The sequence below is a fragment of the Chenopodium quinoa genome, unplaced genomic scaffold (genome assembly GCF_001683475.1).
Source record: "Chenopodium quinoa cultivar QQ74 unplaced genomic scaffold, ASM168347v1, whole genome shotgun sequence".
In the NCBI taxonomy this organism is placed as follows: Eukaryota; Viridiplantae; Streptophyta; class Magnoliopsida; order Caryophyllales; family Amaranthaceae; genus Chenopodium; species Chenopodium quinoa.
In genome coordinates, this window is record NW_018744988.1 from 996881 (window position 1) to 1057828 (window position 60948).

At 40.1% G+C, this 60948-nt stretch overlaps 4 protein-coding genes across 4 annotated transcripts; 1 reads left to right on the top strand and 3 right to left on the bottom strand.

The window, feature by feature from the left end:
• Nucleotides 1–3276: 3276 nt before the first annotated feature.
• Nucleotides 3277–6969, bottom strand: LOC110706556. The gene is made up of 2 exons (XM_021884484.1): nucleotides 5501–6969; nucleotides 3277–5340 (listed from the first exon to the last, which is right to left on the bottom strand). The coding sequence occupies exon 1, from the start codon at nucleotides 6740–6742 to the stop codon at nucleotides 5588–5590; it is 1155 nt and encodes a 384-aa protein (XP_021740176.1). The 5' UTR covers nucleotides 6743–6969; the 3' UTR covers nucleotides 3277–5340; nucleotides 5501–5587.
• A 27861-nt stretch (nucleotides 6970–34830) lies between these two features.
• LOC110706506 lies at nucleotides 34831–35619 on the bottom strand. The gene has a single exon (XM_021884424.1). It carries the CDS (start codon nucleotides 35617–35619, stop codon nucleotides 34831–34833), a length of 789 nt encoding a protein of 262 aa, XP_021740116.1.
• Nucleotides 35620–49473: 13854 nt separating this feature from the next.
• On the top strand, nucleotides 49474–50960 carry LOC110706557. The gene has a single exon (XM_021884485.1). It carries the CDS (start codon nucleotides 49902–49904, stop codon nucleotides 50910–50912), a length of 1011 nt encoding a protein of 336 aa, XP_021740177.1. The 5' UTR covers nucleotides 49474–49901; the 3' UTR covers nucleotides 50913–50960.
• Nucleotides 50961–56593: 5633 nt separating this feature from the next.
• On the bottom strand, nucleotides 56594–60358 carry LOC110706558 (TPR repeat-containing thioredoxin TTL1-like). The gene is made up of 6 exons (XM_021884486.1): nucleotides 59312–60358; nucleotides 58947–59142; nucleotides 58671–58843; nucleotides 58044–58582; nucleotides 57860–57960; nucleotides 56594–57096 (listed from the first exon to the last, which is right to left on the bottom strand). Exons 1-6 carry the CDS (start codon nucleotides 60136–60138, stop codon nucleotides 56944–56946), a joined length of 1989 nt encoding a protein of 662 aa, XP_021740178.1. The 5' UTR covers nucleotides 60139–60358; the 3' UTR covers nucleotides 56594–56943.
• Nucleotides 60359–60948: the final 590 nt, after the last annotated feature.

The following is a 60948-nucleotide window of genomic DNA, read 5'->3' on the forward strand; positions in this document are numbered from 1 at the left end:
ATTAATTTGTAATTTAATTAGGTTTATGGCGACTATTATAGTGCAAATCCGTGTCCCAAAAACAACGGTTTTTTTCATCTTAATTTCATAATAAGATTCTCCATTATGTCACGTTTCGTGTATGAAACTTTTTGAGCCATTGATTTGTAATGATGGGTTCTAGAACAACCATGAGAATGTCACATATAATTATGTATGAACATACCGAGTTGTATAGAAAATTATTGGAGATACTCGGAATATTGTACATAAGAAACTAAGAAAGTATGTTTGTTAGGAATTTTAATTGTAATGTTCTTATTCTCTAATCAACCTTAGCTTAAATTATACTCGTAGATGTATGTTCCCGCGTATTTAGTTGTCGCATTAATTAATAATTAGGTTTTTTTTTTCGGACCTATATGCAATTTTTATTTTTCAATGATAATCATATAGAAGTATCATTGATAACAGCATAAGTAAAAAATATATAAAATTAAGTACTAATATTTTGAAGCTACCGATGCATTAAAATAAATAAGACGTGATCTCATTTGATGATGAATTTTTTTTTCAACTGTATGAATGAATGCACAACTAAAGTTTGTGAAGTTTGAATATGAAAAGATATATTGCAAAATAATAATGTGTAACGAAGGAAGTATATTTAATTTGAAATTTTATTTCAGACAAAAATTAAGTCAGTAATTACCTTAAATTAGTTAAGGTTTTTGTAGATAAGGATTGTTCAAGACTAAAAAGGCTTGTTATGGACATAAGAGTGCGGATATATAGTGAGCAAATTGATGGCAATTGACACCCTTCTAATCACTGATAATTTGCTTAACAACAGTGATGATCGCGAACTTAGAAAGTAACTTAGATAAGAAGGTACCAATGGCCTGGACTAATGTATGGTCTCATCAATGATGATGCCATCTAGCTTGTCTCGGCGAGCAGCTTGCACAGGCATTCAAGCCCTTCTAAATCTGAATGTATTGAGAGTAAATGTTCTCTAATTTGTTCAATATGTAGTAATTAGCTTCTAGGTTATGTGAATTTGTTCTTTTGCTTGATATGTAACAAAAAATTGGTTACAAAAACAAGCTAGGTACATCGTATATTCTCACACAAAGGTAGCCGCCTTTAAAACAAAATTGAGTAGAACATAATAACCACTAATTCTCTCTACAATACTAAATTTAAACTTGTGCAATCCATCATATGTCGAAAAGTTGGTCGAAGACTAGATCGATTCTATGATCGTGAGAGACTGACACTTGAGCTAGTGTAGTAATCTAACCTTATGTACTATATAACATAATCTAACCCATGCCAGAGAAAAAGGAACAAGCTAAAGCAAGTGAATGAAGGAGCAAATAATTTATAAGAATAGGCTTTAATTTGAGGGTTGCATATTCCCAAGTCATATACTATACACTAAAAACTAGTACTATAGTAGCTTCCAATTTTCTTGCATCATGTTCTAAACTTTCAATTGGCCCTGCTAAAAATAGCACATAATTGGTACCAATGCAGCTGGCAATGTTACTAACCATTGGTTTCGAAATCATATATAGTTAAACGTGGTTGTAAGAACAAGCTTATATACATAAGATCACCTATGTTGTATAGGCATCATTTGTCTTCATAGATTAAATTTGTCAAAGAAGTTGTAATTTATCTTAAAGTTGTACACGAATGATCGATTGATCAGGTGGTTCGGTCACATGGGATGAACATCTATCACGTACAAAAAAAGATAAGGATACGTGGTGCAAAAAGTCGTCATATAAGAAATTACATATTAGATATATATGATCGATCTGACCTACTTTGAATCTTAGCTTTGTAAAATGGCATATGATATGATATGGTATGGTATGATATAATACCACAAAAACGATTGGTGATCGAGAATTCACCCCATGTCATCGGAAGATGGCATGATATCTTATTGTGATTTGCTTATATGTTTGTTTATATATACATTTATCTTTTGTACATGTTGTTGTTCTTTAGCTAGCCAACTGTTTGTTATCAAAATTTTCCTTTTGCTTTTCGTTGCTTTTACTCGATTATTCGAGTTTTTGAGTCTCTTCTGACTTATTGTGAGATCTTTATACTGTTTTTTTTTCTTTGCTTTGAGTGGCTTTCGTTTTCGGTTATGAATCTTGATCAACATGTTTTGGGGACAGATTGATGCTAGCTAGATAATGAAAGCATTGGTAGTCAAATTTGGTTAGAACTTTATAGCATTGTCACCTTATGACTTCTTGAACTGAACTTCGTTTGGTTTGCTTTTAAGTGAAAATTGGACCAGAGAATCACTTGTTTGGGCCACTAGCTAGCTTGAAGAATATGAAAACTTCAAGGCTAAACAATGAGGCCGATACGTCAACCCGTTAAAAATAATGCTCAAAGTTAGTATTATATACAAAGTATTTAGTAATTTGATTATTGCACGTGATGTATGCTTTAAATTTAAAAGGTTAAAAAAAATTATTAAAATTAACAGTATATAAAAAGTAATGGCATTTTAGGTGGATATGAAATTGTTCAAAAGGATAGAATAAAGTTTAAATTTAGGATTCTGTTAACCTTAATTACAAGTCAGTGTGTTAATTCTAGTTATGGACCTTATGGTGCTAATTTGTAGCAATGCCAATATGATAATGAAATGCTAGCCATAGCAACACTAGCCTTCGGTGCTTGTTGGCTAGTGGTGGCGTGGTGCTGCTTTGCCAAATTCTGTAGGCACAGTACAGGAAAACTCCTAAGCAATTGAACCTCAATCCAAGTTGAGCTTACCTTTTAGAGTCTCAAGGAAGCTCAATGTTCTAAGGTCAACGAACTTGAAGCCAGAGCTCAAGGACTTGGGTCATTAGCGCTCCTTATTAACTCCCTAAGCCTAATCTCCATAAAATTACTTGTCAATTGAACTTCAAGGGCGATGTGAGCCTATCTAGGCTTGGTCTTGGCCGAGGTCCATATGACTAGTTGACTACCATCGTGGGCATCGTCTATGGCCAAAAATCTATTCTTACCAAAGTAGTTATGGTTATTGGGCCATCAGTCTAGGCCCTTAAATATACAGTAGCTTAACGATGTACACTGGCACAAAAGAAATTGTTGCCCTTCACAAAAATAATACTAGTATGATGATACTTTCTACTACGTATTACGAAAGAAGTTGAAAATGATTGTAATGGAATGCTTTTCTTCATGTTCTTATCATTGTAGATCAGTAGATAATACTCCGTAGAATAACATTGGAAGCAAGAAGTTTACATAATAAATGTGATCAAATTTAGTTGCAAGAAGGCAGAAACCATACTATATCAACAATGCACAGAACATTATGGCCCTATAACAATTTGCGAACAAATGAGATTTCTTACAGCCTGCTGGGCCGGCATCACAAAGTCTTATGAAGATGTTTACCACATCTTGTCCAAATGCGAAATTCAACTGATTAATCCTGATGAATCTGCTAACTTGTTACGATGATGACGTGAGATTAACTATGCTCAACTCCTTGGAACTACACTTTCTAGTTTCTACAAATATTTTGGTGATCGGTTTATTTAAAATAATATTATAGAGTAAATCTACTCTATCAGGTAAAACCCAGTAATAATGTTATACAACAGCAGTCATGAAGCGCTTCAGTCGAATAGAGAAAACAGAACTTGGAAGTAAGTAACCCAACCAAAGCCTCAGACCAAGGATGACCCAGAGGAAAACCGAGGAAAAAGCAGCTGGTGGTTGGAGTCTGATGGAGACATGCAATGCCCAAACGAGGGGCAGGGTAAGATATAGAATGACATTGGAAGCAAACCAAAACCGCCTCTGAATCACCCAAGCAGATTACAGAGTCAGCAAAACAAAACAAAGAGCTACGTGACAGAAATTTAGCAATAAAGGGATCCACCAGCTAGATCCATGGCAGCAAGAGTGCAAGACCCACAATCAACAGCATCATCTCTAGTAGTAGAATGGACAGCAGCAACACCAACCACCAACACAGTTCCACAAGCAATACCCATACTTCAATTAACTAGTAGCGATAACATCTTTAGACAATTGCCAATCTACAGCAGTCGGCATTGACCACTTTGATCTAGCATGCAAAGAAGAACAATATATGTTCCTCCATAGAAACCTTCATCTAAATGTGGCCCAATATTTGATGAAAAGCTTAGACCCAAAGGAAATCTCAAGTCTTCAACCTTGCAACAGCAGCATAAACACCAACAAAATTTACTGCTCTCAGAAGCTATTGTCTAGTGGAACAGGAAGCAGAATACACCAGTTTACCACTTCAAGACAGAAAAACATGTGAATACCAAACCGTAAAAACCAGATTGAGGAAACCACAGTCCCCAACCAATATATCCTTGAAAGGTGGGGATAACACAGCCTAGGTGGTCAAACTAACCATGATTCTGTTCCATATATAGTAATAAATAAAAATGCAAAGATAGGGCTGCTAACAACTTAATCAACATGATTGAAGGTCATTGATGAATCGTGAAACTGGCCCGATGATGAAATTCTCCATCAGTACTCAGGGGTCTGTCTGCTACTGAATAAGTGAAACCAAGACAAGAGCACACTAAAAAGCAGATGGGGTCCAAAGTTGAAAAGAAATAAAAAATGATGTACAATGTCTAGCTTACTAACAAACGGAAAAGGAAGAGAAACGATCAGCTTCAAGATTAAAATTGGATACAATGCGGCTCAAATGGACATGAGAGGCAAGGCTGGGTACTAACTAGGATTGTTCTCTCTCCTCTCACTCTTGGAGAATAAATACCTATATAGAGAGAGTTCATGTCTTCAAGCTGAGACTGAAGTTTGCCGAAATTATCTCCTTTGCTGAAGAAGTTATAATGTCCCTAAAAAATGCCATTCACTAATATACAAGGCCAATGCAAAAGAGATTACTATTCCCTGCTACATGATAAAAACAATTGATTCAAGTGCGATTGTCATATGCTTTATCTTTATCCATGTCAGAAGACTCGAAAACAAGCAGTGATTAGATTCATAATTAAAACATCAAAAAGCTCCGAAGATAACCAAGCAATCAGAACATGCTTGCCGAACAATCCATAGCAAATTTCTCTAACCAAAATACGAGAATCAAGTGAGGTAGAAAATTATCAAACCCATGTCATAAAATTTATCCCATAAGGTTACAAGGATGCAATTCTCAAGTAACAGGGAAGCAAGAAGAGCTCAATACATGAGTTTAAATAAAATCAATCTAATCCATGCAAACCCAGATCAGGATTGACAGCTGACCAGCTGTTTGAGCATTGATATCATTGGCCTTCACTTTTTACAGATGTGAAACTACATGATAAAAGTGAAAGTCATGAATGAAAGTAGCCAGAATCATTGAACTACCAAAAAGTAATACTAGTGAAAGCCCGAGCGGAAGATTAATAACAGTGTATCTTTGCAAAATTCTGATACAAACAACAAGCATAAAAAATTACAGAATAGGTGGTACCTGATTTGAAATAATGGTGTGATGGAAGAACTTCAATTTGATCGCATTAAATCAAAGCCAAGTGATAGAAAATTTCTTCTCTAAAGTCTAAATACCAAAAGAAGATCCAAAACCTGTGCTAACAAGAAATTTCTTACCAATATCACCAATTTCACTAGCATATGGAAGCACAAATTTCTCGATGAATTTCTTATCGCTAATCTTACATAGAGTAGTCGGCCTAGGCTCCTTGTGAAGTAAATTCTTTGACAAGAGTACATTGATGATATCCAAGCGAGGCTTAATCCTAAAAGCAGCACTATAAATTAACAATTCAGAATGCTGAACCAAATATGATACATCAACACTCCCTGAGCTAAGAAACAGCTTGGAAACCTCCAAAATCTTCCTCTCCGATATAGTAAGCACCTGAGGTGTTCTTTGAAACATGGACAGAATATCGTCTTCTCTAAAACCCAAGGTTTCAAATAGCTTCACTTTGGACGCCCATTTTTCTAGCGTCATAGAACTCACAGCCCGAACACCATGAATGTACATTTTTGAATTTCTTCCCAACCCCAACGAATCAACCCTCCTCATACAATCCTTCATAAAATCAGGTTGCACCAAGAAAAACCTAGGAAAACTAAGAAGAGTTTGCCTAATTTGCAATTTGCTAATCCCACATTTCTCCATCAACTGAATGTTAGGCAGCAGACTTTTATCCAAATCATTATTAAGAAACCAATTGCAAAGCTTTAACAGCTTAATAACATCACAGTTTGAACCCAATATACTTTGCAACACAGAAATAGCCAAAACGACACGTTCAACTGATCGAGACAGGGTCAATATAATCGGAACAGAACACAATAAATCAACCAATTCATCATCTGAGAAACCTAAATCCTTAATTCTACTGACTTTAACACCAACAGACTTGTTAATATCAACAGCAAGAACACGAGGATGACGTACGACTAATTCCTCCAACTGGGTACCCGAAATTCCTTTACTTTTCAAAAAACCGAGAACTAAATCGGAATTTTTATAGTCCGGGGTCAAACAAGTAGCTGTTTTTGAAGCATTTTTCTGAGAGAAATTGTGGTGAGTAATCAAATAATTCGTAAATTCGCAATTGGGTTTTTCAATTTGGGTCACTTGAGTTGAGAAAAATGGGAAATTGGGCAGATTGATGAAATTGGAAGATTCATGTTTGAGTGAAAAAGATGTTAGGGTTCTTCTTAAAAAATGAAGAGTCATTGTTTTTTCTTCAGGAATGATTAGTTCTCCAACTATGAGGCATTGAGCTAAACTGCTAACATTCGTAATGCGTAAATTCAGCAGAGAAGAGAGATAAAATGGATGAGAGACTTGCCTGACTGATGAATTGGGTGAAGCTTCAAATGTTGTTCTTCGATCTCGTTCCAAATTCCCAGATTCACTGTGTTTGGATTTGCGCAGCGTTTACTCGTTTAGGGTCCCTTGAGTTACTAATTACTTAGTTAAGCCTAAGGAAGGTTATGACTTATGAGCATAATACTAACCGGTAAACATGGGCACGGGCCGTGCCGGCATGCGGGCGGCACGGGCCCAACACGACTCCGGCACGGCCCGGAACGGCACGGTCGCCGGCATGGCACGGCACGGCGGCCCACCTGTGGGCCGTGGGCTGTGCCGTAAACAAGTTTCTGGATTTTGACACGGGCACGGCACGTGGCACGGTGGCCGGCACGCTGGCACGGCCGGGCACGGCACGAGCCAGGCACGGCACGGCCCGTGCCAAATGACCGTTGGAAAACTAGCCGTTTTCCAACAGCTATAAACGGCTAGTTTTCCATCCCATTTCCCACCCAAATTCCCTATAAATACCTCATATTTTCCTCCAAAATTTTCACGATTCATCAACTCATCTCTTCTCTCTTATTCTCTAATTTTCTTACTCCCAAATTCTTAATTCTCAAATTCCTACAAATCATACAATCTTGCTCTATTTTGTGAAAAGAAAAAAAAAAATTCCTACTCTCTTATAAATTTTACATTTTTACTATTATTACTTTTATTAGTCTACTACCAAAAAAAAAATTGTTATATTTACATTCGGGAAATTATAAGTTCGAGAAATTATAAATTTGGGAAAGCATTGAAGCGTCATTGTAAGATCTAACTCAACTTTATTTTAAATTGTTATTGTTATTATTATTATTATTATTATTATTATTATTATTGTATTCTTGGAACTACTTAATTATATAAAAACTACTTTCTATTCTAATTGTGGGTTATTTGGATTGTTGAAATCTGTCTAAGGCGGGACTTGGGCTCTGGACAACGTCGCTCCTAACCTCTCCTACCTGGGATCTCATTGATCCAAGTAATCTACTATTATTATAATTATTTTTAAAAATTTAATTTATATAAAAACTACGTACTAATTCTTATTGTTATTGTTGTTTCGGGGTTTTCTGATGTCCTGCGGGAGAGTTACAATTCTGAGACTGGAACCGAACGCCTGTACCTGCAAAACAAACGGATGCTCCGGACGATTGGAGATCCGCCTTCGACGGTCAAGTTAGTACTTGATTAAGGAGTAATTAATGCGGAAATAAAAGTAATTGAGTCTCTCTAGGTGAGAGTGTTAAATGTGCGTCCTCTCCCTTAATGAGGATTAATGGGCATATTTATATGCCTTGGGATGCGTGCCAGTACTAGGTTTAGGTTAAACCTAAGGCTGACTGGGCCTCCCACAATGATTGGGCCTTGTTGGCCGGTTTTCCCATTTGGCATGGGTGGACACGTGTCACATTGCAATTGGTCCAAAGAGGACGAATCTCTTGATGACACGTGGCAGGCTCCTATTGGCCTACATGAAGGACACGTGGCGAAACCTGGCTGGCCCACGTGTCGGATGCTGATTGGTGGATAAAAATCCCCTAATCATTTGCCCCTCGCAGGTGGCACGTGACTGGTCACGTGTTACCTGTGACAGGTGTCGCACCGTGACAGGCGACGGCCTGCTACAGGTGTCACTCGGTGAAAGGCCGAGAGATTCTCCCACCCAAATTTTGAATTTTGGAAGTGACCCTTCGCCTTCTCACTTTGCCTATATAAAGGTGTGTTGACTTCAATCATTTTCACACTTGAGAACTTTTTAGAGAGAACATTCGGACCCCTGAACTTGCTCTGACATTCCGGACTCTTTCTGCCTACCGCCTGCTCTGACAAGCCGGCTACTCAGGATTTTCAGAACTCCGTCAACTTCACTCGTTCAGGTAACCGTCGGTTCTCTTACTCTTAATTTTCTCTTTATTTTATTCTTTTTTGAAATGGCACCACGGAAGCACACGACACGACCTAGGTTAGTGATCAGCCGGTCACCGGGGACGGCTAAATCTAGGACTAGGAGTGCCGCCTGCCTTTTCCGGACCCATCTTTGCCCTTTATACAAAGTCCGACTGTCTCTGTGTCTATGCAGAACATGATGGCCAGAACAAAAAGAACTGCTAGGATCTCGAACTCAGACGGCTCCTCCCACAGGGTGCCGATTAGTGAAACATCTGACCAAGCGCCAGATGTGGAAGTGAACCAAGGCGGCTTGACAGCCGACAGTTCTGAGGGAGGGGTCAAGGTGACCCCTTCCCATTTTACAGTTGACATGTCTACATTCTCTTCTACTCCTTTTGAAGGAGAGAAGGCGGGCCCCTCTGGGAGAAGGGAGGAGTCGTCCTCTTCGGACTCGTCAGAGGAAGAATCTGAGTCTAGTTCTTCTGGTCATGCTTCTCTGGACACGAAAGAGAAAAACAACCGCCTACAAGAGGCGAGGCTTTCTCACGCAGTTGAGAAGGGGGACAATTGGGCGGAGCCATCCGCCTCTTACCGAGAGCAAAATACCCCTTACTACTGCACTGTCCCACGGGGCCGGATCACGGCCATGCAAGAGAGAGTAGGGAGCTTTATTGCAAACCACACAATGGGCCCCGGCTTTTTAGTTTTCGTGCCGGATCCAGAAGACACATTCGTCTGGCCGGCTGGTACTAGTTATGATAGCGCCTGCTTTGGCTGCTACGAGGCGGCCATCAGGGCTAGGCTGCGCTTCCCACTACATCCGGCTGTTCAGCGGATCTTGGATGGGTATGAGTTGGGGTTATGGCAGTTAGCCCCAAACTCCTGGGTCAACGTACTCGGCTATGTGGCCGGGTGCGAACTGCACGGGGTGGAGCCAAACTTCGAGGCTTTCGCCCACATGAACTACCTCAGCCGGACCCCTAAGGCAGGCGGTACCGGCTGGTATCAATTGACGAGCCACAGAGGCTACCTCATGACAAGAGGTAAATCAAACAAGTGGAAGGATTGGCGAAGCACCTTCCTTATCATTGAAAGTTCAGACACAGAGCTGAACAAGCGCTTCAACAGGTGGAACAGGAATCCGCCTCTTCTTGCAGGCGGCCGCAGCATGCCGCCTGTTCCCCCCAAAGCCAAGAAAGAGATCCTGGATAAAGGACTCTTTAAATTAGAGTCGAGGGTCGACTCTACTACAGGGGTACGAGAGCAAGTACCCCTGCACTGCGTCCCGAGCTTCAAATGGCTCTATGACGAGTACTTTCTGGCCGCCTGTGGCCTTAGCAGTCGGTGTTCAAGAGGTAGCCGGCCTGTCGAATACTCTTTTTTTCCATGAGTTACTGTTTATCTTTTTATTAACTTGGTATCTTGTCTTTGTAGCGGACGCCATGAGCAAGATCACCGCTTCCAAGACTGCGGCGGCCATGTTGCGAGCCTCTATTATGCAACAATCCTCAACCGACTCCCCCAACAAGGGGGCGCCCTTGGTGAGCTCCGAACCTTTCACTCTCTTTTTGGAGTTGGGTTTATGCATATACTGACCGAGTGTTTTTTTTTTTTTTTTTTTTTTCAGACGGACAATCCAAGAACCTCTTCTTCCCAACAACCGGACTCCAAGACCCGGAGGACGACTGTTGCGAGCTCTCCTGGTACTGCCAGGAAACATGCGGCGGCTGAGAAACAGCCGTCCACTCCTTCTAAAACTCCAATCAGGCCGCCTAGAAGTATGAAGTTGTCCTTGTGAATTTAGACTTGCTCCCTTCTTTACTAGGTCTAACCCGTTTGTTTATGCTTGATGCAGCCGACCCTCAGGAGCCAGACTTGGTCGAGGTGGCCAAGTCTATGATCAAAGCCGTCCCTCCGGCTGAGAGGGAGGCGGTCAGGGATGTCGGCACCCTTGACCTAGACGGGATTGCAGGGGTCCTTGCTGAGGTATACTTAGCATATTTTTGGTTATTTAAATTCCAGGACGCCTGTTTTTTGTTTGAAAACTGACGCCTGTTCCCTTTTACTTAGGCCCTGCTCCGAGTGAACGGTCTTCGCAAGCTGCTTGACAGGAAGAACAAAGAGGTAAAGGCTGCAAAAGCTATGGCCGCCTCTGACTGTGATAAGGCAATGTTTCAAATTGCCCAAAATGAGATTTTGACAACTGATATTCTTTATTATCAGGCGCAGGCTACTTCTGCTATCCGGGCTCAGTTGGAGGCGGCCCAGAAGGAAAATAATGAGCTGGAGGCGACCATCAACAATCTCAAGGCCGAGCTGAGACCTCTTCGCCAAAAAATGTCCTCATACGACACCTTGGAGAAATCCTTGGCACACGTTAAGGAACGCCTGGTGACCCAGGAGAAGAGTCTTACTCAGGAGCTCTCGGCAAAGGCCGAGCAAGAAAGAAGGAGCTGGTCCGAGAGATGATGGAAGACTCTGCTCAGATCCAGCGCCTGACCTGGGGCCGCCTCTTCCCCAATGCCGACTTTTCCTCATGGGAAAAAACGTACCGCCAGTGTTCTGATAGATATAATCAAGAGATCCTGGCGGCTGCTGAGGATGAGGCGTTGGAGGAGGAGGAGCCGGTAGTGGCGCTTGTGCCGCTTGGGGTGGATGCATCGAAGAAGGATGCAGCTGAAGCCGAGTCCAGCAAAAAGAGTGCTGACCAGGCGGCAGCTGCTATTATTGAAGATCTGCCCCCTTCTTAAGCTTTATGTCTTCTTTTTACGGCCTGCGTGCCGTTTGTTTCTGTTTACCCGGCCAGGGGGCCGGGTTTTGAATATTTTGTCGGTCTTAATGACCGGCTTCTTTTTGTATCTTTTACCCGGCCAAGGGGTCGGGGGTATGAATATTTATGCCGGTCCTTCTGGCCGGCTGTTAATATAACTCAGGCGACCATTATTTTAGGTCGCCTTTTTGCCAAAATGTTTCGAATTTGTTTCGTTTCGAATTTGTTTCGACTTTGCTAAGTATCGAAACTCTGATATCCAATTGCATACTATACCGACTGTTTTGCATGGCCGATAGTTGCGGACAGGTACGAGGTAGTTAGTCACGCCACCTATGCCCCTGGACGACTGGTTTTCTGTTTCCAGGCTAAGCGATCAGTCGGCCACTTTAAAGACTGGATCCCCTTCAACCAAGTAGGAAGGTGGTTTCCTACCTGCCTTGTTTGTCTTTTTTTTTTTTTTAGGCTAGAGACTCTAGTCGGTCCAGGCCGACTGTTCCCCGCCACATTTAATCTAGTGTGAACAGGCGCTGTATGAACACCTTTTTAGTTTAATACTAAATTTTTAAGGAGTGACCAAGTAAATATGATTGTTACCTAGTCGCCGAGTGACTGAGTAGTAGAGGTTTCAAGCGGTGGGTACCGGTTGTTCCCCTTTATTCGCCAATGTTTGTTGGCTATTAACTCATAAGATACCGACTGTTCTTATCCCAAGTAGTTCAGTCGGTTGGTTGACACGGATGGTTACTGCGAACACTTGTTTGACCTGATTAGTCAGTTAAGTGAGAGGTATCCTTGTCCGGGAAACGGCTACGTGGTTGTCTTGGTTAGACAGTCGTATAGGTGCCGTGTAATGATTTTATAGAACAATTTTCCACCCAAAAGGGAGCTGCTCTCTGCGACGAATTTCATCCGGATGGATGCCGTCGGACGCTTGCTATAATGTTGGGATAGGTTGAATTAAACTTATATTTGGATCAGTTGGCTTGGCGCCTGGTCTGATCATTTCAGCCATGAGCCTTTGATAGTTCTTGGTGAACTGTGTTATGGGAGAGTAGCCGGTTGTGTGGAACAAGCGGCGTGCCCCTCTTAAGTAAGAATGAAAATTAAACATGGAGAGTAGCCGACTATTTGTCAGTAGGCATGCCCCTCTTAGTATAAAATTGAATGAAACAACAAACTTTTATTAAGTAGCCCTCGACTATTTACATCATTCAAAAGAAATATTTCTTAAGATTATCTACATTCCAGGTTCGAGGCAACGGTTGGCCGTCTGGTGTTTCCAGACGGTAGGTACCGTCCCTGACCTCTTCATAGATTCGGTAGGGTCCTTCCCAGTTGGGAGTTAATTTTCCAGACTCATTAGCCCTACCAACTGCTTCCATTTTTCTAAGTACAAAGTCCCCCACTTTGAGTGGACGCCTGTGTACTTTTTTGTTGTATGATCTGGTCATTCTCAGGCTGTAAATTTCATAACGCAAGACAGCATTGCCCCTCCTTTCTGGGAGTGAGTCTAATGCCAGGCGCATGGCTTCCCAGTTTGCCTCTTCGTCATATAGCATTACTCGAAGAGTCGGATCGTAGTGTTCAATTGGAAGAACAGCTTCCGCACCATAAGTTAGGAGGAATGGAGTTTCTCCAGTCGCCCCTTTTTCAGTCGTCCTAATGGCCCAGAGAACATGTGGTAATTCATCCGCCCATAGGCCGCCTGCTCGTTCAATCTTTTTCTTGAGACCGTCTGAGATGATTTTATTAAAGGATTCTACCTGGCCGTTTGCTTGTGGACGACCGACTGATGCAAAGTGGTGTGCAATTCCTTGGTCACCCAACCAGCTTTTGAGAACAGGCGTCTCAAATTGGGGACCATTATCAAAAACCATAGACATGGGAACCCCGAACCGAGTGATGACATTTTTCCAGATGAATGAAATTACATCCTTCGTCTTGATTCCCTTTACAGCCTCCGCCTCCACCCATTTAGTGAAGTAGTCTACTGCAACAAGTATGTACCTCCTTCCGCCTGTAGCAGGCGTATAGGGACCCAGAATATCCATGCCCCACTTAGCAAACGGTAGTGGGCTATGAATGGTAGTGAGGTCAGTAGCCGAACGGTGAATTAGTTTGCCAAACCTTTGGCACTTGTCACATTTTTTCACCATCTCCATTGCATCTGCTTCTAAAGTAGGCCAAAAGTAGCCCTGCCGCCTTGTCCGTTGAGCAAGCGACCTACCGCCTATATGGGAAGCGCAGTAACCAGAGTGAAGATCGTCTAGTATCTCTCATCCCTTTTCTGGAGTAACACACTTTAAGTAGGGTTGAAGGTACCCTCTTTTGTGAAGTTCTCCCCTTATCATTTCAAAACTGGCTGCCCGTTTTTTCAGCACAGCCGCCTGGTGATGATCATCCGGCAGGGTACCGTCTGTCAGATATGCCCTGATTGGATCCATCCAGGTTGAGCTTCTGTCTAGGATTCCAATAGGGTCTTCCTCGATGCTTCTCTTCTCCATTACTTCCCAAAAAAACAGTTCGAGGAGTATCACAAGAGGCGGATGATGCTAATTTTAAAAGTGCATCCGCCTGGTTGTTTTCTGATCTCGGCACTTGAGTCAGATGAAAATCTTCAAGGGATCCGACTGCTTGTCGTACCGCCTGTAAATACTTGATCATGGCCGGATGGGTTACTTCGTATTCGCCATTATACTGACTCACTATCAATTGTGAATCGGAACAGGCGTCTATCTTTTGTGCCCCTACCGCCTTGCACATGCGGATTCCGGCTAGTAAAGCTTCATATTCTGCCTCATTGTTTGAGGCCTGAAAACTGAAGCGTAGAGCATACTCGTACCTGTCACCCTCTGGCGACTGACATATGACGCCTGCTCCACAACCATTTGAAGTAGAGCTTCCGTCCACATATACCTTCCAGACTTGGTCTGGATCTCGAGAATCAGGGGGACGAGTCATCTCAACAATAAAGTCAGCAAAGGCTTGCCCCTTCACTGCTTTTCTAGGCTCGAAAGTAACTTCAAGGCTTTGTATTTCTATGGCCCATTTGATCATCCGGCCTGACGACTCCATGGTGGTCAGTGGCCGCTTGATAGGTTGATCTGTATACACGACGACTGCATGTGCCAAAAAGTAGGGCTTCAATTTTTTAACAGCCATGAAGAGTGCAAGACCAAATTTCTCCACTAAGGGATACCTCAACTCGGCATTTTTCAGTACATGACTGACAAAGTAGATAGGGAGCTGACAACCGTCTCTTTCAGCAAGAAGAACAACGCTTAACGCATGATCAGAGACGGCCAGGTACATGTAGAGTACTTCTTTGGGCAAAGGGCTGACCAGCCTCGGCAAGGAATGCAAGTGAACTTTCAATTTCTGGAAGGCCGCCTCAGCATCCGGCCCCCATTCAAACCTTGCCTTCTTCTTAATGGCCTGGAAGAAGTATAAGCATTTTTCGCCTGATCGGCTTAGAAATCTTCCCAAGGCCGCCAGACAACCTGTTAACTTCTGAACCTCTCGGACGGTACGAGGCGACTGCAGGTCGATGACCGCCTGCACCTTCTCAGGGTTCGCCTCTATTCCTCTCTGATTGATAAGGAATCTGAGAAATTTCCCAGACTCAACTCCAAATACACATTTCTTGGGATTGAGCATGACATGGTGCCGCCTGAGTGTGGCGAAAGTTTCTCGGAGGTCCGACAGATGATCTATCTGAAGCTTAGACTTGACAATCATATCATCAATGTATGCCTCGACGTTTCTCCCAATCTGATCAAAGAACACAGTGTTTATCATTCGCTGGAAGGTGGTCGGGGCATTCTTAAGACCAAACGACATGACCGTGTAACAATATAACCCTTGATCAGTGACGAAGGCCGTCTTCTCCTGATCTTTCTTCCATAAAGGAATTTGATGGAAACCAGAGTAGGCGTCCATAAAGCTCATCAAAGCATGGCCGGCTGTTGTGTCGACCAGGTTTCAATTTTAGGCAGAGGGTAACTGTCTTTGGGGCACGCCTTGTTTAAGTCTGTGTAGTCTACACACATTCGCCAGGTGCCATTCGGCTTTTTAACAAGCACCACATTTGCAACCCAGTCTGGGAAGTAACATTGCCGAATGAACCCTGCATCAAGTAATTTTTTAACTTCGGCGGCTGCCGCCTGACTTCTTTCTTCGCCATGGTTCCGCTTCTTCTGCCTTACCGGCTTCTTTTTCGGATCCACAGCCAGTTTATGTACCGCCAGGTCAGGACTAATGCCTGACATTTCGTGGACTTCGAATGCAAAGATGTCCTTGTATTCTTTCAATAGTTTGTGAAAGTCGTCACCCAGGACTCTAAGAGCAGTCGTCCCAACTTTGACTGTTCGGTCAGGACGCGAGTCGTCTAAGATCAGGTCCGTATGCTCACCAGCCGGCTGAGGGCGGAATTCATCCGACCGCTCCTCTGCCAATGATTGTTATTTTCTGTCTTTTCTTGTGGCCCCCGTCTGGGCTGCCTTTCTCTTCTTGCCGCCTGCTTCTTGAACAGGCGCACTCTCCTTGACATTGTCAAGGTCTGTTTTTCCACCACTTGACCCAACGGCCATAACAGTGGGCTTGATATCCGAGAGATAGCACTCTCGGGCCATCCTCTGATCTCCCCTTAGGGACCCGACTGTTCCATCATCCCTCTCAAACTTGAGCAACATAAGAGATGGGATTATAACAGCCTTGGAATTATTCAGGGTTGGTCGTCCCAGAATCATGTTGTAGGCTGAGAGTTCTTCTACTACCAGGAACCGGACTACCATGTGTCGTCCTTCCCCTTTTTCACCCAGGCGGATGGGTAAATCCACTCGTCCCACTGGGTGGACGACTCCTCCTCCAAACCCTACTAAAGGGTGGGATGCCGGATGTATGCAATCAGTCTGATATTTGAGTTTTGACAGAAATTTGCTACTGATAAGATTTGAGGAGCTTCCGGTATCTATAAGGATTCGGCCAACTCTCTGGTTGGCCACTTTACATTCAATAACGATAGGGTCGTCATGCGGCCCCCTTACCCCTCCTAGATCTTTTTCAGTGATGACAATCTCAGGAAATGATTATTTGGAGGCCGTTCTTGGTGAACGGAATTTACGTCTAGCCGCCTGATATTGTCTTTGTTGCCCCTAATAGTGGGGCCACCTCCTGAGAAGCCGCCTGCAATGGTGTAGACGACTGCATCATCTGTATCAGAGTTGTCGGCCTATTGACTCTTTTTGGCCGACTGCTTTTTCGAGGAAGTGTTCCCCGTAGATTTCTTGACATAAGAGTCAAGATCTCCTTGCTCAGCCAGGCGGTCCAGATACCGCATGAGACTGATGCATTCGTTGGTGTGATGACCAACATCTTCATGATAATCACAGAATTTTTCTTGGTTCCGGTTGCTCGCAGAACCCTTCATGGGGGCCGGCTTCTCAATTGAGATCCGTCCCTTGATTTCCTTTAGGATAGCTTGGCTATCCTTGTTAAACGCATACTTTGGGGAGTATGGTTTGAATTCTTTCTTCTTCTTCTGGGCCGGCTGTTTAGAGGAATCAGCCGCCCAGACCTCTTTTCTCTTCTTCTCATCTTTGTTCGACGACTGTTTCTGTCGTCCTTCTCTTTTATCGAACCTTTTCCCGTCCGTCTGTTTTCCCGTACTACAAAGATCAGTCGCCTGTATATAGGCTTCCGCTTCAATCAACGCCTCTTGAAGAGTCGCCACCCTCTTTCGAACCAAATCAAATTTGAATGTCGACCCGTCTTTGAGGCCTCTGAAAAAGTCAGTATAGGCTACCTCATCCGGTAACCCTTGAATCTGTATTCTCATCAGGTTAAACCGCCTGATGTAAGAACGGAGCCCCTCCTTCTCGCCTTGCTGAATCGTTCCTAAATCAAGGGTCGTCTTCTTCGCAGGTATGTTCATGGCAAAGTTGGAGGTGAATAAGTAAGCAAGCGTCCTGAAGTTATCTTTTTTCCATAATTGATATCTCATCATATTTTATTAATTCATAAAAACCATAAAAATAGAAGCAAAAATATCAATTAATAAAAAGGTGCCATCATATTTTTGCCTAGGATCTAAAATAGAAGCAAAAATATAAATCATAGGAATATCGGTGTAATATTTACGCCATTTTTCCTCCATGGATGGAAGATATCCACGATAAACATGTTGTGATCGGTGTTCCGCAAAAAGTTGTGCAAGTAAACATGCATTACTAAGAAAAGAATGAGAACAAGGATTATATACAGAAGAAAAACAATGTGTCATACCATATAGTAATTGTAAAAACTGCATATATTTTTCACAATTAACCCAATTATCTTCTAGTAAAGCACATTGTGGAAATTTCATATTATAAAAAAGTGTTAAATGAACCTTGTACTAGATTGCCCGAATCAACATTTCATAGGTGGAGTTCCACCTAGTTGGACAATCCGGTGCTATTTTTATGGTTTTTATCCGTTGTTGCCTGCAAAAACCTTTCCATTCTTGATATCTCATGTTAGAGCTATTAATAGACATAATAGCATTCCTTATTTTGTGATAAAATGGACCAATTGCTCGTGTTCCATCCTTCACACACAAGTTAAGAACATGACAAATGCATCTAACATGAAGTGCATCTCCATCTAATATAACATCGGTCAATTGGGATTTGACCAAATTCGCACTATATGTCATAGAAGTTGCATTATCGAAAGTCATAGACATGATTTTATCCCTAAGAATATATGCATCAATGGCTTCCATTAAATGATGTGAAATGTTAAGACCGGTATGAGGGTATTCAAGCATTTTGAAATGAATGATGCGTTTTTGTAACAACCACTCATTATCTAACCAATGACAAGTAACACATAAATAGTGGAGTCCGTATCCACCATCCCATGCATCGGCGGTTAAAGAAACTGTACTAGGAAGATTAGCTAATTCATTTACTAATTTCAATTTGTACTCTAGATAAGTCTTCATGGCAGCAGATCGAACGGTTTTTCGGGAGATTTTTGTGTTTTGGTTGTAGTGCTCGGTTAATGTAGTTGTTGAAGGCATCATTTTCGGCGAAAAGAAAAGGTTGTTCGGCATGTACAATCATTCTCCCAATTTCATCCCTATCTCTCTCGTAATTGTAAATGAAGCCTTGTGGATGGAATTGAGAAATTTTGGGTTGGGTTGGATCACTAGATGGTCCACCACATTTTTTTGAATGTCTACTAATGTGTCCCGTCCCTCCCTTGGTATCGGCCGAGAAAATTTTACCACAAGTCCGACACTTGGCTTTTTGTCCATTTTTACTTAATTGATAATGTGACCAAACTTCACTCTTTCTTTTGGTTTGAGCAAAATCCTCTTCAGTACACCACTCTAATATGTTAGGATTTTGGGTGTTGGGCATTTGGGTGGATGATGGTTCACTTGACCCGGAGGCTTGTGTTTGGCTACCTTGGGAAGGAGGAGGAAAAAGAAATTCATGTTGTTGAAATTGGCTTTGTTGAAATTGGGTCCAAGGAGCCATATCATCCATTTGTTCTTGCCCTCCCGTGTTTTGGGGATGAAAGAAAGGGGTGGAAGTGTTTGGAAAGGGCATGTTAGGGGAGGGAAAGAGCATGTTAGGGGGGGCGGCATAGACATTGAAGTGTTTGGGTTTGGTGATTCCCTACGTTTTGACTTGGCTTTTCTAGAGGAGGAGGAAGCGTTCGGGTTTGATGCCATGATTAATTAATAATAATAACAATAAAAGTAACAATAACAATAATAATAATAATACAAATAACAATAACAAAGTAACAATAACAAAAATAATAACAATTAACAACAATAATAATAACAATAACAATAAGAATTAGTACGTAGTTTTTATATAAATTAAATTTTTAAAAATAATTATAATAATAGTAGATTACTTGGATCAATGAGATCCCAGGTAGGAGAGGTTAGGAGCGACGTTGTCCAGAGCCCAAGTCCCGCCTTAGATAGATTTCAACAATCCAAATAACCCACAATTAAAATAGAAAGTAGTTTTTATATAATTAAGTAGTTCCAAGAATACAATAATAATAATAATAATAATAATAATAATAACAATAACAATAACAATAACAATAACAATAACAATAACAATAACAATAACAATAACAATAACAATAACAATAACAATAACAATAACAATAACAATAACAAATATAACAAATTTTTTTTTTGGTAGTAGACTAATAAAAGTAATAATAGTAAAAATGTAAAATTTATAAGAGAGTAGGAATTTTTTTTTTCTTTTCACAAAAGAGAGCAAGATTGTATGATTTGTAGGAATTTGAGAATTGAGAATTTGGGAGTAAGAAAATTAGAGAATAAGAGAGAAGAGATGAGTTGATGAATTGTGAAAATTTTGGAGGAAAATATGAGGTATTTATAGGGAATTTGGGTGGGAAATGGGGTGGAAAACTAGCCGTTTATAGCTGTTGGAAAACGGCCATAAACGACTAGTTTTCCAACGGTCATTTGGCACGGGCCGTGCCGTGCCCGGCCGTGCCGGCGGGTCGTGCCAGCGTTTCGGCCCACGTGCCGGCCACCGTGCCGCCCGCCGTGCCACGTGCCGTGCCCGTGCCAAAATCCAGAAACTTGTTCACGGCACGGCCCACAGGTGGGCCGTCGTGCCGTGTCGTCCCGGTGGTCGTGCTGGAGTCGTGCCGGACCCGTGCCGCCCGCATGCCGGCACGGCCCGTGCCCATGTTTACCCATACCGTTAACACTAACGATTTGGGTACCCGATAACGAATAACATTAAAAATGATATTTATTAGCCTAACCAATAATTTTGGGTATTCATGATTTTCGAATCGGTTATCGAATACCCAATATGATATTCAATAATGAAAATTTAGGCTTGAAAATTTAGTAATTATGATATCATTCAACACTAATTAACAATAGTACCACATGTTCATGACCATACTAATAATAGTACTAATTATTAAAATTATGAAATGATTATGAAGTAAAGTAACTGTTTAGATATTGGATAAATAGATTTAAGTAAAAAAAAACTTATTTATCGGATGATCAGGTTAAAGTTATTTTTAAAATGATACCCAATGACCATACCCAATAAAAATTTATCGAATCGGATACCCTAAATGTTATGATTATCGAAACGAGTACCCTAATTTTCGATTTTTCGGATAATTTTGCTCGACCTTGCTAAGTATAATGGACTAGCGGTCTAGCCGATCTTAACAAGTAAACACATCACGGGAATTCATGAGTTTCTCTAATGTGTGCTAGATAACAATATAGACAATAGAATACTTCATATGTAACACACACATATTACAAAATATATAAAATTCAAAATAAATTTACGTTATATGAAAAAGACCATAGTTGGTCAGGAGTACCTAATATTGTACTCCCGGGCTCATTCTAAGAAATTGGATAAAAAGACCATTGTATCTCTAATCAGAAAGTCTACGCAAACTAATTTGATGAAATAACAATTAAAGAAAACAAAATAACAAGAAAACAAACCACTCTATAAGAATTCCTTCAAAGAAGAAGAAGAAAACTCTCTATGATAAGGGTCGAAATCAAAACATTATTTCTCTATCCATTGTCAATCTTCCTTCTCTCCATTTCAACAAGCACATATAGATCTTCAAATATATTGATTAAAGCCGAAATTCCTTATCAATCATGCCCAAAACGAGAAATTCTTCTTTGTATGTTCAAATCGAACATCAAATACCTAAAGTCCATTCAAAGAAGAATTGTAAATTATTTCACTAATTAGGGTTGAATTTTAGCTAATTTTTCACACTCATAAGCAATAAGAAGAAGCACATGTTCACCTTAGGTGTTGATAAATCTGCATTCTCATCAGGTGGATTAGTAGAATTTTCATCATCTTGCTTCCCAAAAACAAGAAGTGTTATTTTGATTCATACACTATGTTATTTGGATTCACATAGTGTTTTATTTTAATTCATATACTATGTTATTTTGATTTACATATCATGCAATATCATTTTGGTTCACATGTTGTATTATTTTCGCATAGCATGTTACAAGCTAAGGAAAATTGATTGAATGCGCAAATCAATTAAAAAAATTGAGAGAAAATAGAGGGAAGCAGAGCGCAGAGTTTGAGAAATTTAATAGATCAAGAGAGTAATGAAAGAGGGGAATACTAAAGTTTATATACCTAATAATGCAAATTGCAAATACAAGACGCATCATCATTTTTAAAACTTTTAAAAAAATCGGGTGTACTATAATTATTGTACATCCATTATAATGATAACCTAATGCTTTGTTTGGTTCAATGTTAGTAAAGGAAGGGAAGGGAAGGGAAAGGAAAAGAAGGGAAGGGAAAAGAAAGGAAGAGAAGGGAAAGGACAAAAATCATATTTTCCAATGTTTGGTTTGATGGAAAGGAATCCAGTATTTGGTATAATCTTAGTAAAGGAAGGGAAGGTAAAACGAATTTTATAAAGGATTTTCAATCCCAAATTATATTACATTAGCTTCTGTCAAGGAGGATCTAACAAACAGTTATATACTTATACATTCTCCAATGTTATTCTAATGATAAACAAACCATTAATATATACTAACTATATTAATACGTTAGTTTCACATCAATGATTGTTAAAGGACAAAAAATTGTAGCAAATAAAATTCAAAAGCACTTTAATTATTATAAGTCAAAGATTAAATGTAGTAGAGTCAAAATAAGCTAATACCCAAAACCATAACAAATGACATAATAAAAATGGTAGTCATCCTTCGTACTGTGACCAACTTACTAATGACCCATAATACTAATAACTAGATATGACGACTAAAGTGTTTGATTATTTATAAATATAAATGGTAGTATGTTAATTAGAAACGCCCTCCTCCTCCATCATTTGAATAAGAAAAGCCTTACGAATTCTTTGAGGACAACCAAAAAATTCTCTGACCCTCGTTTCATTAGCATTTAAAAATCTGTAAGCTTTAAATTGCTTGCTTTCTTCAACTCCCAAGTTCACAATTTCCTCAAATATTTCATCACTTGAGTAAACCCGTGGACGAATTTGCTTCAAAATGGAATTACCTTCCCTCATTGCTTCAGCAACACTATCAAGTCCTTCCTTTAAAAATTGGATCTCATAGTCATCATCTGGACTTCCTTTTTTTTTCTTACCTTTAGATGAACTCTCACCCTTGCTCTCATTTTTGGAAGCACCTGAAGATCCTAATTTTTGCATAATTGGAGAATTATTACAACCAAAATCCTCTAGTATTATTTCATTTTGGTAGCATACGTAAAAAAATGACGACTTCTTCTAGGATTTATAAGAAATGTAAAAAGGTTTCTCCTTGCAATCTCTCGTGCAATAGTCTCTTCTCTAGATGGCATATGGTTATGAATCACACTCCGTTTTTGGATTATGTATAATCCATATGTAACTAAACAAATCATTTTGATAGTAGCATATTGCCTCATTTTATCCCAAGTCATTACCAAAGAATCAAATTCACTACTGTCATCTTCTACATTTGGCTCATGATCACTACCAATAAAATCTTCCATCTATGGCATAATATGCACCAAAATTACATAAATATAATTATAAATCAGAGTAAATTATTGCAGAAAATAAATAAACATGTATAATTTCATAATACCAACAAAAAGAACCAAATTCATAATACTGACATATATTAACAAAAAGAACAATAATAATGAAGGTCAAATACAATTTCATTAACCCATAATAAATCCATAATCAAACGTCATAGCAGTGACAAAAATCAAACCCAAATTATATTAAGGTAAAAAATTAGAAAAAATGAGAAAGCTTACTAGGATTTGCTACAAACCTTGATTAGTGAATAAATTCTTGAAATTTTCAAATAGCTTTGGGTAATTTGGGGTATGCTTGATTGCAGTGAGAAAGAGAATTGTGGCTGATGGTTATATATACTCTGTATGACGGCAAGGGTTTTTGTGTATTGGAGGGAAATATTAGTCGTGGGAGGGAAAATTATAATATTGGAGGGAATAAAAATTTAGATAAATGAATTTTTATAATTTGACAGATTTTAATTTTCTCTTTCCTGTCAAATTCCTCCAATTTTGGGAGGAAAGGAGAGAGTATATTTTATTAAGGGAGCTTTCCATCCAATTCCTTTCATTTCCAGTCAATTCCCATATAATATTTTGAAGCAAATAAAGGAACAATTAATTTTCCTCTCCTTTCCTTTCTTTTCCACCCAATTCCCCCCAACCAAAAAGGCCGTAAAGTGATTAAAAGTTACCCCAATATGCATTAAAGACTTAAAGTAACCCAATTCAAATAAAAATTATCTACGCTTTATTGGTAAAGAATCACATTTTAAATGACTAAAAATCAATTATTAGTGATTGAATGTAATTGAATGTAATTTAGTTACATTTGTTGTAAATAAAAGTAGTAGTCTAGTACAAATAATATAAAAATATTTAAGAAAGATAAAAAAGATGATCTAACAACAAATGGAACAATATCGATCGGTGACTTGAAAACGAATTTCTGGTGCAACCAAGGTGCTCAATTGTATTCGTTGGCATGAACCCTAAGGTTAACACACCATTTCCACACAAAGACACTTTTGAGTGGAAGGTTTGAATCAAGTAACTTATGGTCTTATGCCCAACAAAGAATGTGTTTAGACTATTGTGCTTGATGTATTTTTCAAGTTTAAACATCAGAAAAAGACTTCTTCTATTTATAGAGAAACATGAAAGGACACAAACGAAGCATCCCAAACATCAAATGAGGTGAATACTCACCTTAAACATCATCTTAAATTGAGGGTTATGAGAGATACTTATCAAGATAATAATTGTGGTGATTAATCACCTTAAATATCCTCTTAAATTGGGGGTTAAAAGAACTACTCAATAAATGACATGACACCACATCATTTGGCTAATCATGATGACACGTTATATATATATGTCACAAGCATTGTTATTAAAATTCCGATTTAAATCTTAAAATCTTACGATTCATGTATATCATACGATTCGATTCACGATTTCACCCGATTTTACATATTTTTCTGAAATAGCGAAATCCTTACAAGTAACAAACATGTTTAATAGGTTTTTATAAATATATATAGTCAAGTATTGATTGCTTAATGGGTAAATAACTATTATCTATCAATAATTAGGTTTCAAACTCATAATTTCAATATATTTATTTAAATTTATATTGACGTCTTGATTATGCATGTCGGTAGAATCTTAGGATTCTATGATTCGATTTTACGATTCGATACTGATAGCCCCTTCCAATTCAAAGTAGAATCCCGATTTTAATAACTTTGGTCACAATAAAATCCATTTGTCGCTTACGTGGCCTGACACTTGGCATTAGCGAAAAGCTGGAACGCCAAGTGTCACTGTCTCATGACCTGTTTACGAGACCGACTTTATATATTAGTGATATAATATGATATATGATATAGATTGCGTTGTATCGCAAATGGCCTTTTGATGCAAGAAATTAAAAAAATTCAAGAGATGGGTGATCATGACCAGTGATGGATATGGAGAATCTGTTGGGCCTCCACCACCGGTAGGGATGACCTCCATATCCAATGATCCAATCCAAATTTCAAAAAGATGGCAAAACACTATGTTTTATGACCCATTTACACGTTACATGTTTCAAATGAACATGCTCAATCAATAAGGCCTCCAAGGCCCCTCGTTTGCATTATTAAAAAAAAAAAAAAAAGAAAAAAAAAGGCCTCCATTGATACGTAAATTATGTGTCACTAATTTGTTAGTCATATTACTTTTAAGTATTAACATGCCTAACTACATGTGCTTTAAGCTTTACGTCAATTTCTTAGCAATTTTTCAAACACAAGAAGCTTCACCTTGTCACCCTCTTTAACCTCTTTATGTTGTGGGTGTTCATCATACACGGATACACTTATTATTGTTAAATTATACTTACCCAAATTTAGGGGCATAAATTCATATAATTTAACTGGGTTTGGTTATGCCTAGTCAAGTTAGTTCAAGTTTGAATCTGGTTAAATTATTGTAATCATGTATTTTAGAATATAAATCGGGTCCCTAATCCTTCGAATTAAGTTAAATCCAATCATTTTTAACACCTTTACTCACTTTTTTTCTCTTTGAATTATTAATCTAATTAAGAGTAAAAATAACTTGTGGGACTTGTAACTTTGTAAGTGACAATATGTTGTTACTCAAATAGAGTTTGAGTCCGTTAAAGGCCTTGTTCGATAAAGAGATTATAGCTTATTAAGCCCTATTAGAGATTTGACCATCTTCAAAAGCTAATGTGAATGTTTGGTAAAAAGCTTATTAAAAGAGCTTTTTGGACTCAACTCTTTTAAAAGAAAACCTCATTATAAGATTTTTTTGAAATTAGCTTATTGAACAATTAGCTTTTTAGATATTAAATACACTCAAATAGCTTATAACTAACAGCTATTCACCAAAACATTTTGTACACAATCACCCAATTAAACTAGCTAATATAACCCGCTAATCAAACCTGTTAATTAATAATCAATTAGCTATCAGTTAATTATCAAACAAGACTTGTACAATCTTTTCTTTGTACTTCATATTCTCAGTAGAAGGTTGAGTGACTACATATATATGAAGTTTAATACTATATCTTATTGCCTCGGATGAACATAATCTTGGTCTCAAGGCCATGTTATCCGCACCATGACATAACTTATGAAGTACTGTAACTTTTTTTCTCACATCTCTACTTTTAAATGTTTTAATTTGTGATATTTTAACCTTGAATAATCCTATATTTTCAACAATAATCCACTACCAACAACAAGGCAAAAAGTCAACAACAATTAGATGGGAGCTTAACTAAGTGTTTATAGTTGGTTAAACATCCACCCTCTCGTGCGTCATTGTCTTTAATCATTACTAGTTTAAAATTACTACTATCAAAGAGAAATTTAAGTGATTATTCTATCATTAAACTACAATTAGCATTATGCTAGATGATTTGCACCAAAAAAAAAAAAAAAAAAAACTAATTAAAATAAATTAATAAACCAAGAATCTTCCTAGGTCCTTTATCAGCTACATCGGCCCCTACCACTAAACCACACCATAATTAGAGATGATAAAAAGTTAATTAGGGGAAGGTACAAGTTTGCATAAAATCAAAGCCAAATCATGGTGATTAAAAGGAAATATTATAGAGTATTACATTAACTAAACATACTTATTAATGGTCCCCTCAATTTTTATACTATCTATTAATAACTAGTTTCCTTGATTAACTTGTAATAATTCTATTTATGTAAGAATTTTTAATTGAAGGGGAAGTGTAATATTGAACAAATTAGGGCCTGTTCATATTTACTTATTTTCAGTTCAGTTTAGTTCAGTTCAGCTCCAATCAGTTCAGCTCCAATCAGTTCAGTTCAGTTCAGCTCTTAATTTCCCTCTATCATAAAATATTCATTTTAGCTTAGTTCAGTTCAGTTCAGTTCAGTTCCAATCAGCTCCAATCAGTTCAGTTCAGTTCAGCTCAGTTCAGTAAATATGAACACGCCCTTAATTAGTTGAAAAGTTCATTTGGGTGCTAGTTAGTTTGTTTTTTGTGATAAAGAAAAGTGGTTCCCCAATTAACATTTTCATTAATTAAAAGTTATTGTTAAATCACAAAAAAAAAAAAAAAAAAAGAAAAAAGTTGACACCTAAAGGAGAAAAATTTTATGCATTTTGGCCATGCTTGGAACAAAGACCATCTTATTACTAAGGGGAAGTATTGGTTACTCTTAATTCTTAAACCTAGCAAATAAACCTATACTTGATTACCCGACCTCTAAACTCTACCCTAAATTACTTGTTCCTAACTTGACATAACTCAAACCAACCGAAATATTGTTAAGAGGTACAGTATTTATTAATGGATTTTTAAAGGGTAACAAATAACAATAGATAATTTGAAAAAAATAAATTGACAATAAGTTCGAATATAACCTAACCTAAATCAAACTAACCCAGTTTTAAACTATTCGTCACCCGACTCAACCAAGCCCAAATTGACTCCGAACACCTTGATTACTACCTCTGATTGATCATTAGTTTTGGTATGGATTTAGTCGTATAGGATATTTGGTTCCTCCAAATTTTAACAAATAACTATTCACCATCATTATTGTTTGGGTCCAATTGAGCTAATTCGGCCTAGTCATTAAATGATCCAATATTTCAAGGCCCAAGCCTCCAATCAAGCCAAGTCAGTCATAAGTCAATTGGTCCAAATTGCTATGGTCAGTCCATGATTATTTGGGGCCCAATTGTTCTCCTCTCTTTATATGCAAAGGTATAAAAGCCTTCAATTACTTCATTTATGACAGATACACATAAAGCCTCAAGCATTAAATCTCTTGCATAGCTTTCTCTCCAAGAACACTATCTGACTTCGGCATTGGAGGGGTCTTCCTCGGATCCACCCCCGAGGCCAGTTTACGTGTGTTTGCTGTGCAAGAAACCTTCGGCCCAGCATCAACTGGACCGGACAAGTCTTCGTCCACTTCATCGGACCTTCGGCAGGGTCCTACTGTTTTCATCCGAAACAATTTGGCGCCGTCTGTGGGGAAGACTTTCAAAAAATCTTTAAGCCAATCAAAATCATTTTGCAAAAATCTTAGTAACAATGGATAAGAACCGCAAGAACAAAAGACTAAGTCAAGGAGTGGGCGAAAGGCCTAAAACTCCTACACCATCACCTTCGCCGGACCGGAACTCTTCGAAGGGTGCTAGTTCGGGGGGAGGATCGTACCGGGAGGATTCCCTTTCTCCCGTAATTCACAACTCCCATCATAGACCGAGTCCCCCTCGGTCTAACAGAAGTCAGTCCGATCGTAGGACTCAATCAGTGCCCCAAAGTCAACCTCTGACCATCCGCTCTCACTCCCACACTTAGCCGAGGACACCTTTAACGGGGCCCAGCTCGGAAGAAGTGGCAAGAGCGCTCGCGGTGATCATGGAGGCGATGAGGGCACAAAATATGCCCCCACCTCGTGACCGAACTCCTCCGCATACCAGGCATCAGCGGAGGAAGGTTGACCGAGAGGGGGGAAAGCCTCCTTCTTTCAGGGAGCTGGAAGAATGGGAGGAGGACACTTGGAGGACTGATAGAGAGAGGAAAAAGAACCCTCACTTTTTTAAAGAATCCTCTACCTCTCGGCCAGAAACTCACAACAGCAGCAGCTCAGCCTCTCGGCCGGAAACTGACCGCCGAGGGCAACCTGAGACTGTTCGCCGAAGCGTTCTCGACCGACTCGGCGGCAGGGAACCGAGTGTGCATAGTCGCCTCTCATTCCCTGTAGCCGATGCCCGAACTTCCTAGCCAGGGACGAAAACCACTCCTACTTCTCTAAGAGGGCGGAGCGCGGTCCCTTCAGCCAGGAACAAAGGCAAGGCCGTGATGCTACCCACCAATTCTCCATTCGAGCAATGGATTCTGGAAGAGCATGTGCCTATGGTTAAAATACCGTCGCACATTACATATGATGGAACTTCGGATCCGAAGGACCACATCGCCTCTTACGAGGGGCACATGCGTCTTTGCCCAAGGTCCGAGGCGACCTGGTGCAAATATTTTCCCACCACTCTCAAGGGGGTCGCGCAAGCGTGGATCTCCAAGGGAGTAAAGGAAGGCTCTATAACGGGGTGGGACGACCTGTCCACCAAGTTCAAAAGCAAGTTCTCCACGGCAAACCGTCGAGAGAAGACCACTGCAGAGCTCATGGGCCAGTAGCAAGGGGAGACCGAAAGTCTCCGAGATTACCTGACTCGTTTCAGCAACGAGTCATCCAGCGTTTCTCAGCTGGACCAGGGAATGGTCGTTTTCGCAATGCAGAATGGCCTTCAGCCTAGAAAGTTCCTAGACTTCATGGTCATGCACACTCCACAGACCCTGGAGGAGGCTCTGAACGCTTCGGATAAGTTCATCCGAGCCGAAGAGTGGAACAAAAAAAAGTCCCAACCCCAATCTGGGAGTGGGAAACAAAAGCAATCGTCTGAAGCCCAAGGCCAGAGGACGAAAGGAAATGCGAAAGCCTCGGAGCAATCTTCGGCCAACGAGCCGAAGAAGGAAAAATCTGCCCCGTTCACAGGCAGATATGAATCTTACACTCCGCTAGCCCTTCCTCGCACTAAGATCTACAGCGTGACGAAGGAAGAGCAGAGTTATAGGAAGCCGAGACCGCTCCCCGAGTGGTACCAACGCAAAAATAAAAATCAGTGGTGTGAGTTCCATGAATCACCGGGACACAACACTGAAGTGTGTATCCAGCTGAAGGACCAAATCGAAGATATGGTTCGGAAAGGATACTTGAAAAAATACATCGCGGATCACCGCGAGAAAAAAGAGGCTGAGAAATCCGAAAAGGACTCTCGGCAAGAACTTGACTTCCCCCGGAAGAACAGCAAAAATGCGGAGGGAAAATTCCCTCCAATTAATGTTATCTCGGGAGGAATATGTTCTCGGAGGGAGCACAAGCGTCACCTTAGGGCTCTGACCCATCAGGTGAACAATGCCAGCATTCAGCCTCCTCAGTCGCCGGTGCCGAACATGACGTTCACAACCGCCGACTGCCGAGGGGTGACATTCCCTCACGAGGATCCATTGGTGATTATCGCCACGGTGGCCAACTACGACTTCAGCAAGGTTCTTGTTGGTGGCGGAAGCGGAGCAAACATCCTGTTCAAATTAAGCTGAAGCCCAAGCACCTCATGCCGGTACCATACCCGGTATCCGGATTCAACGGGGCCTCAACTTATCCAGACGAGATGGTAACACTTCCTGTCACCATCGGCTGCGATGAGGCAACTAGGAACGTCATGACCTAATTCTTGGTCATCGATGATCCTTCCGTGTACAACGTGATCATGGGGAGACCCATTATTCACGAAATCCAAGGGTAGTCTCGACATACCATCAGCTGATGATCTATGTCTCGGATGCCGGCTACCCCGAAAGGATCGAGGGCAGCCAAAAGGAGGCCCGAAGGTGCAACTACCTCAAGCCGTCCGCCAGTCGTACAAAAGAGGACGACGAGGACGAGGAGGAGAAAGATAATCAGCCGAATGCGAAGAAGCCGAAAGGCCTAAATGCTTCTGCTCAAGGAGACCTGGCTAAAGAAAAAGGGCCAGGAAAAGAAAGGGCTTGCTCATCGTCTGAGCCGAAAGACTCAGAGAGGCAGCCGAAGAAGAAAAAATCTGGAACTCCTGCTGACATAGACAGAAGGCCAGAAAATGAGGAGTCCAGCCCCACGGCAATGGAACTGGACCATCAGACCGAAACGGTCGATTGACCGAAGGAGACGCCGAAAAATGCGTTACAATCGGATTGGACCTTGATCCAAAGGTCCGCGTTGAACTCATCCAGCTCCTTCGGGACAACCGAGATGTGTTTTCTTTCTCGGCAGCTGACATGCCCGGGATAAGTCCAGACCTCATCTCTCATAAGCTTAATGTCGACCCCACGTGTCGACCAGTTAAGCAAAAGAAGCGGAACTACTCCGCAAATAAGACCCGAGACATCGCAGCCGAGGTCAAAAAGTTGTTGGATGCAAGCTTCATCGAACCATGTCAGTATCCAGAATGGCTGGATAATGTGGTGATGGTTTAAAAGGCAAATGGCACCTGGAGAATGTGCGTTGACTTCACGGACCTAAATAAGGCGTGTCCGAAGGATTTTTATCCCTTGCCGAGGATCGATCATCTAGTTGACTCGACAAGTGGCCACGCCTTGCTTAGTTTCATGGACGCATTTTCTGGGTATCATCAGATCTTCATGCACCCCGACGACCGAGCAAAAACGGCATTCGTTACGAATGCCGGGGTGTATAATTACAAAATGATGCCCTTCGGATTGAAAAATGCGGGGGCAACATACCAAAGATTGGTGGATCAACTTTTTGCAGAGTAAAAAGGCCGAAACATGGAAGTCTACGTTGACGATTCAATCGTCAAGAGCAAAAAAGATGGAGACCATGTTAGGGACCTGGCAGAAACTTTCGCCACCTTAAGAAAGCACCAGATGAAGCTGAATCCGAAGAAGTGTGTCTTCGGCATGAAATCAGGGATGTTCCTTGGGTTCATGGTCAGCAAAAGAGGGATTGATGCCAATCCCGCCAAGGTGCATGCAGCGCTCGATCTTCCCGAGCCGAAAACAAAGAGGGACGTTCAGCGGCTCACCGGAAGAATGGTAGCCCTCTCGAGGTTCATCTCTAGGGCCTCGGATAAGGGGTTACCTTTCTTCAAAGATCTGAAACTCCCGAAAACAAAAGAGCTCGTCTGGGAAGACGAGCAAAAAGAAGCTTTCAAGCAGCTTCGGGAGCACCTGGCTCAACTCCCAACGCTGGCTAGCCCAGTGGAAGGAGAGTCCCTGTACTTATACGTGGCTCTCAGCCCAGCCACCATCAGTGCAGTGCTGCTGAAGGAGGAAAATAAGGTTCAACAACCGATCTACTTCGTCAGACACACTCTGACAGATGCCGACACCCGCTACCCCTTACTTGAAAAAGTTGCTTACGCAGTGGTGGTAGCTGCTCGGAAGTTAAGACCCTATTTTGATTGTCATCAGATAGTGGTTTCGACCGATCAACCGCTGGAAAAGGTTCTCGGCAAAGTTGAAAAATCTGGTAGGCTGGCCAAATGGGCTTTCGAGCTCACAGAATTCAGCATCAGCTACCAGTCGAGAGCAGCCATAAAGGCTCAAGCTCTGGCGGACTTCCTGGCCGAATGCTCGTATCAGGAAACGCTGGATGATGAAAAGAAAACCTGGACCGTGTTCACGGATGGATCCTCCACCGTGAACGGTTCGGGGGCAGGGGTGGTCATAGCCTCTCTTGAAGGCAAGTCCTTCGAGTACGCACTAAAATTTTCATTCAAAGCTTCGAATAACGAAGCCGAATATGAGGCGGCCATTGCCGGCCTAGAATTGTGCATCTCGCTGGAAGCCGAACATGTTTGTCTGAAGACAGACTCTCAGCTAGTTGCATGTTAGATCGGCGGCTGCTACGAGGCCAAAGAGCCCTCAATGATATCATACCTTGCCAAGATCAAATCATTTATTGCAAAGCTGAGAACTTTTGAAGTTCAGCTGATCCCAAGGGGTCAGAATGCTCCGGTCGACGCACTATCCAAACTTGCTAGTTCAACCCTCACTGAGCTGAACCGATCTGTATACGTGGAGGTGCGCCGAGAGAGAAGTATCGACGAAGCATCTGAAGTGTGCTGCGTTGATCAAGAGCCAAGCTAGATGGATCCCATCCTGGCTTTCAAGCTTCGGGGAGAAATTCCCGAAGACAGAATTTTGGCCTCCAAGTTGAAGCGAACTGGTTCAAGGTTCGTTGTCTTCAACGGGGAGCTGCTGAGGAAGTCCTTCTCAGCCCCATTACTGAAATGCGTGGGACCAACAGATGCAGATTATATCCTTCGGGAAATCCATCTCGGCATCTGCGGGAACCACATTGGGGGAAGGACCTTAGCCCACAAAGCATTAAGGGCAGGGTACTATTGGCCCACCATGATCTCAGACGCTAAGGAGCTGGTTAGAAAATGCAAAAAATGCCAAAAATTCGCACCAGTTATCCATCAGCCAGCCCAAGAGCTTCAGCCGGTGTTGAATCCGCTTATGTTTGCTCAATGGGGGTTGGATATCCTGGGCCCATTTCCGGATGCCGCATACCAGAAAAAAATGGCTGATAGTCGGTGTCAACTATTTCAGTAAATGGATTGAGGCCGAAGCAACCTCAAACATTACAGAACAGACTGTCAGAAAATTTATCTGGCAGAATATCATCACTCGTTTCGGCATCACGAAAGTATTTGTATTCGATCATGGGAGGCAGTTCGATAACTTGCCGCAGAAGCGGTATACAGATCAGTTCGGCATCAAACTGGCATATTCAGCGGTATGCCACCCGCAAAGTAACGGACAACCGAAAAAGAGGAACCCTTTGGTCCCTTCGGACAACCGAAAAAGAGGCAACAGGCCACTCACCCTTTGAATTGGTGTATGGCGCCGAAGCCGTTCTCCCCGTGGAGATCGGTACAGAAAGCCTGCGAGTGCGCCACTTCTCGGCTGAGAATGAGGATCTTATGAGGGAATCCCTCAATTCCCTCGATGAAGTGAGAGACTTAGCCCGAGTCAGAATGGCTGCATACAAACAGAGAATCAGCAAATTTTACAACCGAAGAGTCCAAGTGAGGCCTCTCAAAATTGGAGACCTCGTCCTTCAGAGTGCTGCTGCAGTGCAGAAAAACCGAATTCATGGGAAACTCTCAGCGGCCTGGGAGGGACGCTATGAAGTATATGATGAGCATCAACCAGGAACATACCGACTTCGGCAGTTGGACGGGACTGAGTTGAAAAATCACTGGAATGCCGATGTACTTAAAAAATACCATGTGTAAACCCTTCGGGGCAGAACAATTGTTGTAAGTACATTTTAAATTATTAGTGAAAGGCCTCAGAGCCACTATTTTCTACAAACATTTGCAATGTTCTCTCCTGTTTTTCTTTATACTGTCTACTCTTTAAGGGTTTCCTTCGGCCCTGTCTGAAACCTTCACCCTCAGAGCATCAGGTTTCGGATTGCCGATAAACTTGCCTTTTTAAGGAACTCTGGTCCTTCAGCTGGGGTAGAAACCCTAATAGGACTTGTTCTGCAAGGCAATGAGTCCATGGACAAATCCGGGATGTTGCCTTAACTGAGCTCTGCATCCCAGATAGCCATTATTTGAAACACTGCCTTCAGTTGGCCCTGTGTTTGAGATATCCATTTTTAAGATAGACGAAACTCAAGAGAAAAAGCATAAACCAGCAGAATATAGACAAGGAAAATTAGAATAATCTCAGAAATCCGAAGAACAAGTCTTCAGATGTCTGAGAGGGCAAGAAGCACAAGTGCAGACTGCCTCAGCTGACACCTCTAAGCTGAAGCTTTGTACTTAGCAAAAAAAAAAAATGAAAATCATGCAAGTTCAAAGCAAAGCAGTATGAGAGAAATGTCAAATGCATAAAATACAAAATCATGCTCGTATCACGAGCTACAAAGTGTTCAAACAAACTGTACAGGAACAAAAATAAACTGTTTGTACATCAACGCAAGCTGAAGCAAAAAATAAGGCAAAAAGAGATTCAGAAAACGACAAGTCTGAAGTTAAGCACACGTTGATCCGCAAGACTCTGAAGACGACTGCCCGATTTCCTATGCTTCAGCCGGAGGATCAGGCTGGTCAGTAGTGTCAAGCCCCGGAGCAGTCTCGGTTCCAGCAGCAGAGGAGGCAGGTTGGGCCCTTGCCTGAGCATCAGCGGCTCGCTGTTCAGCCTCCAACTCCTGCCGCTCAGCTTCCTCCTCGGCTTGTTCAGCCTGAAGGATTTCATGCTCAGCAGGAGTAGCATACAACATATGTGGATCCTCGAGATCCTGAGCCCAAAGCGCGCACTTAGCCCAATCCAGCGAAGGCTCAGCATGGAGAGCCAACCTCCGAGCCACCTTAAACCCATTTGTGTAACCCATTTCATATTCTTCTTGGGTATAGAGGCGGACTTGGAGCAAGGCCTCAGCATCAACTAGCTTCTTTCGACTCTCCTCCAAATCTTTTTTAGATTTCTCCAATTCTTCTGAGAGTTTAGATGAAGAAGTCTTTTGCTCGTTAAGCTCTAGCTGGACATTGGAAGTCTCGGTCTTGGCCTGGGTCAGCTCATCTCCCTTAACCTTCAGCCGAACTTCCAGTTCTTTCAGCTTCTGGTCCTGGCCCTCAGCAGCAGCTTGGGCAGCAGAAAGGTGAGCATCCCTGGCTTGTTGAGCTTCTTCAGCGGCCATCCTGCTGGACTCAAGACCTTCCAGCCTCTGCTCCATCTCCTGGACTTGACCAGCAGCCTCGGCAGCGATTCGGCGAGAGATAGCCGCCCTGAAACTGGGGATGTCAAAAGCCCCAAACTCATTGATGACACTCTCCCCAGCCATCAGAGTAGGGAAAACCTCAGTTTCCATGGCGTGGCAGAAGGTCCGAAGGGCCTCAGAAGCCTGCTTCTCATATCTCTCGGTCGCCGCCTGTCTCTCTTTAGCAGCTTGCTGCTTCACCTCTGCCAGCTTTGCCTCCTCCTAGGCGATCTTAGCATCCTCCCAAGCCCGCTCCAGCTTGTCTTGGAGGGTGTCAATCAGCTCTATAGTAAGAGTCTGATTGTGCACAACCTATTTGCATGGGCACATCAGTAAAAAAAAAGAAGGAGAAGAGCTGAAAAAAAACCCCCTAAATGGTTGAGTACCTGCATCAGCAAACGCTGGTTGTCTCTGGCAGGGTCAGGAACCCTTCGGATGGACTCTCCCATTCCAGCAGTGGCCTTCAGCGACCACACCCTAGCTCGGTCCACCTCCGACATGCCAGTGAGGTCGCCGAAGTAACCCGCAGCCCCTTTGCGGTTCTGGCCCCAAATTCGTTCCCAAACAGATTCTGGGACAGTGATGCGGGGGGCCGAGAAACCCAGATCTCCAGAGTTCAGCGTCTGGAAGGATGGGAAGGAAGAAGAAGGAACCTCCTGAACCTTCTCGGGCTCAGCATTTTCTCCCCTTTCGGCGGAGCCCAGCTGGTCTCCACTAGGGTCAGCAACAATTACCTTCTATGCTTCCTCCCTCAGATCAGGTTGACGAAGTAGAGCATCAACCTCCCTATCAATATCATCTGAGAAACCTTCAGCGATCGGTTTCTCAGAGTCTTCAGCGGAGCGTTCCTAAACCCCCCCTTTCGGATCAGGAGTTCTTTGGTTCACCTCCATCTCTTGAGTTTCGGGAGGTGGAGGGGGGGTTTGAGGACGCGGAACTTCCGACGGAGGGGGAGCCCTCGGCGAGCATCTACCTTCATCAGGCTCCCTTATATGGATGCCCCCCCGGTATGCCTCATCCCCGTCTGAAACTGACGAGGCCCCAGCACGGCTAACCTCCTCCTCCTCTTTGCCAAGGGTTGCTCGTCCATTTCTTCAGATTCAGACAAAGATGGATCCTCAGGACGAGCAGGTGCCTTCCTTTCTCTCCTTCCGCTCCCTTCCTCAGACTGCAGAAGAGGGGGCATCAAGGTGTGTATAAAAAAAAAGAAAAAAGAAAAAGAAAAAGAAAGAAAAGAAAAACGAACAAGTCAGGATCCAAGGAACTTACCGGAACCCTCGGCGGAGCTTCAGATGCAGAGGTATCCCTCTCGGCAGCACCAGACGTCCCTAAACTTCCTTCCAAGGAGTCGATTTCTCGGGATACGTCCTCGGCTGTCTGATCAGCCTGTGCTTCCTCGGGTAATAAGGGCCTGAGGGGATCTCGCTTCTCCCACCAAGGCTTCTGCTTGGTGTAATCTGCGGCAGCCTCGATCTGAAGGCCTGTTTCGTGCAGATGCAACGGATGGTTCTTCGGAGCTGTGATCGCCGGAGCCCGGTCTAAAATGACTCGTTCAGCGTTCACCCCAAGCCGATTGTAGTCAATACCCGAGGTAGCTTCTCTCAGCTCTGAAAAGGCAAGACGAAGGTTAGACTGAGGGAGTAAGCATTAAAAATAAGCAGAAAATTATATAAGGCAAAGTCCTCGGCCCCAGCGGAAGATACTTACCATCCCTGTACTTTCGGCTGAGGCCGACAACCGCCAACATCTTCTCTTGGAAGACGTAATGGTTATCTGGAAGCCATCTGGCCGGGATGAATCTCATTCGGCCAACTCCCCCAGGGTTATCCTGCTTCCCGAATAAGCTCATTTGCTCGTAGCTGGGGTGACGAGCGGCATCAAGGTCTTCGGGGCCCAGGTCCTGCATGTTTGGATCAGGCCTGGAGAGGTATCGGGGAGCTCCGAAAAAATAAGGGTGCTCCGGATCAGCGGGAACTCTTACCCAGACCCACTGACCTCTCCAATCCTTATTCGAAGAATCGTTTGGCCACATAGTCAAATATTGGGGGCGACTCTCTATTCGCCACCAGCCTGAGGACCCGTGTTGGCCATACACGCTCTGGATGTTTTGCACTAGCTGATGCATCCTTCGGAAGCAATGCAAATTCGGCTCAACAGCAAAAAACCGGCACACCCAGAGATAAGTCATCACCCGCCGAATGCTGACGGGTGTTAATTGGCACAGGGAAATCCTATACTTTATTAAAATATCCCTAAAGAAGGGATCCAGAGGGAACCGAAGCCCATATTGTAATTGCCGAGTATTACACCCCTATGTACCCAGGAGGGGGACGGTGGATCCTGTCAGTTGGCGAGGGCATTCGACACCAGTACCCATCCTCCTCGAAAATGTCGTAGTGCAACTCTATTTGCTCGGCAAACCGGTAGGCTTCGGCATGTCAAACCCACCAAGAGTAAGGGGTATTTCTCACCATGGCACGCTGAGCCTCGGCATCCTGCCATTCAGCATGCCTAGGGAGCAAGTCCCAAAGCACAGGGGGCAAATCCTCGGCCTTCCCAGCCCACTCTCTCTGCTCAGGCTGCTCCGCTTCGCCGGCCCCGGCGTCCTGCTGGGGCGGTGCGGCATTCAGAGGAACGGCCGGAATTCCCCTCTCCGGGTCTTCCCCGACTCGTTCCCCATTCCAAACATCGGCGCGATCACGGGGATCCCTAGCCTGACCCCGTCGACCGGGTTGGCGCCCTCTTCCTGTAGCCATAATCAAAGTTCGAAGAAGAAAAGTAGGAAAAAGAGGAATTCTCTCAAAAAGGCAAGAAAATCAAAAGAAACTCGAAGAAATTTACCTTCATATAGGCCGGAATGCGCCGGTCAAGTCAGTGGGAGTGGCGGATTTGAGCGTCGAACTTGGATTCGGAGATATTGCGCTAAAGATTCAAAGCGAAAATGGGAGTTTCTGCGAGAATTTGAGTGCAAATCGGTGAAGAAATGAGGCAAAAATACAAATTAGGCCTTATAATTCCAGAAAAGGGAATTTCAGGGGTCGAAAAATTTAAATCTCTCTTAAATGCCTCCTTAATTAACCGTTAAGCACTTCCTCTCTTGATTAACCGCCCATTATCCACTCAACTCCCCATTAATTATCCCAATTACAGTTATTTAGTTAATGACTGTTTAAAATTTAAATCTTTTGATTTAATTAAATCATTTACTTCCCTCCATTTTTATTGGATTCAAACCCGACCCGTCATCCTTCCAAATCGGGTCTGGGGGGCAAGTTGTTTGGGTCCAATTGAGCTAATTGGGCCTAGTCATTAAATGATCCAATATTTCAAGGCCCAAGCCTCCAATCAATTCAAGTCAGTCATAAGTCAATTGGTCCAAATTGCTATGGTCAGTCCATGATTATTTAGGGCCCAATTGTTCTCCTCTCTTTATATGCAAAGGTATAAAAGCCTTCAATTACTTCATTTATGACAGATAGACATAAAGCCTCAAGCATTAAATCTCTTGCATAGCTTTCTCTCCAAGAACACTGTCTGACTTCGGCATCGGAGGGGTCTTCCTCGGATCCACCCCCGAGGCCAGTTTACGTGTGTTTGCTGTGCAGGAAACCTTCGGCCCAGCATCAACTGGACCGGACAAGTCTTCGTCCACTTCATCGGACCTTCGGCAGGGTCCTACTGTTTTCATCCGAAACAATTATTAATTTGATTTAGCCATAAATTTGCTTTTCATCAATCTCATGTAGAACACGACTTACTAAGCTCCTAATCTATCCTAATGATCTTCAAAATAAACTAGAACACTATGATTAGCATATACTACAGTAATAAATGGTGGTAATGAAAATTATGGACTCTATAATTGCAAGTAAAGTCTCTTGTCAATATTATGTATTGACCAACTTTATCCCGAAATAGTATGTATTATCTTATCCATTCATCACCATTTTTGACATTTTAGAGGTTATGATGATAGGTTTTGAGTGTTAATAGAGTATGCATAAAGAAAAACACATTTTTAAAGGGGGATAATGACAATAATTAAACATTGTGATAAAAACCTTGTTCTAAACATTTCATAAATTCATTACCAACATACTGCAACAATTTATTTATCATCACCTAGCTAGCTAAGTACTAACCAATTCTAAATTAATGTTATTGGATTCCTAGATTATTTTTACTTGATAGTCATCACCCATACATGTTACTATTGGACATTGGTTCTATGTAACTAGCTAGTTTAGGTTATAGATTATTAAATAATATAAATATCTACTACTGATCAATCTCACACACATAATTATTGATACTGCTCAATTTAACCACTGCCTTTTGATATGTAAGGTCGATAAATGTTGGACATTAACATAAACTTCTCCACCTTAGATATGCAATGACATAATATATAATAGCATTTGGCCCAATACATATAATAATTCAATTACTTGAGCCAAAAGGTTCCAAAATAATTCAAAGCAACTCAAGTTACAAAAACTATTCCTAACTTAATGATCAATTTGGATAGGGGACCATATCCCCAAAGCTTTATTTCAAGTGCATAACTTCAATCCTATCATATCCCATCATTACAACATTCTTGGTTTGATAATCAAATCTACTATTCTCAAAATTATGATAACTTTCGGTGTTAGTACAATTTTAGCGTTTTTCTCGGCTTAAAATTACCTTGAATAAGGTTTAATATTACAAACAGTAAATTGTCGCATTTTAAGCTTGAGTCCTTGACTATTTGTCTTTATTATTGACCATAATAATTTATAATTGTGCATGTGTGAAGTAAAAAAATGCGATTAAAAAAATATTAATTAATTATTATCATTAGAATATTTTCCATTTGTGGCCTTTTTAGTGAACTCATAAATTTGCCATTAATTGGCAAAACATAACCCCGTAGCTTTAGTAATAACTTAAGGACCACAAACATACCTAAACACGGTAACGCAACACAAGCCAATTCAATCTTTAGAAAAATGAAATGTAATTAGGTTTAATTTTCATATTCCTAGTGTAATTGTAGATTAAGGTTGATTTATTGCTGAGAATTAGAACGAGCGAATCCATAAGGACTATAGACTATAGAGTAGAAGTAAACTAATGTTGAATCTAAAATATTGTTAGATTTTATTTTAAAAATAATTTAATGAAATTGGGACACATCCATTATTTAATAACTAATTTTATCAACTGTTGATAAGTATATTAGGTGACTCGTACTTCGTAGCTTTGTCCGCCCGATCGGGCGGACATTGCCCGGTCTGACCGGGCGGAAGAAGAAGAGGTGCCTGGCAAATTCGTTGAAGAAGCTGCTCTCGCGCGCCCGATCGGGCGAGCTTTCGCCCGACCGGGCGAGCCTTCGCCCGACCGGGCGGACATTGCCCGGTCTGACCGGGCGGAAGGGGTTTTTTGGAGTACTTCGGTTGTTGGAAAAGACGTGTTCTCGCGCCCGATCGGGCGGGCCTTCGCCCGACCGGGCGATCTGGGTTTTTTCAGCGATTACGAATTTAATATTTATCATATTGTGATATTGTAACCTAAGTATATCTTAATTAGGAATCACTACTATATAAACTTCCTATTATCATTATTAGGGTAACGGAGAGAGAAACACAAGAGAGAGAATACTTTGAGTGATTAAGTTCTTCATTGTAATCTTTGTAATCTTTGCCAGTTTATAGTGAAATCATTCGATCTCGGTGCCCGTGGACGTAGCTATCACATCGATAGTGAACCACGTAAATTCTTGGTGTTGTTCTTATTGTTTGCATTGAATTTCTTTATTGTTTTCTTGTTTGTTTACGACCTTTGCTTCCGCTGTCGCACAACAATTGGTATCAAGAGCTCAGGTTCAATCCTTGGAGAGTTTCTTGAAGATAACAATGGCAGGAGATTCAACAATAAGAATTGAGAAGTTTACCGGGAAAAATAGTTTCGGGCTATGGCAAATTAAGATGAAGGCTCTGTTAAAACAACAGCAGATATGGCGTCCGTTGGCTCCAAAGAGTACTACTTCGGAGTCAGGAGACGGACCGACTGACTCGCAGTTAGAAGTTATGGAAGAGAAGGCACACTCTACCATATTACTTAGTCTTGATGATCAAATCATCACGGAGGTTGCTGATCAGGAAACGGCGGCTGGATTGTGGCTGAAGCTGGAGTCATTGTATATGACTAAGTCGTTGACCAACAAATTATTACTGAAACAGCGGTTGTTTAGCCTCCGGATGCAGTCAGGTACTTCCTTACGGGAACATCTAGAAAAACTTAACTCTATTTTGCTTGATTTACGTAATTTAGATGTTAAAATTGATGATGAGGATGCTGCGTTGATTTTACTTGTATCTCTACCGTCTAGCTTTGAGAATTTTGTAGAGTCTTTTGTTGTTGGTAAGGATTCTATAACCTTAGAAGAAGTGAAGGCAGCACTTCATACTAGGGAACTCAGAATGAAAGCTACGAGTGATAATGGGGATAATGGTAGTGGGTTGTTTGTTAAGTCCGGAAAGTCTAAAAAGAATAAGGGGTTTAACAAGGGGAACAATGCTGGGTCGGGTGCTGGAAACGGCAAGGATGGATCTAGTAAAACTACTACTAAAACATGTTATTACTGTAAAGAACCGGGTCACTTTAGGAATAATTGTCCGGTGAGGAAAAACAAGTCCCAGGCTGCTGTAGTTGAAGAGAAACCGAATGAGAGCTATAATTCAGAGGAAGATTTAGCATTAGTCAGTTCTGCTAGGTCTGATGATTTATCTGATAACTGGGTTCTAGATTCAGGGTGTTCGTTCCATATGTGTCCACGTCGAGATTGGTTTGATACATATGAACCTCGCAATGGGGGCATGGTTATAGTCGGTAACAATGCTCCATGTAAGGTCACAGGTATTGGTTCCATGAGGTTGAGGACTGTTGATGGGCGGAGGTTAACTTTGACTAATGTACGGCATGTTCCTGCTTTAGGAAAGAATCTGATTTCATTGGGTACCCTGGATGACTTGGGGTACAATGGTGTGTTTTCAGATGGGGAGTTGTGTATTTTCAGAGGTTCGGAGTTGGTACTTAAGGGTATCAAAAGGAACACCCTCTATGTTTTTGAGGGTGTTACACTGCCTAGTTCTGCGGTTTGCGCATCTGTATCTCACCAGGAGATGACTAAGATTTGGCACATGAGGCTTGGTCATATGGGGGAGAAGGGGATGCAGCTATTGTCCAAGAGGGGTCTTCTATCCGGGGTCAAGGTTGCCAACCTTGAATTTTGTGAGCATTGTGTGTTTGGTAAGAAACACAGGTCAAAGTTCAGCAAGGGTGCTCACATTACTGATGCAGTGCTCGATTACATCCATTCAGATTGCTGGGGTCCATCTAGAGTTGAAGGTATGGGAGGTTACCACTATTTTGTGTCATTTGTTGATGACAAGTCCCGATACACATGGCTTAGGTTGCTTAAGTCAAAGGATGAGGCCTTCAAAGTTTTCAAGCAATGGAAAGCTTTGGTGGAAAATCGACAAGGAAGGAAGATCAAGAAGCTACGAACGGACAATGGGCTAGAGTTTTGCAAAGACGAGTTTAATCAGTTCTGTGCAGATGAGGGTATAGGTCGGCATCATACTGTCAGGAAGACACCACAGCAGAACGGTGTAGCAGAACGGGTTAATCAGACACTGCTAGAGAGAGTTCGATGCATGCTCTCTAATGCAGGGCTTGGGAGGAGGTACTGGAGTGAAGCTGTGTTAACAGCTTGTTATGTCATTAATAGGGGTCCTCATTCTGGAATTGATTCCAAGATTCCGTTTGAGATCTGGAGTGGTAAGTTGCCTAATTTTTCGAATTTGAAGATTTTTGGTTGTGTTGCTTATTATCATGTTATTGAGGGTAAGCTGGATCCACGAGCCAAGAAGGGGTGTTTTGTTGGGTACGGGGATGGTGTGAAGGGGTTTAGAATTTTTTCACCTTCGGAGGGTCGGGTCATTCTTAGTAGGGATGTTACTTTCGATGAAAACACCATGTATTCAATTAAAAATGCAGAGATTTCAGATTTGAGAAGGGAAGGAGACAATTTATTACAGACAGATGGGGTACTTGAGGTACATCAGTCTACCATTGCTGATTTACCTCGGGTACAATATATTGATGATGATGCTGATGTTCCAGTGCCGGGTACTCCTGAACCTGAGATTACTCCTACTCATTCTAACTCTGGGGATGAGGTGGAGCAATCTAATCAGGGGTCATCTAGTCAACCTGACACCATTCTTGAGATGCCTAAACGAGTTATCAAGAAGCCTGTTAGATTGATTGAAGAGATGGAGGGAAGAAATTGCTGTGTTGATGCGATGACAGGTTATGCATTGAGTGTAGCTGATGATGTAGAGTCATTTGAACCTGCCACATATAAACAAGCAATTAGTTGTAGTGAGTCTGCGCAATGGCTTGCCGCAATGGGTGAAGAGATGCAGTCTCTTTACAAGAACAGAGTGTGGGAACTGGTAAAGGTACCGGAAGGGAGGAAGCTTGTGGGTTGTAAATGGATTTACAAGAAGAAAGAAGGGTTGTCGGAAACTGAGCAAATACGTTTTAAGGCTAGGCTAGTTGCTAAGGGGTTCAGTCAGGTAGAAGGGGTTGACTTTGTTGAGATATTCTCACCTGTGGTTCGACATACTTCTATCCGTGTGTTATTGTCAATTGTAGCACATTTTGATCTTGAGCTGGAGCAGTTGGATGTTAAAACGGCCTTCCTTCATGGCGATTTGGAGGAGGAGATTCTGATGAAGCAGCCCGAAGGATTCGAAGCTCCTGGAAAGGAACACTATGCCTGCAGATTGCTAAAGTCATTGTATGGACTTAAGCAATCCCCCCGACAGTGGTACAAAAGGTTTGATTCTTTTATGGTTTCACAAGGTTTTGACAGGAATTCATATGATTGCTGTGTGTATCATAGTAAGCTGGATAATGGTTCCATGATTTATCTTTTGTTATATGTTGATGACATGTTGGTTGCCACAAAGAATAAATCTGATATTGCTAGATTAAAGGAGATGCTTAACTCGGAGTTTGACATGAAAGACTTGGGTGCAGCTAGGAAGATTTTGGGTATGGAGATCTACAGGGATCGGGCTAGAGGTAAGCTTTTCTTGACTCAGAAAAGCTACATTGAAAAGATTCTGTCTCGTTTTGGGATGGAAAAATCGAAGCCTATAAGTACGCCAACTACTGTTAGTTGTAAGTTGTCTTTGTCTATGTCACCTCAATCAGAGGAGGAGTTGTCTTATATGTCTAGAGTTCCATATGCAAACGCGGTTGGTTGTTTGATGTATGCTATGGTCTGTACTAGGCCGGATATTGCGCATGCTGTTAGTGTTGTAAGCAGGTTTATGGCTCGACCTGGGAGGGAACACTGGCAAGGGGTGAAAAGGATTTTTCGCTACCTGAGAGGGACAGCTGATATTGGTCTTGTGTACGGGAATGGTAAGGAATGCTTGGTCACTGGGTACAGTGATTCTGATTATGCAGCTGATGTGGATACCAGGAGGTCTGTGACTGGTTATGTGTTCACTTTGGGTGGTTCTGTGGTTAGTTGGAAGTCTACATTGCAGTCATCAGTTACGTTGTCAACTACTGAAGCTGAGTATATGGCTCTAACTTCTGCAGCTAAGGAGTCTATTTGGCTCAAAGGCCTAGTAGGTGAACTGGGTATTGCACAGGATTTTGCTACAGTGTATTGTGATAGTCTAAGTGCGATTTGCTTAGCTAAAGATCAAGTACACCATGATCGGACGAAGCACATTGATGTCAGGTATCATTTCTTACGTACTGACAAGAGGATTAAGGTGAAGAAGATTGGGACTGCTGACAACCCGGCTGATTTCTTCACTAAGCCTGTTCCGTTTAGCAAGTTTAAACATTGCTTAGACTTGCTAAATATTGATTACTACGTGATGTAGTAGGCCCTGAGGGGCGAAGTTGGGGAGCTCCTGGTGTAGGTGTGTTGGCATTAAGGTGGAGCTTGCCCGGGGCTTGTGATGCAGGTGGAGCATTATGAGTTGTTATACTTGGAGACGAGTATGTGATGGGTCTTGGTTGAAGACTTATCGGGATGTATGGCTTATGCATGAGTCCTGCATCGGGTTTGGCTTGAGATGTTTTTTCACTATGTCTTGATGGGGTCGTTTGCTGACTACGAGTTCTCGTCAAGGTGGAGATTGTTGATAAGTATATTAGGTGACTCGTACTTCGTAGCTTTGTCCGCCCGATCGGGCGGACATTGCCCGGTCTGACCGGGCGGAAGAAGAAGAGGTGCCTGGCAAATTCGTTGAAGAAGCTGCTCTCGCGCGCCCGATCGGGCGAGCTTTCGCCCGACCGGGCGAGCCTTCGCCCGACCGGGCGGACATTGCCCGGTCTGACCGGGCGGAAGGGGTTTTTTGGAGTACTTCGGTTGTTGGAAAAGACGTGTTCTCGCGCCCGATCGGGCGGGCCTTCGCCCGACCGGGCGATCTGGGTTTTTTCAGCGATTACGAATTTAATATTTATCATATTGTGATATTGTAACCTAAGTATATCTTAATTAGGAATCACTACTATATAAACTTCCTATTATCATTATTAGGGTAACGGAGAGAGAAACACAAGAGAGAGAATACTTTGAGTGATTAAGTTCTTCATTGTAATCTTTGTAATCTTTGCCAGTTTATAGTGAAATCATTCGATCTCGGTGCCCGTGGACGTAGCTATCACATCGATAGTGAACCACGTAAATTCTTGGTGTTGTTCTTATTGTTTGCATTGAATTTCTTTATTGTTTTCTTGTTTGTTTACGACCTTTGCTTCCGCTGTCGCACAACATCAACAAAGTGGTTTTCCCTGATTTACATCGACAGTGCAAGTATTGAACTAACCAAAGGCAATTACTGTCACTCCGATCCTCAATCCATACTAAAACTAGAATCTAATACTATAATTTACTTTATTATATCGACACGAATCAGAAAATATCAAGATTCAAATTATATTGAGGATATCTTTAAGGATCGAATGAAGGTAATAACTCCATTGATTTTCTTAAAATATTTAGGAAAAATAAGAAAATAATACCATAAATTTCACAAAAATTGGATTATAACCGCACAAAATTTAAACTTTTATTATAAAACCACAAAAAAAAAAAAAAAAGAATTTCACCACCATCTAACAGTTTTTTTTAATGAAATCCTTTAAAGGGGTCCACGATGAACATGTGACAATAAGACATTGGTTTAAGGAAAAATATAAATTTTAAATAAAAAACAAAAGAAAAGAAAAACCCCTAAACCCTAACCCAGCCACCAGTAGGGATGTCAATGGGGCGGGGCGGATGTTGGTCTTCCCAACCCCATCCCCACCTAATATTTTCATCCCCATCCCCATCCCCGCGGCGGGTCCAATTTTCATCCCCATCCCCGCCCCACCGGGTACAACTCCAAAACCATCCCCGCCCCACCCCCCACTTGAATATCCATCCCCACCTAATCCCCACCAAAGACCCATCTAATCCCCACTCAAGATCCACCTAATATCCGTATCTCAAATACACAATCTTACATAATTAATACAAATTATAAAATAAAACATTCTATACACATTTTTGTGTTATAATATAAGTGTCGTACAAAGTATTATAATTAATATTGTATTTCATGTAATTATTTTATAAATACAATAAAATTATGTAATTTTGCTTTAAAAGATATATAAATGTGGGTATGAGGCAGGTACGAAGTGGGGCGGGGATGGGGCGAGTACAACTTAAAATCCACCCCCGCCCCATCACCCATGGCGGGTATGGTTTTTATCCCCATCCCCGCCCCACCACCCGCCAAACCGAACCCATCCCCGCCCCATTGGGGCGGGGATGGCGCGGGTCTCCTACTTGACCCGCCCCACTGACATCCCTAGCCACCAGCCCACCATCGATGGTCGTGACTCCTCTGTCGGAGACTCCCATTGCTGCCGAAACCACTTCCCTCATCAGCGCAACAACCCGCCATCACCCCCAACCACCACAACCCCTGATTCACCGTCAAAACCACTTCCCTACATCGATGAAAAGGAAAGGTCGCCACCACCACCTCCTTCCCCATATTTGTCGAAACCACACTGGCCACCAACAATCCTTTTCGATGGTTTAAGGTTCGTGGTTTCACGACGCCATCAAGGGGTGAGATATGGATCTGGGCAAGGCTACGGGTGGAATTGGGCATGGTTTTCTCCAACAGTGGGTGGTTTTCTTTGGCAGTTGTTGGGGTGATGGGGCTATTGCTAAGTGATGGGGCGATGGTGGTGGCTCGCTGGTTTTAGGGGTGATGGTGGGGCTTGCCGGTTTCGACGGTGAAGGTGTGGCAGAAAGTGCCGGCGGGGGCTGCCGACAGTGGTAGTGGTGGTGGTGGGGCTGGGACAGGGTTTAAGTTTTATTTTTTATTATTTTTTTTATAACAAATAACTGAGTGACACTCGTCTAAAGTAAGCCCCAGTAACGGATTGGTGAAATCTAATAATTGGATTTTTTTTTTTTGTGCTATAAAAAAATTTGAGAATTTGTGGTGTTATAATCCATTATTGCAAAATTTGTGGTGTTATTTTCTAATTTTCCTAATGTATATTTGAATATTTCATTAAAAATATTGAAAGTTGACTTTATGTGGTTGTTGACAAAGCTTTGGGGATTGACACCACAAAGAGGGAGTGATTAAATAAAAAAGAGAGATAAATAAAGTATGATTGGAAGATGAACAATGCTCGTGGGCACTAAGCTTCCGTTCCTCTTTAACATCCTTTACATTTTTTTTATAAAGCATTTTTGTAGGAATTACTATATTAATTATTTATTATACCTCTACTTATTTAATTTATTCAAAACTTAAGTAAAGGCCAAGAAAGACTATTTGTATAATCTATATATCCCCAATTCCATCCTTTCTAGACAGTGCAAAAGTTGTTTTTCTTGTTAAAACCCCACATATATTAAAATCACATGCCATCTTAGCTCATTCGACAAGTTTAGTTATCTTTCGAGATGCAAATATCCTATCAATCACTTAAGTTAGCATGTATGGACTAAACACTAAATAGTTATAAATAAAAAATACTAATGCTCGCTATTTACTCGTTGCATATTGCTTTAAGTTTTGTGTATTAATTTAAACCTTTATAAATATTACTTTTGCCTTGTTTTAAAACATCTCCTCCAAATCAAGAGAACCTCAAAAAGCGCTTTTATTGTCGTCGGTTTCGCTTGTGCCCGCTTCGAAATATCGGTCGTCACAAGCTCCGACTCCGCACTCGTTGTTGACATGTGCTTCCTTGAGATATCTTTGACTCGTGTTGATGTGTGCTCACGAACCCTTTTCGCTCTAGGTTTGCGTCCCTGTCGCCAAAAGACAATATTGCACCGCACGATCCAGTGTCAGATCAAACACTCGAACTGTGACGGTTTTACCTAAATCTAATTGAATAATTCTATCATGGTGCATAAAAGTGAAAACTAAATCGAAACTAAATAGAAAACGGATACACATGTGTGTATGTATAGAAAACGGATACACGGATACATGATTAAACTTCTTTTAAACGGTTTTTCGATCACCATATATATACCCTTGAGTTTTTTTTGTTTATTCACCATATACCCCTGAAAATTTTCAAATTTACCATATACCCCTAAGTCGTTATGAAAACTCACCATATAACCTTAATGACAACAAGATGAGTAAATTTGGTTAATTATTCACCGAAAACATCTTAGATCTCTCTCCCCATTCTCGAAACCACTCTTCTCCTCTTCCAACCCTCGAAAACATTCCAAATATCCATAATTATATCCATATGATTGATTTTGAGAATGAGAAATAGAAACTCATGGTGGTTTTGGGGCGGAGAAAAAGAATGTGAGCGGTTTCGGGAGTGGGGGAATGTATTTAGGGTGGTTTCGGTCATATTAATTGACGAACAAAGTTAACAATCAGTAGTCATCAATGATATACAATCTGATGTATTTTTGTGAAAACTCAGGAATATAGTATAACGAATTTAAAAAAGTTTAGGGGTATACGGTGAAAAAAACGCTATTCTAAAGTTAAAAAGTTAGGTTATTTAAGGTACATATCCAAAGTCAATAAATCACTCTTTCGTAGCTGTCAAACCGTTCCCTCCACCCCTCCTTTTAAAAACACCACCTTGGCACCTTCAAAACACACATACTCAAGTTCAACATAGCATGACATACTAAATAGAATTAATATTATAGGAAAAAGCAACAAAATTATACTCACTCTACTTATAAAACATCAACTTCAACAAGAATTTTGAGAGAAAAAAAAAAAAAAAAATCTAGTTTTGCCAAAATGATCAAAGGAAGAGAAAACAAACTATTAGGAGGAGCAACACAATCAGCAGATTTCTTAGTATGTTTTCCTTCAAGAACCCATCTTACACTCATGCCTAAACCCATTTGCAGCCCTGCTAGAGGTTCCGAACCCTCGAAACGACACCACCACAACCACCACCTCAAGAGGATCAACACTCGAACCTCAAGTGCCGCCTCCGGAGGGCCAAACAGCCCTCTTGTATGGGCTAAAAACAACCAATTGAGGCCGGAGATAGCCGAGCCGACTTCCCCGAAAGTCACCTGTGCAGGGCAGATTAAAGTAAGGCCTAGTTCTTCAAGTGGTTGTAAAAATTGGCAATCTGTAATGGAGGAAATTGAGAGGATTCATAATCGTGGGAAAACCAAGAAGAAATCAAAATGGGTTGAAGGGTTTGGGTTTAAGAAAGATGTTATGAGTTTTCTTACTTGTTTAAGGAATATAAGGTTTGATTTCCGGTGTTTTGGAGCATTTCCTCAATCTGATGTTATTAGTTCAGATGATGAGGAAGAAGATCAAGCATTCAAAGACGAAGAATTCGATATTGGTGAAGATGATAAGGAAAACAACATTGTTACTAATAATAGTAATAAGGCAGTGTTTTCTAAATGGTTTATGGTATTACAAGAGGAAAATGAGGGTAAAGATGTTACTAAAAATAGTAAGAAATCAGTGCTACAAGAGAAGAATATAGAGAGTGATGATGAATGTGTTCCGGCCGTGCCACCGCCAAATGCTTTGTTACTTATGAGGTGTAGGTCTGCTCCTGCTAAGAGTTGGCTAGAGGAGAAAGAAATTGAAGCTAAAGAAGAGGAAGAAAAAACAGAGGAAGAGGAAAATTTGAATAAGAAAAAGAAAAGAGAAAGTTTGGCAATTTTGATGAAATATGATGCAGAATTTTATAATTTGTCAACTGAAATTTCTCAGGAAACTTGGGTTGTTGGTGGATTCAAAGATCCTTTTTCCAGGAGTAGAAGTTGGAGAAGGTGATCTTCAGTCCTCTGTTTTTTTTTTTTTTTTTTTTTTTTTTTTTTTTTTTTGAGTAAAATAATTTTTACTACTAATAAAAATAAGAAAATTTGTGAGATTTTATTTAATTTTTACTTGAGGGTTGCAAAATCTCAATTACCAAAGTTTTGGATTTTTTTTTTTTTTTTTTTTTTTTTTTTTGTGGTTTCATAGTGAGTTTCTTCTTCTTCTTCCTTTTTTTTTTTCTTTTCCTTTTTTTTTTGTGGGATTTGTATTGTATTATAAGATCTTGTACAGTTGCTGATTTCTTTGTAAGTTGGACAATATCTCAAAGTACCAATTGGAATAGAGCAATATATGATGGTATATCCACTATAATTATGCATTTTTGCTTATATTTCCTATCTTGTGTCCCTTATAAGAAAAATTTGCAAATTGCAGCCATTTAAAGTTCTTATTTTGCAAATTGCAGCCATTTAAATTTTTTTTTTGCAAATTGCAGCCCAAAAGTTCGTACAAATTGTAAATTGCAGTCCGATTTAATTTTTTTATCGGTTTACATGTTGAAAAATCTTCGGTTAAGGTTTTAGGGGTCATTTTAGTTCTTAGGGGCCCCAATTGAGCTCGGAATTAGCAAAAAAATAACGTAAGTGTCTCATATTTACAGTTTCCCACAAATCGATACATTTTTGTTATGCAATACGAGATACTTACGTTATTTTTTTGCTAATTCTAAGCTCAATTCGGGTCCCTAAGAGAAAAAATGAACCCTAAAACCTTAAGCGAAGATTTTTCAACTTGTAAACCGAAGAAAAAATTGAATCGGGCTGTAATTTACAATTTATACGAACTTTTGGGCTGCAATTTGCAAAAAATATTTTAAATGGCTGCAATTTGCAAAATACGAACTTTAAATGGCTGCAATTTGCAAATTTTCCCTATTAGTTATAGTAAATTATAAGATCAAAATAATTTTTCTGTAACGTATTTTATTTTGTTAGTTAACATTTGAAGATTCTCACTCAAAATACTTAAAATTATACGAGTAGATATAACTACCCCTTGAAAACTCAGTAGCATTTAGTATTACTTTCGTAACAATTTATTATCAATCATTCAAAACAATGAATCAGGCCGATTGCTCCCACTAAAGCCGATTTTGTACAAACTTTCCGTTGTGATGATAACATACCGGTTTCTAAAACCAAAACTTCATGTTTACGATAGCAAAATAAAGTGGTATATGAACAAACATAGACCATCCATTTCACATTTTGATTCACATGTTTTTTGCAAAATGGTATAAAATCATTTATTCATCTTCATGCCACTTATGATGGCAAAGTCTGGCAAGCTCTCATTGTTTTACAAGTACTGAGTAGTAAATACATCAAAGGTTTCATATGATCAAATGTTAACTTTTTAAAGAAAGAAAAATAAAAGACAGGCTAATAGATGAGGCCCTAACTTCTACTTTTGTCATATGCAAAGTAAGTGCGATTGTTGCTTCATGTTCACACTTTTCATCAATTGAAACTTTTTTTTTTTTTTTTTTTTTTTAATATATATATTTTTAAAAAATTTCCAGCTCAATGAAGCATTAATATAGAATAATAAGGGGGTCAAAGTAGGGTAATTTGGTGGCTTAATTATTGATAATGATTAAGGCAACATCCTATCTTACTATATATCTCCTGCTTTTAAGGCTTTGTTCATGTTTTTGATTTAATCTTTTTGCACTGCCAACGATTGATTGTTTTAATTTGTGTTGCACTGTATACACTTGGTTTGTTACGTTGTTCACATCAAAGTTGTAGGATATGATATATCCCACATCGAAGATAGGCTTTTTCCACTAAGTAGGGTCAAATTGTGGTACTTTCAATATTATTACTTCTAATCTATTACGAGTAACTAGAATGGCGCCACTTAAACAAGTTTTACGAGTCATATGAAGCTAAAAGTGAATCGAGAGTTGAATGAGATTTAACAGATCATGTACTAGTGTGTAATTCTATCAATAACACGTTAGGGTGTATTCGACAATACTTAACAAAAAAATAGAAGTGTTGGTAATGTAGTGGTTGGGGTAACTTTTAGTGGTTAAAATAGCTATTATAAAAAGTTAAAAAATATTAGCTTTTGAAGTTAGAGGTAGTTGTTGAAAATTTAATGTATAGTTTTAAAGAAAAAATATTGATTTTTATATGTAACAGCTAACAGTTACAGTTACATATACAGTTATATAATAATTGAAGGGCTAAGTTTTTAGATACGTAAATTTCAAATTAAGAGGTCACACGTTGTAACCTTTCAATGATTTGAATGTTTTTTTTGGTGTTTAGAGAGCCACAAGGGCGGGGTGAGAATCGATCTCGGGACCTCCTAGAATCGAGAGGGAAGCTCTAACCACTTGATCTATCCCTCACTCTCTCTCAATGATTTGGATGTAACCTCAGAATAACAACTAGAGAATGTTGAGTTTAACCATAAATAATCATCCATATAATATGGTGGAGGTTATCAAATCAACAATTAGTACATGCATTACATAAATCAAATTTCCCCATAGCCTGCTTGCAGCTAGCCATGAGCTACATGCGCCCACTCCTTGAACTACTCTTTGAGAACGTACAAATTAAAAAGTGGACTGGTTAGTCCACGGCAACAATTATATCATTGTATTAGCTTTTAATCTAGTTTGTTTATAGATACCTAGTTTGTTTGAAAGATTAATACGGAGTATTATAAATTGTAGATTTTTTTTTTTCTACCGGCCGGGGTTTTTTTGCCCCTCCTTCGCACCAAAAAATGAAATAAATAAATTGTAGATATTTTTTTTCAACCTTTTTTTTTTAAAGATTAATATTATAGACAAAATAAAAGAGCTATAAAATACGGAATAAGTTCAATCGCTAATCTCAAAATAGAATATGTTTATAAAAAATGTTTATATTAAATGATAATATTGTAAATAAATCAACAACTTTTCACTAAAAATGGTGACTCAAAATAATCATACCAATATACCATGATGACTAGAAAATGGACCCCACAATAGTTGATTTGTTTATAAATATGCAATGATGACTAGGCCAAATTGTTGATTTATTTACAGTTTTGTTATTTGATAAACAAAATTCGTTTATCCTTTGTTTATCAAGGAGATAAAATAGGCTTTTTCATATTTGCCTTCGAACCTTCTATAAATATGATGATTAAGGCTTAACAGCATAAATTATTGAGTCACTTTTACTTGATTTTGGGTACCTTTTAGGCTTTAACCCCATCTATAAGAAATAGATCGTTAATTATCATACAAGTGCTAAAAATTGAATAGTAAACAACCTCAATAAATAAATAAATAAATAAAAGTGAATAGATTTTAAATAACTAGAATAACGCCCTGCTCTCATCAAATTATTTTCAGTTTAATTTAATTCAATTCAATTCAGTTCAGTTCAGTTCAGTTCAGCTCTATTAAGTTCAGTTCAGTTCATTTTAACTCAATTCAGTCAATGAGAACATTATGCATTTGGCCATGGTCTTTAAAAATGTTTGTAAAATTTATATTCATCAGCTAAGCCCATTGTGAAGTTGGGCCAGACTACTTAGCAGCTAGGACGAGTGTTATCGGAGTGTTTTGCCTTATATATTTATTGGGCCTGAATGCAGTTCGGCTTTATCATTCAATTATGTTCAATTTGATGTTATTTTTTGTTATTGGAGTGTTATTGGAGTGTTTTCCCTTGTACAATTATTAACTTTGCATCAAACTATATTTTAAAGATTCAGTCACAACATGCCATTTTTTCATCTAACCACCTAGTACAATAATACTTATTTTTAGTAGATATCAACTATCTTATTGAAAGATGGTACTCAGATTAATGATTAAATTTACCTTACATTATTTGCTCTTTACATTATACAACTTCACACCAAAAAAACATGTAGTATTACATATACTTGTGTTAAATAATGATATTAAAAGAATATGCATTCATAAAGTTTTAAATAAACATGTGTAAACAACCTATTTGATCCAATTTATATTAACTCAATTCAATTTGAAGCAAGTAGACTAATATGAATTAGTTATTTGACAATAGAAAATCCAAATCAACTTGAAATTGAACATAATCCGTATGAATTAAAATTTAACCCCAATACCTTATTTTTAGATTTTAGGAAAACTCCTCAAATTGGAGTGTGTACCATGTTAATCAATATATATGTAATGATAAGGATACAAAATACATACAATTTTTTTTTTTTGGAATTTAAAGAGCCACAAGGGCAAGGGTGAGAATTGATCCTAAGATCGGGTTGAAAACTCTAACTAGTTGAGCTATCCTTCACTCTCATACAAAATATATCCTAAATATGCTACAAACTATAATATCTGTCACTTATACTAGTTGTACATTGAAAATTATCATTAATGACGCCAATAAAACAAGACACATAAAAAAAATCAAAATTAATAGAAATACAAAAGTTGAAGGTTAGAGAGGAAGTATATTATAAGGGAACTGATTCCCCTTCATGAAACAGAAAAAATATAGGTCATCAATGACTATATAGCTAAACAAAAGTTCTGATTAATCATTCATAATTTGGCATTTTGTCCAGATACACCCTTATTAGAATTGTTTTAAAAAGCTATCACTAAACAAAAAATTATAAAAAGCCATGTTTTAACAAGAAAAACTAACCCACTACACAAGTGCTTTAAGATAATTAATAGTTAAATTTAAACATTATTGTTACTCTAAACAAATCTATCAAAATCCTTATTACCAAATCAATAATTCATATGCTATATTTTCAGTTAAAAGTAGGACAAAAGAAAAGTAGAAGCAACCCCGACCACCAAATCAACAATTCCCTACAATCACTAATTGCCCTTTAAACTTCATTAATTAATTGATTAATTAATTAATTTTGTCTTCTTTCCTTGCCATAATAACACTTGGATTTTTGGTCAATTCTTCGTGCTTACTTTGTTCCTTTGGTTTTTACGTCTATCCATTTTATTTTGTTGATTATACTTTCTATTTTATACCATTCTCTTTTTATTGTTTTTACATTTTTAACATTTAAGTTCGGTAAACTTTTTCTTACACATTCCTCACTTACAAGTAATACGACATTATTTCTTACATTAGTCACGACGTAGCAAAGGTAAGAAAACAGAACACTAAACGAACAAAAACAAGAAAAAAAAAATTGAACAAGAAAAACCTGCTCACAGACTATCGTACATCAATTATGGAAATCGAACGTACGCAAAAAATTTTAGACCTTAACTAGGGTATTGATACCATGTCAAATCTAGCACAAAGTAAGCACAATTCATCAAAATACTCTCTCTGTATTCCTTCTCATAACAATGGTCACAATACATGAATATATAACACTTAGGATAATAATATCCTCAATATTCTATCATATCTTTTCACAAGATATATTTCCTAAGATATGCACAATAATATCACAATAATATAATATCCTAGATACACTAGAATATCTCCAATACTTTCACTTGTGTTTTTCAACATATGTCCCACTTTCTAAATTTTCTCAGTCTCTCCTATCCTCATTGGACTTTGTTACTATAATAGATAAATCTAACCTTTAGAAACGATAGTAATATATCTTACATCTAAAAACTAAGTCTTGGGCAAGGAATGCTGCAATAAAATAAAAATACGTACTCCCTAATAAGAAAGGGATCACTCTTTAAATATATTATATATAATCACTTCGTCCTTACAATAAATTATTGTAAGCACGCCTCATACTCATACAAGATTTCGCCAAAATCAAAATCAAACATGTAGGGTTCTTCATTTTCTGCAATGCTGTGCTTGCTTCCATCTTTTATAATTCTTAAAAAATGTCGGTAAAAATATGATTGAGTATCTTCTTTGAATTGATTGAAACGGCAGAAATACTGCTCAGGTAGGGGCTAATAATGAGCCGCCCCATTTTTGATTATTTTATGTTGCTGTTTGTTTACTTGTCTTGTAATTTGTCTGTTCTATCTTCAGCTGCTGTACAATTTAATTGAATTCTGTAGTAGTTCAAGGTTGTTTCCTGGTATGTCTCTGACTCTTGTTCCATTCTTGTAGATTTTGAAGGCAGGAATGTTTGTTACTTCCTCTGACTTTACCAAGTATGGGTGATCTTCCACTTCCACCTGATTGTGTACATGTACATAATTGTCAGAGCTCGCAAATTAAAAGTTACACGTTAAAGTGTGATAAAATTGACCCATATTCGATTACTTGTACAAAAGTGACGTGACCTTGGCATATGTAAGAGAGTAGGACTATGTTGATTGGTTTTTTTATAAACAATGTAATTTAAAATTCATACAATAAAACGGGACAAAACTGACTCGTATCGGATTACTTAGATCAAAGGTGATCTAAATTTAACTTATGTAGGACTAACATAGTTTGATTCATGTTAATAATGTAAGTCCAATGGACCCAATTTGACAAATCCTGAACTAATTGACTTATCACCTATATATGATCCAAACCGAATCAGAGTAAACCAAATCGATCGGACCAATCAATCCGTTTGGTACATCTAATTACAATGTACTTGCAACAAACTAAATATAGAATTCATCTCCTACCAAATAAGGAATATTATTTTGTTCCTTCTGTAGTATTTAAGACAATTTGCAATATTTGGTTGCTTTAAATGCAAGCCTTGAATATGTTAAATGACAAGGCGTTGACTCAAAACTCCTTGACAAAAGAGTTGTCCAAGTTAAATAAACACAGTACATACCTTCCTGTTTACATAATTAATTATCACATCACATCATTTTCAAGCATGTTTTTTGTACTTTGAATGTAAACAAATATATTCATATTGACCATATTTTAGCCTATGCTTTGAAAAATATGTACATGTATGTTGAATAATGCTAGCTAAAACAAACAAACCTTGAGGAAATTGATGGATGGAAATTTCAGACAAACTTGTTCCAAGAGTGTCACTGCCTTTTCCTGGTTAGATTTGCTGCAGAACAGCACCACTGACATACCTATAATTTTCGATACAGAGTGCACAAGTCAGTAATCTAGCTAAGTAAATAGTGACGCGATTATGGTGATGTTGTATAGTTACCTGGAGAAGTGATCAAGTGTCTAAAACACTCAATGCTAGATACTAAAACCACATCAGACCCAAACTTCATGTCTTTGACATCTTCACCGCGTTGTTTTTTGAGTTGAACCTTAGCCTCAAACAATGCTCGGCCTACTTCCTCATCCCCTGGCTTTTCCCTGATCAAAATTTCATAATCTTGTATCGAAGCTTCCCATCTTTCCATCTTTGCATTACAATGTGCGCGTCTTAGCCTAGCCTTGCTGTAAGAAGGCTGCAGGTTCAGTGCCAGAGTACAGTCCTCCATTGCTTTCTCGAATTGGCCTAGCTTAGACCGACAAGCTGCTCTATTACATAGAAGCACAGAGTTGTAAGGATCATACTCTAGTCCTTCACTGTATATGCTGCAAGCCTCTTGTAACTTTAACTCCTTGAAGAGCTTATTTCCCTTAGACCTTGCTACTGCCACAGACCGTGTTCTTATTACCATTTTCCTTGCTTCCTTGTCGTTTGGGTTGAGTTGTGCTGCTGTTTGAGCTGCTGTAATCGCGTCTTCAAACCTGCTCCAAAAAAAATAATTAACAGTCTTTAGCATATTTCACCTCCTTGCACTTCATTAAGAACTAAAACTAATGTTACTCCACTGACCTGCCTGTTGACATATAAATTTGTGCTTTGATTAAGTACAAGAAAGTAGTTTTTGTTTCACCAAATAATCGAGTGTAAAGATCCATGTCAAAATAAGGTGCCCTCTTAAAAGCTGCATAGGCTTCGTCGTGCCTGAAGAGATTCAGCAAGGCTTGGCTTTGCAGCGCGTAGATCTTCTTGTCAAAATTCAGGAAGAAAGGCAAATGTCAGAACCCCTAAGCTCTAGAATTTCTGTATAAAACTAACAATTATGATATGCTTGATTGAATTAGACACCTGTAACGAAGAATTAGCACCGATAGCTAATGCATCATGTGTCTGCCTTAGCAAAGTCCCCCAGTCCTTGAGCTCCTTGGCTTCATTACACCTACTGAGGCATTTTCCGAGAGCTTTGGCTTGAGTTATATCAGCAATACTCGCTATGCTTCCTGAAAGACTAAAATGTTGGACCGCTTCCTCTGCATACCCAAGTCTTACATAACAAAACAAGTCATTATCAACATATACAGAGAAACAAACCAGTGTAAAGAGTAATTCTTATGTAAAACGCGTGTATGATAAGACACAAGTGACTTTGTTGTATAGAAGGGACCTATAAAATATGCAGGGGAATTTAAACTATGCAATAAAATAATTAGTACCTTATGTAAATTCCTGCAAGACGATGATGAGCTCGTTGATAACAAGGATCGATTCTGACAGCTTCCCTGCACTCGAAAACTGCCTCTAGGAGTCTGCCAAGGGCTGTCAAGACAGCACTTTTGTTGCTTCGATAGGCTGCTACACTAGAATCAATTGCTATGGCCTGATCATACAACACCAAAGCTTCTTCATATTTCCCCTGCTTGTACTTGTCATTTCCCAAGGATTTTAACTCCTCAGGATCCAATTTACTGAGTGAACTCTGAAACCGCAGTTCATCAGTACTGTTTCTCCTTAGTATATTTCCCATGGTAACATTATTAATTTCCAAAGTCTTATTGACAATGGTGTTACTGTTAGGAGTAACACACTTCTGTTTCAGGCTATTGATTTGAGCCAACTGCAGTATGTTCCCTGAAGGAGCTCGTGGAGTTCCAGCCTCGCTTTGATCACCTGACGGCTGTCGTTCCTGAATTCTGTTAGCAGAAGAGGAGGAAGATGATGTTGTGGAGATTCTTGCAGCATCAGAAAGTCTCCTACTCTGATTATGATTATGTGAAATTGAACACCTCGGACTTGCCACATTAGACTTTATAGTTGGAGTAACTGATTTTTCTGTCACAACTTTTTCAGGTCTGCATTTAACAGCAGCAGAAGCCTCAACAGGCTTACCCTGATCTTTTTTCTCAGTTACATTCTTACTGTTTGTATTCGAAGGCAGAGAACGGACCGAGGACCTCCTAGAGCAAAGACTACGACGTTGAAATAAGCCCCCTATGAAGCCACAGCCACTGTCAGACGACGACTCAACCATGTAAGTAGCCATTTTTCTGAAGGACTGATGTAAGAAAAAATGTGAATAAAACAGTAATTTAATGAAATAGGAAGGTAGGAGAGAAAAATATGATTAAAGAGATGACTTCAAGTAGAAGGGCATTGTTTTTGAAGATTATCCTATAGGATAGTGGAAAAGGGGGGCTTATATGTGTAGCCTTAAGAAATTCTTCACTTCAATTTGGAGTGGCAATCAAGGAACCCACTTTATTACCTAATTTCAGGGGAGAAAGAGGAAGATTCTTATAAAAAAAATGTCCACTAATTTTAATAAAAAGAAACAATAATATATATTATTATTTATTTGGGTTTGTTGAAAGATTAGCACAACTAAAACAATTATTAAGAAATTGTTACTATTTGTACTAAACTACCCCAAGTATGCCTTTGTTTACTTTTTAGTACACTTATCCACTCTTTCCTTTGTTTAATGGAGTGCTTAATTGGTTTATAATACAGTACTCTTATTGTTCATAGCTTAATTACATAGAGTCAAACACGTAATTTATGTGGCATCATCAACAACCTAATTAATATGATTTCACGGTGGAGGTAATATATAAATTGTGTGTGTAATGACATTAATCAGTTAAAACCTAGTGAAAAACAACTTACGTGTGATTCATGTTGAAGCAATGAAATATAGATCACACTTTTTACACGTTTGTAAGGTATAAGTCGTCTCGAATTTATAGCATCCTAATATTAATCAAGCACAAAATATATGGTGAAACAAACATACCTCTAAACCTCTTTGAAAATTACTAGTCAAAAAATCCTTCATATTTTGTTATGAGTTACT

Coding starts and splice junctions, on each gene's coding strand:
- LOC110706558 (XM_021884486.1), bottom strand. CDS start 60,138: ATGGCTACTTACATGGTTGAGTCGTCGTCTGACAGTGGCTGTGGCTTC. Junction 58,844..58,946: donor GTGCTAATTCTTCGTTACAG/GTGTCTAATTCA, acceptor TTTGACAAGAAG/ATCTACGCGCTGCAAAGCCA. Junction 58,583..58,670: donor ATTTATATGTCAACAGGCAG/GTCAGTGGAGTA, acceptor TTTTTGGAGCAG/GTTTGAAGACGCGATTACAG.
- LOC110706506 (XM_021884424.1), bottom strand. CDS start 35,619: ATGGAAACTGAGGTTTTCCCTACTCTGATGGCTGGGGAGAGTGTCATC.
- LOC110706557 (XM_021884485.1), top strand. CDS start 49,902: ATGATCAAAGGAAGAGAAAACAAACTATTAGGAGGAGCAACACAATCA.
- LOC110706556 (XM_021884484.1), bottom strand. CDS start 6,742: ATGACTCTTCATTTTTTAAGAAGAACCCTAACATCTTTTTCACTCAAA.